General features: G+C 42.0%; 4 protein-coding genes across 8 annotated transcripts; 3 read left to right on the top strand and 1 right to left on the bottom strand.

Annotated features, from left to right (window-relative positions):
* Positions 1-2834: 2834 nt before the first annotated feature.
* Positions 2835-17398, top strand: TMEM9B (TMEM9 domain family member B). Of its 2 annotated transcripts, XM_060605966.3 has the most exons (6): positions 2835-3072; positions 5187-5278; positions 9783-9891; positions 11764-11898; positions 16217-16390; positions 16945-17398. In XM_060605966.3, the coding sequence occupies exons 1-5, from the start codon at positions 2968-2970 to the stop codon at positions 16370-16372; spliced, it is 597 nt and encodes a 198-aa protein (XP_060461949.1). In that variant the 5' UTR covers positions 2835-2967; the 3' UTR covers positions 16373-16390; positions 16945-17398. The 2 variants fall into 2 exon arrangements, with proteins under 2 accessions (XP_060461949.1, XP_060461948.1); XM_060605965.3 differs by having other exon boundaries at positions 16217-17398.
* Positions 17399-21002: 3604 nt separating this feature from the next.
* ASCL3 (achaete-scute family bHLH transcription factor 3) lies at positions 21003-25859 on the top strand. Its single transcript, XM_060605967.2, has 2 exons — positions 21003-21028; positions 24930-25859. Exon 2 carries the CDS (start codon positions 24942-24944, stop codon positions 25485-25487), a length of 546 nt encoding a protein of 181 aa, XP_060461950.1. The 5' UTR covers positions 21003-21028; positions 24930-24941; the 3' UTR covers positions 25488-25859.
* A 2742-nt stretch (positions 25860-28601) lies between these two features.
* On the top strand, positions 28602-38174 carry CD1H11orf16 (chromosome D1 C11orf16 homolog). Its single transcript, XM_060605969.3, is given in 7 exon segments — positions 28602-28704; positions 29195-29379; positions 30683-30839; positions 32633-32867; positions 33464-34123; positions 36982-37098; positions 37101-38174. Coding segments are annotated over 7 exon segments (1698 nt in total). The 5' UTR covers positions 28602-28656; the 3' UTR covers positions 37397-38174.
* A 352-nt stretch (positions 38175-38526) lies between these two features.
* Positions 38527-46058, bottom strand: AKIP1 (A-kinase interacting protein 1). Of its 4 annotated transcripts, none has more exons than XM_060605961.3 (6): positions 45880-46054; positions 45430-45657; positions 44886-44966; positions 42596-42700; positions 40938-41012; positions 38527-38742 (listed from the first exon to the last, which is right to left on the bottom strand). In XM_060605961.3, exons 1-6 carry the CDS (start codon positions 45895-45897, stop codon positions 38602-38604), a joined length of 648 nt encoding a protein of 215 aa, XP_060461944.3. In that variant the 5' UTR covers positions 45898-46054; the 3' UTR covers positions 38527-38601. The 4 variants fall into 4 exon arrangements, with proteins under 4 accessions (XP_060461944.3, XP_081646433.1, XP_060461945.3 ...); XM_081790307.1 differs by having other exon boundaries at positions 45884-46041; XM_060605962.3 differs by having other exon boundaries at positions 45876-45964.
* Positions 46059-58896: the final 12838 nt, after the last annotated feature.

Raw genomic sequence — 58896 nt, forward strand, 5'->3', positions numbered from 1 at the left:
ACCAGGGAAATTTTCAGCCCTCAAAAAGAAGTGAGAGGGCCCAGGCCAAGTGGGAAAGTGCCCCTGGATCTATGTCACTCCTTAAAAAAGAATGAAGTTGGGAAACCTAGTCACAGGGAAGCAAGAAAAAAGGAGGGGAAGAGTGGATTCTGACTAAGGGGAAAGATTGGGTACTAAGGCCAGTCTTTCCTATAAAAAGAACTCTGATGTGGCCTGAAGGTCTAGGAAGATCCTATGTCAGAAATCTCCCCTCTCCTGCCTACTAAGGTGCCCCAGATCCCATCCATAGTTCTTTGGGCTCAGCATCACCTTCTAATGGTCAGAAAGGAATCAAGTAGGGATTCAAGTAGGTACCTGCTTGTTTGACACAGACCAGAGGAACGTCTCCTGTTAACCCTTTCCCTTTTCTGGATCCCCACAAACATTTATTGGTTTTTACACTATCCCAGTCTCCAGGTACAAAGATAATAGGCAAAGTCCCTGTCCTCAAAGAGCTCACAATATTTGAGTGGAGGCTGGGAATATAGAGGCAGATGTGAAAACATAGTTTTACCATAATGGGGTAAGTTATGAGGTATTTGCACAAACACAGAAGGGAGTGCACTTAAGTCAGGTAAGTCTCTCTAGCTTAGAAGACCCCTGACCTAAGGGGAAAGTGTTATCTAGGTGTGAGCAGGGCAGAACAAGAGGAACTAACCTCTCTACTCCTTCTGCATCACCTAAAATTACTTTCTTTCCTTTTTTTTTTTTTTTTTTTTTGGCGGAGATCTACCTCCCCTAAACCCTTGGCTCCAGCTGTGCCAATTCCTCCCAGTCACCTTTCTCTTTACCCAAGCCTGAGTCTTCATTCAGCCTCCAGCCAGGCAACCATCTTACAGTCACTCTTCACTCATGGTAGCCATATTCCATATTCTACAACAGTGATACCTAACATAAATATTAAATTCTCTACTAGCTACATTTAAGAAGTAAAAAGAAACAAATGAAATTATTTTAATAACATTTTATTTAATCCAATGTATCTGAAATATTTCAACCTTAATATAAAAATATTGATATTTTGGGTTTTTTTTTTTTTTTGTATTAAGTCTTTGAAATCCAATGTCTATTCTACACTCAATTCAGACTAGTCACATTTCAAGTGCTCAATTACCACATGTGACTAGTGACTATGTATTGGACAGTGTAACCTTAAAATTCTGCTTCCATGAGTGTACTTGGTATTTCTCCATTAAACAGATGAGGCCTATCAGAGGCATTACTATATATTTATTTTAAGCCTTTGTACTCCCAGTGAAGGGAGAACAATTTTGAAGAAAAGCCCTATGAGGTTTTAGCCAGAGTACTCCCTTTAAATGCCAGACCTAGACAATTAACCCTAAATTGATCCCAAACTTGCTTTTAGCAATCACAGATCTACAATGCTTCACAGGCACATCTGACCTCAGGTGTCTCCAGGTTGTTCTCTGGCCAACAGACCACCCAAAACAAAGACTTGATATTTCACTAATGTGACAGTATCTTCACAGGGCAGCCTGGAGGGACTTTGATGGAAGGTCATCTAGTCCTACCCCTCTGATTCTGGTTGGGACTAGGGGCCATTTGGGATCGAAAGGGGTTAAATATTTGGGGGGCAACATCAGACACCTTGTGTTACATTCTAGCATCAACAATAATCACATGGGAGAAAAATACCGAAAAAATTCTATTAAAACATTTCTGCAAACCAGAAAAACCTGTAAGTTTTGTTTAAAGAAAGAAACATGGGTATCCCATGGGACAATTTGAAATCCACAGATAAAAGTTCAATTTCATACTGAACCAAGAACCAGAGGCTCAGAAAAGGTAAGTGTTTTGCCTAGTCATTCAGCAAATCTGTAGTAGTGGTGATGAACCCTGTATCCTTTCCATTATCCAGCTCCACTCTCCACTAAGTGAAAAATATTTTAATTGGAGACACTGTGCCATCTCCAGGGTTCTAAATTACCTATAGAGGATGACCTACACTGGAAAGACCGGTCAGCGCTCCCCCAACTCTGACTTAGGGGCCAGTCGCCCTGAATAGGATTGCAGCACCGGGATCCCCCACCTTCTGGAGTCCTGGGCAGAGGAGGCCACTAGGGTGGTTCTTTCTCCAACTCCACACCCTGCGGAGCCTGCCCTGGCCTGGCCCACGCCGCGTCGCTGTGGCCCAGTTCCGGCATCAGGGTGAGCCTAGGACGGTCAGCCCCAGCGGGAGGCAAGTGGGGAGACCTAAGCAGAAGCCAGACCCACGAAAGCAGAGACTTAAAAACCCTGCGGGGAGCGGCGTTCGAGAGGCGCACGGGCGGCAGGTTGGTACCCAAAGTGCCAGATAGGACCCCAAACCCCTGGTTGAGGGGGTTAGGCTTCCCGGGAAAGGATGGCTCGGCCAGTCAGTCCCATAGCTCCGTTTCCACGCCTGCCACCCGCCCCCCTGCGCCTGCGGGATGGGCCGCCCTCTCAAGCAATCCCTGGGGCTTGGGCTCACTGCAGCCTAGTGTCCGACAACGAACGGCTCCGGCCTCGCAGGGGTCGCTGGAGGTTCCCATCTCAGCTCCTGGGCTTACTGGGGGTCTCCCTGGGCGAGCGGACTTTACAGAGCACTGGCGGTCCACAGCCCCCACTGCTACTGCATCCGAGAAAGGCAGCTTCGCGCCTCAAAGTTCTGCCAGGCCAAGGCTGCGCCCCCGAAGGCTCCCCTTTCATTTTCGCGGTCCGAGTGTACGCGGGACAGGCGTCGGCACGGCGCAGCCTCTGGACCCTTAGCACCGGGAACCGCTTCCGGGGCGGAAGCATTTTGTAGCTGACCCGGCGCGGCCGTGACGCCAAAGCCCAGACGGAAGTGCGGGCGGAGGAGCCGGAGCCGGAGCCCGAGACTGAGCCCCAGCCGGGAGCAGGTCTCGGGGGGCGGGCTCCGGGCTGTGGGAACTGCTGGGCCTGGCAGCGATGGCGACTCTGTGGGGAGGCTTTCTACGGCTTGGCTCCTTGCTCAGCCTTTCCTGCCTGGCGCTCTCAGTGCTGCTGCTGGTGCAGCTGTCAGACGCCGCCAAGGTGAGTCTGCCCAGCCTGCGCTCCAGACTGGAGCTCCTCCCCTGCCCCTGGCCTTGCGGAAACTGAGTCTGTCAACCTGCTCCCCACCCCACTCCTCTCCCAGCCCTGCCAGCCCGACCCCTGGCTTCACAGCCCTAGCAAACCCCCCACCCAACACCCTACTGCCTGATAGCACTCTCGCCCTCTGGTCCTGACAGTCTGACAGTCACTGCCCCCACTCCCACCCCTAGCCCCGACACTACTCTCCTCTTTCCCGCCTGATACCCCGCCTGCGGCCCCAGCTCCACCCAGCCCTGACAGTGCGCACAGCCTGGAGAGGCAACTCCTCTAGCTCCTAGACACTTCCCTTCCCAGCCCCTACAGCTCCCACCTGAAACTTTACAGCCTTTCCAACTCTAAGAGCCTTTAACTTTCCACCCTTAATTAAGCTCCAGACAGTCTACCGCCGCCCTCTACCTGCCTCACAGGCAGCCCTCTTCCTCGCCCTCCCTCTCCATTCCCTAAGCCAAAGTGATAGGAAGCCCCCATGTCACGGAAATCTTCCCTCTTAGGAACTGACTCGTTTCAACTCATCCCTGAACGATTCCCTCCCCAGTGTAAGAACTTGCCTTTCCTGGCAGCCTTCCTTCCCAATAGGACCTACACAGAGTCTCTCTCACCAGCCTAGTAACCTAACCTAAGTCTCTCTAGGATCTCTTGGCCCCTTGTTTGCCTTCTCTTTCCCTGATAATTTAGGGGAGAAGGGAGGATCCAAACTGCAGGAGAGGTGAAGTTGTGGCCTTCTCCCCTGCTCCAGTTCTTGGTCCTTCTAGCCTCCTCATGCTGCTCTTTAATCCCCTTCCTGCCCCCACCCTGCAGACGTGCTCTGGCCCCATACACACTTGTGTTTCCTCCTTGATGAGCTAGCTCCTTCTTGGAGAAAACAGAAGGAATTCACATTAATGTCATGGGGAAACAATGACATTTGCATTTTTTAAAAACAGGAGCTTTAATCTATAATGTCTTTAAATATAGGGGCTGGGAAAGACGGGTTACATGCAGACATATCAGGGGGTTTTTAACTGGGAGTTCTTTTTGAAATCTTCCTTACCTCCCACCAGAAACAGGGACAGCAGCTTCTCCTGACTTTCAGAACACTGCTGGCATCCTCTGCATATCTCCTGTGTCACTTTAAGTATTATAATCATGTATTTGTTTGTCAGTCTCCATTACTAGGGTGTGTCCTAATAACTGGCAGGAATCTGAATCTACTTCCTTGAGCACAAGTTCTGGTACTGAACAGATGCTCACTAAGTGGTTGCTGAATGAATGAATGCATTGTCAACAGTTCTGCCACACATAGCATCACATATATAGCAACACTGGGCCTTGTCCTCTGGGGACTAATGAGCCGCTGCCTTCTCAGATAAATTCCCTTTTGCTAATGAAGCTTCTCCTACTCCCTGTACTCCTATATTTAGTCACCTCTTTCTCCACCTCTTGCAACTTGCTTATCAGTAGTTATACTCTCTGTCTACCAGAATTGGAAGCAAAGTTTCCTGGGAAGGGTAGACCAAACTGATCTCAGCTAGACTCAGCTACTTCCCTTGTGTACTTCCTTTCTAAATTGTAGCTGAGTGCCTCTAAAACTTCATACCTTGTATAGAGCTCTGGTACAACCCCTTTTATCCATATCAATGCCATTTTACCAGAGGGTGGAAGAATGGTGGATAAAAGAATTGTGACTTGTTTTATAAGTAACATTTAGTTGGATTCTTCCCCATCCTTTTGTAATTGGATTCTTATTTGCAGGCACAGCTGTCTGCTGTGTCTTTTTACTAGCAGGCAGAGGGTGATAACATTAGCACAGTTTGACTGTCGTATGACCTGTAAATTGTAAGTAATAAACCACAGATCATGTACAGGTATTATTTCAAAATAATTTTATGTAATATATAAAGATTCATTAGCATTACCAAAAAGAACCTGACTTTTTAAAAGTTTTATTTCTCAGAATTAATGGTTTTAGAATATTTGACAGGGGATGCTTAGTAAAATGTATATGGTACAGTTTTTTTAAAAATATCGATGCTAACATGTCAACAAGCTATACTAAGTTTCCATTTTGGTTACAGAACTTCGAGGATGTCCGATGTAAATGTATCTGTCCTCCCTATAAAGATAATTCTGGGCATATTTATAATAAGAACATATCCCAAAAAGATTGGTAAGTATTCTAGATTACTGAATTACCTGTCAAATTTCTTTCTATGGGTGTCATTGTTAGCCCAGACTGTTTATCCAATGTATTGTTTCCTTTTTAGGTACTGCTGATCTTTGAACAACGTAGGGCTTAGGTGTGCCGACCCTGGTACAGTCAAAAATATCCCCCAAAACTTAACTACTGATAGCCTACTGTTGACCAGAAGGCTCACCAGTAACATAGTTAATTAACACGTACTTTGTATGTTATATGTATTTTGTACTTTACGCTTACAATAAAGTAAGCTATAAAAAGAAAATATTAAGACAGTCATAAGAAAAAGAAAATACATTTACTGTGTCTACTGAAAGAAATTTGTGTACAGTGGACCCATGCAGTTCAAACCCTTGTTGTTCAAGGGTCACCTGTATTTCTTTTTAATTGTAAGTGTCAAATTCCACTTCCATTTGAAAAAGTGAGAGTAAGGCTCTGCGTGCTTGATGTAAACTTAAAGGAATATGGCCAAAACACAAAACCCCAAGTAGGGAGCATTTTATAAGGGATGGAGTTGAGTTTGTGGCACCTACCTGCCCATAGCTACCTTCTGGCTATCTTAGTCCTCCCTCTTGGTTTTCAGTGGAAGGTAAGAAAGCCTCATTTATCTGGGTTATAATTTTCACACCTTGTAGGTTTTGATGATATATTGCCAACTACATAGGAGACTATGTTTAGAAGTGTCAAAAGGCTCAGGACGGAATGGGAAGGAGCCGTGTATAGCATAGTTTCCCAGTCGGTATGCCATGGTTTAAGGTGTGTCAAGAACTCCCTCAGCCCTTGGAGTAATCAAGCAGGCCTATGATGACAGCGATCTTGCCTCACTGGTCACCAGTATCCCCCTCTATTTATGGACCTGACAAATGATAAGTTTTCCACATATGGCATAAAATGATTGGGAAGCAGTTGTTTTGTAGCAGGATGGATGGGCTCCTTCTCATGAAATTGTGATATTTTATGGTTTGTAACCATGGTGGGATATTGCTGGGATAGGCTTACAAGAAAAATAGCTCTTTATGCTAGGAACTTTTCACACATACCTGATTTCACAACTAAATATACAGCAAAATTTTTGAAAGCAAAAATTAAGTTCATTTGGTTACAATATTCCAAATTGATTTTGAAAAAGAAAAGGTAGCCTTTGAGCATGTGTATTTTTTCTGATACTGTTGTCTGTTCTTCCCATGATACGCATTTAGGTTCAGTCTGATATTTGATAAGTGTGTTCTTGAAAATTGCTTGTGAACTTCCATGCTCCGCTTTATTTATTTATTTATTTTTTTTTAAATTTTTTTTTTCAACGTTTTTTATTTATTTTTGGGACAGAGAGAGACAGAGCATGAACGGGGGAGGGTCAGAGAGAGAGGGAGACACAGAATCGGAAACAGGCTCCAGGCTCCGAGCCATCAGCCCAGAGCCTGACGCGGGGCTCGAACTCATGGACCGCGAGATCGTCGCGGGGCTCGAACTCAGGGACCGCGAGATCGTGACCTGGCTGAAGTCGGACGCTTAACCGACTGCGCCACCCAGGCGCCCCTCCATGCTCCACTTTAAATTGTCTCATATTAGGGGGGCGCCTGGGTGGCTCAGTCGGTTAAGCATCTGACTCTAGGTATTGGCGTAGGTCATGATGTCATGGTTTGTGAGTTTGAGCCTCATGTTGGGCTCTATGCTGACAGTGCAGATCCTGCTTGGGATTCTCCTACCCCTCTCTCTCTCTCTCTCTCTCTCTCTCTCTCTCTCTCTCTGCCCCTCTCCTACTCATGGCCTTTCACATGCTATCTCTCAAAAGTAAATAAATAAATGTCTCATATTACAAAGTGATTTAGCTATATTCTTATAGATTTGTATACCATCAAGTTACTTTTATGATATAAGAAAGCTCAAATAAATTACGTTATTCCTATAAATTTTCCAAATACATTAAACACATTTAGGTTAATCTATTATTATTAATAGAATATGATTCCTGTTATTGGAGGGGCAAGTAAACTCACTGTTCAAGTGTTTAGCACTAATCTTTTCACTGACTTCATAATTCCAGGTTCAGACAGAACCATATGCCATTCATCTTTGGGTATTGGTCAAAATAGGGGGCTTTGAAAATAAACAACTGAGAACAAAGCTTGTTTCTGATTTTTCTTCCCTCTCTCCCTTGCTTCCTTCCTGCAGCTCAGCCTTTTACTGAGGATATGTTCTCAGTTATTAACTGGCTTTAAAAGGGTAGGCAGGTTATGATTAACCAAGATGTTATGGCTTTACAAAGCCTCCAATAACTATTTGGTCCTAGGTATAGTTTTACCTTGTGGCTTCCATTTCATCCATTGTTGGCATTAATTCTTTATTGACTTACACTGTCTAACTTAAGAAAAGTTTGAGTTCTCTGGTTTGTGTTTGGGATATGATGTAAGTCCTCCTTTTGGCACTAGGGGGAGGTGTTGCCTCGTTCCCAGAGTGGTTGCGTTCTTTACCTGGGTTCCGTGTTTATAATGACCAGCCACCCAGAACCAACCTTCCTGCTTCCTTTCCCACCCCGCACAACTTTTGCACAATGCTCAATATCTCCTTGTTATTAAACTACATCAGTACTTAAAAAGAAACACTCAATACTCAACATTTAGATTCTCAAGTAATTCCTGGGTATTGTTATGAAGGCTTCCGAAGCTGAAATAGGAAACTAGGAGATAAGTCTTATTTTCCTAAGGTTTAGAGAAATACAGGGGAGCTGACCTAGGTGGTAGGAGCCCTGGGTTCTATGAAAGTGTTGGGCTAGGATTCTGAGATAGATTCCCCTGAATGGGATTTGGCTTCCTCTGCCCATTTTATGCCTGCACCCAGCTGGATACATTCCTGTTCTTATATATGTTTGGAACAGATAACACAAATTTGTATGATGTGAGTTGTGGTACCTTACCATACTACCAGTTGAGGCTTCTTTTTCATTAGTACCTTTGTTAAAATTAAATAACCTGTTAGGGATAACTGATGGAATTTTTATCATTTATGCCATTTTGGGTTTTCTCTCTTATGCCATGGCTTAAGAGAATGGGACACATAAAAAAGTACAGCAAAGGAAAAGCTGTAGCCTAGAGAATTGTGTGCCCCCAAGAAAGATGGGTGGGGTGAGACAGGATGCTATTGTAGAGTTCTTTAGGCAGTCAGAAGTGCCTAAAGAAGAGATGACAAAAGAAAATTGCCCAGCAGCTGGCAGGACAGGAAACTTTTGCCTACTTTTTAAAAAAAAGTTTTTTAATGTTTATTTATTTTTGAGAGCGAGAGACATTGCACAAGCGGGGGAGGGGCAGAGAGAGAGGGAGACCTAGAATCTGAAGCAGGCTCCGGGCTCTGAGCTGTCATCAGAGAGCACGACGTGGGGCTTGAACTCACAAGCCACCATGACCTGAGTGGAAGTCGGATACTTAATCAGTTGAGCCACCCAGGTGCCCCTTGCTTACTTTTGCTGAAGGTGAACAGAGTAGTAGGCTCTTAATAGCTGGGAAGAGTAATAATATAAGTATTTCCTAGAATTCACAGATTTCTGGGAAAAGATTTTTTTGATAGAATTTCTTTTTTCATAAGTGGCCTGGAAAATGGGGGGAAAATAAAGAATATCCAACAACAAAAATATTCAGCCTTTTATTATTTTTTATATACTTCTTCTGGGTAATCAGTTTGCACTTTTAAATATTTTTGTTGTCCTAAGCCTATTTTCCCATGCTTTTTCAATAGACCTTTGCTCATTAAGAAAAGTAATTGTTTTTTACTGTGCCTTTGAGTGTTCAGAGTTTCAGAATTTACCAACTGTTAAGTGTGATTAGCCATTCAGATACCACACTGTGGCAGTTAAGACTAAATTCATTCATAAAAGAGATATCTCATATTTGAACAATGCCCCAAGATACTTTAAATCATTTAAAGCAGTTTTTCTTGGTAACTGTACAAGTCTAAATATAACTTGATATGCTAAGTAATTTTCAATGCCTTTTGGGATTTTTAACTGTTAACAGCAGCACTTTTTTTTTAACTTCTTTTTTTAATGTTTATTTATTTTTGAGAGAGAGAGAGAGACAAAGCATGAGCGGGGGAGGGGCAGAGAGAGAGGGAGACAAGAATCTGAAGCAGGCTCCAGGCTCCGAGCTGTCAGCACAGAGCCCGATGCGGGGCTCAAACCCACAGACCACGAGATCATGACCTGAGCCAAAGTCGGATGCTCAACTGAGCCACCCAGGCGCTCCAACAAGCAGCACTTTTGAAAATAGCTACTTGATATATGTCTTTATGATTCTTAGACTGTTAAATCTCACTAAATTGCTAATATTGAGAAAGCAAATGATTTCACTTCCCTTATTAGTTGTTCCTTAAATTCTGTAATTGGGTAAGGTCAGTGATTATTCTGGATTTCAGGAAAGTTTTGATCAGTACAAGTAGAACATCCAGGTAGCCTGATGCAGTATTTTTATCTTTGTTTTTTCAGCGATTGCCTTCATGTTGTGGATCCCATGCCTGTGCGCGGGCCTGATGTAGAAGCATACTGTCTACGCTGTGAATGCAAGTACGAGGAAAGAAGCTCTGTTACGATCAAGGTAAAAAAAAAAAAAAAAAAATTCATCTTTTTTGCTTCTGAAATAGTTCTTCATGGTATCTAGACAAGTAAGAAAATTTTGGACATCTGGATTCTATTTTAGTCACTCAAGTACTGTTCTTCTCTCCCCTCCTCACCACCCGCGAACACTTTTCCTTCCTCACCCTCAATATCAACCCCAGAGAACAGTGGGCCTGTTCTCTGCCTACCTCACTGAGATACTTTGTGGGTTTATTAGGACACGTTACATAGGTGTGATATGAAATGGCACAAAAATGCCCTACATGTATATCCCAAAACATATCCTGGCTTTTTTGTGGGCCATGTTTGCCAGAAGCTAGTAAAAGCACAGCATGACTAGGCCCTCTTCTTCCTGCCTTCTCAACCCTTAGGGAAAAAATTGTATAAATAGGCTACTTTGTTCTAGAAATAACACTTCTGGATTCTAAGATTTCCTTTCTTTATTTCTTATAGGAAATAGAATCTAGATCACTCTCCTCACCATTTGGACTTCTAATGAATTAAATTACTTTATTATGGTGGTTAACAGTTCTCCTGCCCAATTTTTTACATGGAACTTCCTATTCATTTTCCCTGAGAAAAGACTTTATGAAGAATCTGGGGTGGTCAGTGTAACAATTACAAAGATTTCTGTGGGAGAGTTTCTGTTCCAGCAGGATGCTACCCGGTAGAGAAATCCTCACTGTACATTTTTATTTTTCAACTAAATTTTTGATGTGTAATTACATGAGTGACCCTGAAAGTCACTCACTGTAAGTGTATAATTGAATAAATTTTGGGAAATTTAAAACAATTAAAAAAAATTTTTAGATTTAGTGTTACAACATTCCCATCACCCCAAAAAGATCCCTCATGCCTATTTACAGTTAATCTTATTCCCACACCTTAGCCCTTGACAATCACTATTCTGCTTTTTGTCTCTACAGATCTGGATATTTCATATGAATAGAGTCATACAATATGTGGTCTTCTGTGGCTGGTTTCTTTCACTTAGTATGTTTTTAAGGTTTATCCATGTTCTAGCACGTTATCAGTATTTAATTCCTTTTTATTACTGAATAGCATTTTAGTATATGAATATACCACACTTTCATTATCCATTCATTAGTTGATAGACATTTGAGTTATTTCCACATTTTGATTATTATGAATAATGCTGTCATAAATATCTGTGCACATGTCTTTGTGTGAATATATGTTTTCCTCTCAGGTAGATTCCTTAGAGAGATAAGTTTATTTTAACTTTTAAGAGACTGCTGGAATGTTTTCCAAAGTGGTTGTACCATTTTACATTCCCACCAGCAATGTATGAGGGTTCATGTTTTCCACATTCTTGCTAACATTTGGCACTGTCTATCTTTAATTATAGCTATTCCAGAGGCTGTACTTTTTGACAGCATACAAATTAAGATCTCAGGGAAATCACTGACCTGAAGTGTATTTTTGTATATCTAAATTGATCTAAAAGAGTATTCTGTTGAAATTCATCTGAATTACATTTTTTGTAAGGGTTCCTTTAAGTTGTCTTAACACAGTGCTGCTGAATCTAGGATACCATCTTCAGGTGAAAAAAGCAAACTGTGTGCTAGCAGCTTTGACAGATGATTATCAGTAGGTGAAGACGGAGTTTTGAAAACTTGCAAAAAGATCTCAAAGACAACATGCTTACTTTCCTCGTTCTATTTAAATAATACTTTGGTGAAGAGTTGAGTTTGTTTATGTTGGAATCTGGTTTGTATAAGAATCCTATATGCTTTGCTGAAAAATCAGTCTTCACTGTGGTGTCATTATTACACAAAATTCTGATTTCTTGGCTTGAATAGAGATGTAACTTATTTTCAATTTCCTTCAGGTTACCATTATAATTTATCTCTCCATTTTGGGCCTTCTACTTCTGTACATGGTATATCTTACCCTTGTTGAGCCCATACTGAAGAGACGCCTGTTTGGACACTCACAATTGATACAGAGCGATGATGATGTTGGGGTAAGTACTTGGTTTGCCCTAGCTGTGATGGCCAGTCTCTGTCCTCATCTGATACAAAGAGCAAGTGAAAAATGGTCGCATATAGATGTTCATGTGTTGGAGCAGATGCTCAAATAGAGAAGCTAAGGACTGGTCTGATTGTAGTATATGTCTCTTCATGAGGAAATTGCTCTGTAAAACCATCAATATGGTAGTTTAAACTTGGTGAGTGTGCTGCGCAAGGCTTTGCCCTTTAGTATCAAGGGCACAATCGTCATTGCCTTTCCCTGTTTACACTGAGAAAAGCTTCTGAGATAGATTTCTCCCCAAGCTCCTGCCTGAATACCTTTCCTGTCAGCATGACCAAATATATTAGAAGGCAGAGGCTTTAGTGAAGGGAAGCATGAAGACAATGTTTTTTTCTTAATGAGGTGCAGCTTGATAACCTGCTGATGTTTTATATTTCTTTTTCCCTCCTTCTAAAAAAAAATCTCTGATCTTTGAAGGAAAATAAAACTATCATTCTCAATTCTCTTCCTGTCTTCAAAACACATTTATATTTGTACATATACTTGGTATAATGTGTGTAAATTAGTTTGTGGTCTCCTTTTTATGTTAACATTACTTCATTCACAAATGTCTAGTAATGAACATACTCCACAGACTTGTTATTTATTCAGTATAACTGAGAGAATTATATTGTTTTGTTATTATCCTGTTTGGGCCTCTTTCCAAATTTTCTACTATTTCATTCTTCTATATGTACATATTCTCAGAAATTACTTTTATTTTGGATTACTCTATTGGCCTATGTTCCTTAAAATGGGTAAAATTCAACAGTTTCAAGAGCCAATCCCAAAAGCTTAAGCCAGCGTGAGCCCATGCCAACCATAGTCAGAAGTCCTTTTACTCTGGAATGGCTTGTGGACTTGTTGCTAAAAGATGGGAAGAGGATATCCTGACTAGATGGCTTGAGTTATAACTACAAACAGAGCCTACTTTTCAATGAATACATTGTTATCATATGAATATCAATTATGAATACTTAACTGATTTGGGCAAGATTTCATTTATGTTTTGTCAAGAACTTTCATAGAAACACCTCTGCCTCTTTTTTCCTTGCTTCCTTATTAATTCAACCAATACATAATGAGTAACTTTTCTGTATCAGGTCCTCTGCTAGGGACTAGGAATAAAGAGATGAATGAAACAGAGACAGACACATAAAAGAAATGACTAATTACAGTACGTTTCCACCTTTTATTTTTAAACATGTAACAAACGCCTATTTATTTTGTAAGAATTCAAGGCAGGGAGTGATAGGCTGGGAGAAAGGTCAAGACTGGAGATCTGATGTGGTCAAAAACTAGGCATACGGGGCTAACGGGACAAGAGAGCTAGAAGCACAGGAGGTTGTATACCAGAAGCATTAGAGTCTCAAATACTGTTCCCATGTTACTTTTCATTCACATATGACAGATTTTCTCCACCTCAACAGTATTGACATTTTGGGTTGGATAATTCTTTGTTGTGGGGTATTCTCCCGTCCATTGTAAGGTACTTAGCCGCGTCCTTGACCTCTGCCCCCTAGATGCCAGTAGCACCCTTTATCCCAATCATGATAATCAGAAATGTCCACGGATATTGGCAAATGTTCCTGGGGGGCAAAACACTCCCAGTTGGGAACTAACATGAAAATGTTGTGTATTAAAGGCCACATAAACCATTTCATAATAGGCACCCAGATAGAAAGTCTGACTTAAAACTATATTCTTTGCAGTATAAAATATCTGGCTCCTGATTTTAGAAATAATGTAACACACATAGAACATACAAGAAGTGGATGCACAAATGCGTAGAAGAAAACAGATAGGAAAGTCGTGTGATTGGTAGGGTAATGTGCTTAATAACCATTTTGTTCACCAGTGATTGATTCTGTGCATATGTTAACTGAAAACATGTTCTCTGAGATGTCTGGCTGACTCTTGGATATCTATTGACTTGATTCTGGGCAGAGAGAGAGGTTTTCTAACCTCCACCTGTGAATTTATGGTAACAACTCTGTACAAAAAGAAGTTAAATTTAAATTCCTACAATTGTTGCTTATCTATCATGAGGGTTCTTTACTATTTATGTGCTTTTAAAAATGCCTTATTAAATTCTGTTAAATTCTTTTATTTTTTCCATTTTTGTTCACTGTAGAGCGTTTTACATCAAGTGAGAATTAGTACAAATAGTTAAGAAGCTCACTGCAAGTAGTCACAATATTTATCGTATCATGTATCCATGACACATCATTGCTGTTATCAAAGCATTGCATTAAAACATGTTTTGTATTTATTGTAATTTTATCAGGTATAAAAAGAACAAACATATAAAAGGGGTAAATCTCTATTTGCATTCTCCCTGCATCCATGACCATGAGCAGCTAGTTCAATCTTGTTCTGATAGGTGGAGAACAGACCAGAAGGATTAACTGGTTTGTTTAGTCCTTTAAATTTGTCCCTCAGGAAGGTTTTTCTCCCCCTACCTTGAAGGGTAGATAACAGGACTATGAAATTGAGAGCTGCTCTGCTGATAAAGTACATCCCAGTCTTCCCAGTCTTGTTTATGTCAAAACAAACCAATGGTAATACTATTTTATATACAACTTCATTGAAGCACCATATTCCCATAGAGTCATTTTAATCTACTTGGACAAAATCAGTGTGTAGAGATGATGTAACACCAAGTCAAGGTTAGGTGAGGTAAGCCTTGTGTTTGCTTGTTAGATGACCTTGGGTCAGTGTACTTCAAGTAATCAAACAACTTCAGCCTTCCTCTTTCCTGACCTTTTTTCTTAAATCTTTGAAACATTTTGAACTTTATGGAATATGTTTTTATTATTTTAATTTGTAAGGTTAAAAATTTTTTAAAGGGGCAGGGAGCTTGCCGTTTGCCTTTGTTGTAACAAGCTGGTACCTAAAGTAAGTGAAAAGTTGAGGCGGTTTTGGCAGCGAAGGCAGGGAAAAAGATTCCTTACAGAAAACTCTTTGATGTCTTTGAAATGTAGACATTGTGTAAGTGTCTTTCTATAAAAAGAAGACCAGGTGTTATAGCTCCACATAGTGAAAGTTGTATATATAGTTAATGTGGTTATGGATAGCTTTCTATAGACGTGCTGACTCCCGCCCTGGATATATAATGGAGCTTTTGCAAACGTGCACAGCAAAACAATATTTCTTTCTTTGAGGCAAGGTTTAATGAGAGAGGTACAACTTGTGACTTGGATCCTATGTTGGAACATTTAGAAGCTTTGCTAACACAGGGTTCAGGAAGAAGATCAAGGAAAAGGCAAACAAAAGCAATGAACTAGTATTGAATGCTTTTTGTCATTTAGGCAGCTGTGTTTATATCAAATCCATAGATAGATTAGCATAGTGGTTTCCTGTGTAATGACTACAAACATCAGTGGCATTGGTTTACTTTCACCAGGATAGCTTGGTTTTCTACACAGGTACCTGAGTAACCCTTCAGTAGCTTCTTTCTGAAAGCAGCAACTAACATGGAAGCCCCTGAGTGCCCAGTAGTGAAAGATTCAAGTACTTATCAAATAAAAAGGCTGAAGTAATAATTCCTACTGTCCTTGGTAATAGATGGTAATTGTAGCACTTGAGCTATGTCTCTTTGCCTTACAGACTCGGGGAGGGGGAATGAAAAGGATTTTGGAAACCAGTCCATTTAGTGTATGTGTTAAAGATGCAGGGAAATATTAAAACCAGCCAAGATAAGATCCTGTCAACTCCTCTCCCAAGGATGAATGTGGCCCCAAGCTGGCAAGTTAACAATTCTAATGTAATGGGAGTCAGGAAAATTAAATGACAAGTCTTTCCTCTGCAAGATTAGCTATATAGTATTGAATAAAACAGGGAGAAGTCCTGCTTTTCATATCTGTAACAGGTAGCTATTAATGTGGAAATGGATTTTCTTTCCCCTACTTGTCAGGGAAAGCTTGTCTTTAACATAAATGACCACTGTCTGTCTTGGTCCCTGCTTCTTCTGGGAAATGTCTTTGGAAATGGTGACCCAAGGAAACATTTCACAAATACCTCCTCATCACTCATACTACTTGAACCACCTATTACTGTAGTTGAGTTCATCCTACTTCTGGCACTTGGGTGCCTAGGAGTGCTTGGTCAAAGAGATGGTCTGTTGTTTGTAAAGTCCAGTTGCTCCTATCTCTGTGGCTGGATAATGGCAGTTGTGTGTGTGTGTGTGTGTGTGTGTGTGTGTGTGTGTGTGTGTGTGTGTTTCACACTATCATGCCATCTCTGATGTTCTCCATTCCTGGACTTTTCAGGATCACCAGCCTTTTGCAAATGCTCATGATGTGCTAGCCCGCTCCCGTAGTCGAGCCAATGTGCTGAATAAGGTAGAGTATGCCCAGCAGCGCTGGAAGCTTCAAGTTCAAGAGCAGCGAAAATCCGTCTTTGACCGTCATGTTGTCCTCAGCTAATTGGAAATCATACTGCAGGTGATTAGAAAGAAATAAGGCAGACAACTGAAAAAAAAATTGACTGAGTATTCCTGGGTTTTGTTTTAATACCCTGTTGATTTCACCAACTCTTGCTGGGAAAGTCAGCATTGGAAACAAAAATGTGCTTGGTATTTTATTTTCTTGTTAAGGTATTAATACAGACATTTTTAAAAGCACACACCTCAAAGTCAACCAATAAACCTTTTTCCTATTTGTGACTTTTACTAATAAAAAATAAGTCTGCCTGTAAATTATCTTGAAGTCCTTTACCTGGAACAAACACTGTCTTTTTCACCACACAGTTTTAACTTGGTTTTCAAGATAATTTTCAGGTGTTGTTTTGTTTTGTTCTGTTTTGTTTTTCTGGCAGGGGCGGGGAGGGATGTGTGGGAAATGGTTAGCTTAACTTTTCTCAAGTCACTTTACTAAACACACTTTTGTAAATAGACTTAACATTCTATTTTCAAGTTTCATTTATATTTTGCAGTGTAGCCAGCCTCATCAAAGCCCTGAATTACCCATTTGAATTTTGCACTGACTATATTATCTAGGTATCTGGTTCGCCTGTGGCTACACTTTATGGTAAAGTGGATCTGAAATACCTGGTGGCTCTTCATAAAATGCAGATTTTCCTCATGTACTGTGATGTCCGATGCAATGCATCCTAGGACAAACTAGCAATTTGCTAGTTTACTCTAATGACTAAACATAGTCTGGTGTGTGTGGTCTTTCTCATCTTCTTCTAGTATCTTTAAGGATGAATCGTAAGAACTTGGACACTTGCAATAAAGGAATTTTCTTTTACCCCAAGCCTCTCTGGATTGGTGACATACACACCTTTGTCAACATTTCCGGTCAGGTGGAGAGGCAGCTGTTTGAGCTCTAGTGTGTTCTGAGGTTCTGGGGGCCTCCTTCTGAAACGTGTAACAGTTATTGGATAACTGGCTTTTTTCTTTGGACGTCCTCTTTGGAATGTAACAATAAAAATAATTTTTGAAACACTTACCAGTATATCTATGTCTCCTAACTTTTCTCTCCTCCTTCATTTGCTGCATAATACATTCAAAGATACAAAGACATTTGGTATCATGTTATGAGACTACTGTTTTATGACAGTTTAATTATAAAATATTGGTACTAAATTGTGTGTGTGTGGAGAAAAAGGGAGAAAGAGAAAATGTATGGGTACTTTGATGTGGCCCTGAAAGTATACAAATATTATTTTGACAAATTGAGAGATTAAAATTCATGAAAAAAAACACATGAAGGAGTGCTTGTTCTAAGAAATTCTTGGCAAAATGATAATTAAATTACATTAAATTAATAAGGCCAAGGTTTTAGGAGCTCTTAATGGGTTTTTTGGCTAGTCAAAAACATTTTTTTTGAACCTACGAACCTAATCTAAACTTATTGATTTTATTGTTAGTATTAAAAGATGTAAGTTCAACTACAACCAAGTGGAATTTATCTCATGTATGCAAGTCTGATTGAACATTGAAAAATCAACAAAATCTATCACAGCAACAGGCTAAAGAAAAATGACATGATCCTATCAATAGATGCAGAAAAAGCATTTGACACAATTCAAAACCCATTTATGATAAAAACTCTTGGTAAACTAGGAATAGAGGAGAAATCCTTCAACTTTATAAAGAACGTCTACAGAAACCTATAGCTAACATCATACTTCATAGAATCCAGAAGATTTCCTATTAACCAGGGACAAGGCAAGGATACCATATCTTCTCATCACTTCCTTTTCAACATCATACTGCAAATTCTAGCTAATGCAATAACAAGAAAAGAAAAGTTCTACGGATTGGGAAGGAAGAAATAAAACAGCTTGGATGATACGATTGCTTACAAAATCCAAAAGAATTAGCAAAACAAAACCCCCAAACTCCTGGAACTAAGTGATCTGTACAAAGGTTGCAAGATAGAAGGTTAATATACACAGGTCAATTGCTTTCATATATACTATCTAAACAAGTGAAATTGAAAACAATACAGAGGCACCTGGGTGGCTCAGTTGGTTAAGCGGCTGCCTCTTCATTTCGGCTCAGGTCATGATCTCATGGTTCATGAGACCGAGCCCCACGTTGGGCTCTATGCAGACAGCATGGATCTTGCTTGGGATTCTCTCCTTCTTTCTCTCTCTGCCCCTCCCCTGCTCCTGTTCTCTCTCTCGCTCTCAAAATAAATAAACATAAAAAAATACAATATAATTTACATTAGTACCCCCCAAAATGAAATAGGTATAAATATAACAAAATACGTACAAAATATACATGAGGAAAAACTACAAAACTAATGAAAGAAATCGCTCTCAAACATAAAAAAATACAATATAATTTACATTAGTACCCCCCAAAATGAAATAGGTATAAATATAACAAAATATGTACAAAATATACATGAGGAAAAACTACAAAACTAATAGAAATCGAAGAACTAAATAAATGGAGAGATATTACATATCCATGGATAGGACAACTCAATACTGATTGACAAGATGTCAGTTTTTCCTAATGATCTATAGATTCAACACAATCCCAGCCAAAATCTCAGCAAATAATTTTGTGGATATCAACAAACTGATCCTCAAGCTTATATAAAGAGACAAAAGACCCAGAAAGCCAACACAATATTAATGGAAAAGAACAAAGTTGAAGGACTGACATATCTGACTCTAAGACTTAATATAAAGCTATAGTAATCAAGTCAGTGTCAGTATGGTATTGACCAAAGAATAGATACGTATAGAACAGAGAGCCCAGGAATAGACCCACACAAATGTGGTTAACTAATCTTGACAAAGGAACAAAGACAATGCAATGGAGAAAGCATTTTCAACAAATGGTGCTGGAACAACTATATCCACATGCGAAAACAAAACAAACAAAAACACTAGATAACAGACCTGAGACCCTTCAAAAACTTAAAATAGATCATAGTGCTAAATGTAAAACACAAAATTTAAATGCCTAGAAGATAACATAGGAGAGAATCTAGATGACCTTTGGTTTGGTGATAACTTTTTAGACAAAACACTAACAACATGAATGGTGAAAGAAGTTGGAGTTCGTTAAAATTAAAAACTTGTGCTCTGTGAAAGACACTGTCAAAAGAACAAGATGAGCCACACACTGGGAGAAAATATTTGCAAAAGACATACATTTCTATGATCCAAAATATACAAAGAACTCCTAAAACTCAACAAGAAGATAAACAACCTGACTCAAAAATGGGCCAAACACCTGAACGGTACCTCACCAAAGAAGATATACTGATGGCAAATAATTATATGAAAAGATGCTCCACGTCATGTCATTAGGGACATACAAATTAAAGCAACAATGAGATACTACTACACACTATTGGAATGGCCAAAATCCAGGACACTGACAACACCAAATGCTGGTGTGGATGTGGAGCAACAGGAACTCTCATTCGTTGCTGGTGGGAGTTCAAAATTGTATGGCCACTTTGGAAAACAGTTTGGCAGTTTCTTAACAAAACTAAACATGCACTTATTATATGATCCAGTAATCACACTCCTTGGTATTTGCCTAAATAAGTTGAAATCTTATCTTCACACAAAAACCTGCCCACGGATGACTATAGCAGCTTTATTCATAATTAGTAAAACTTGGATGCAACCAAGATGTCTTTCAGTAGGTTAATGGATAAGTAAACTGTGATACACCCAAACAATGGAATATTATTCATCACTAAAAAGAAATGAGTTATCATGCCATAAAAATACATGGAGGAAAGTTAAATGCATTTTACTAAGTGAAAGAAGCCAATCTGAAAAGGCTACATACTGCATGATTCCGACTATATGACATTCCGGGAAAGGCAAAGCTATGGTGGCAGTAAAAAAATCAGTGGTTGTCAGGGGAGGGATGAAAAGGTGAAGCATAGAGGCTTTTTAGGGCACTAAAACTATTCTGTATGAGACTGTAATGGTGGATGCATGTCATTATACATTTGTTAAAACTCATAAAATGTACACTAAGAGTGAACTGTTGGTTAAACTATGGACTTTGAGTGATGTGTCAATATTGGTTCATCAATTGTAACAAATATGTTACTGGGGCGGGATGTTGGCAGTGGGGAAGGATGTGCAAGTGCAGGGAATGGGTATATGGGATCTTTGTACTTTTTGCTCAATTTTGCTGTGCATCTAAAGTTACTCTGAAAAATAAAGTCTAGAGGAAAATACAACAGGTATCTTAACAAAATGTATTAGGTTTATATTTAGGTTCATGTTTACCTCCCTGGTTATAGCCTTAATCTCTATTTAAAAGAATATTGACCAACATTATGAGACTATTACTTAAAGATACTTTACATAAATAATTTTGATAGAAAATCATATGAATCAGATGGCTGGGAGGCATTCTTTTTACAAAATAATTTGTTATAAGAGTCCAGTTTTGTAAGCAAACCTTTCTATTTAGTATTGTTATGTGTTGTCATATCTACATATTAAGTAGAAAAAATGGCTAAACCAGAACTAAGCAGTTCTGTTTAACTGTAAGCTACTTTGCATACAGTTACTAAATGATCACCTATAAATCAGGTTACGTCTGACACAGCCCAAAATACAGCATCTTAGCTACAAAACAGGTAAGAGACTCTTTTCCAGAGTGGCCCACAAAGGGAGAATAAGAATATGGCTTTTAAGAAAATTCCCAGGCACAGTTGGTAAATGATGAATTTTATCAACTGATTATTCCATTGTCTTAAACTATCAAATAAGCCCATAAATTGAAAGATCCAGATTTTGCTGGTGATTAGATCTGGAGAAGTGGAAAGGGTTTGGTTTGGAAATCAGGAGACCTAGGTTCTGACCCCTGCTCTGCTATGAGCTCTGCAAGCTTAGCCAACTCACAACCTATGAGGGATTAATAAGAGGAGTTGTAAGATTCTTTCCATCCCTAAGATTCCATAAATCAATTATACGTGCAGTTGTAGCTTTTTTTTTCTTACAGGCTAGATATTTTTAATATCTTTGAAAAGTTGAAGTTTTTATGCTCAGCAGAACTACCGGAATCTCTTAGGATCTTATCATTAAGACCTCATCATTTATTTCCCAGAAGACAGAAATCTGAGATTTTCCCAAGATAGGTGCATTTGTTAGCTGTGCATGTATCTGGAGCTGTGAAGCCCCAACACCAATAATCTGTGTTGCTTTATTTTAAAAATCTGTACTCAATTTCTACAAATACTTCTATCCTCCAGTAGGTTTCTATCTTGACCCTCTTCTTTACTGCATTTGTCATTGTATCACTCTGTTGTGTTGTGATTAAATTTTATTCTTTGAGTAAAAGATAATCATATTTCAATGCTACTACATTGATTGGTGAACTTTTGGGAAATGCTTAGTAAAAAAAAAAAGCTTCTCAACAGCGTGTCTACAGAGACACCAAGCTCTTTTTCTAAGAATTATGCATAGTCTAGTTAAAGCCTAGAAACTTTCAAGTAACTGTGGCATATGTAAATTACTCAGATTTCATCTGGGTCAAGGTTTAAGACATTAAAACTATCTGTCAGGGTAAAACCATACCTATAGAATTCTTGCGTGTAATTGGCTTTGCTGACATCTGCTTTACGTTGTGATACTCTGTTGTGTAAGTTCTGGCTTATTAGCTATAGGCAGAAATAAGGCTCTGCTGTTCTCAGAAATGTAGAAATATAGACTCCATACCCACTGTGCCATTTTTGTAGCTTCTGCCATCCATGTTCTTTATCTCTTATCCTCTGGAATTCCTGCCTTGGGAATTTCCTAACTTTTCTCTCAGCAACTTTTTATTTTTGATAGAATCTTGGCTAGTTTTTAATCTTCAAGAGATTTTTGTTTTATGTTAGTTATTTTAGGCCAATTTGGTCAGTAATTTGGAATCTTTCATTTCTTGTTCCTTTGTTTTGATTTTTAATTGCACCTACACACTTGTCTCATCCCCACCTCCAACCCCCAACCCCATATTAGCAAGAGGTTTTCCTGGCATTTGCTCCTTTCCTGGGTGTTTCACCATGACTTCTTATAGCACTCCTCACCTCTCACCCTCCCCATCCCCATCACATACTGCCCTCTCTGATTCTATAGTCTTTTTCATCTTTCAGTAGCCATACTAGATGGGATAGTCTTTTTCGCACTTTACTTTAATACACTTCATTAAGGGCACTTGGGTGACTCAGTTGGTTAAGACTAAGACTCTTGATCTCAGCTCAGGGTTGTGAGTTCAAGCCCCAGGTTGGGCTCTTGGGCTGGGCATGAAACCTACTTAAAAAGAAAAAAAGGGCGGGGGGGGGGGGCACCTGGGTGGCTTAGTTGGTTAAGTGTCCGACTTCGGCTCAGGTCATGATCTTACGGCTCCTGAGTTCTAGCCCAGCATCGGGCTCTGTGCTGACAGCTCAGAGCCTGGAGCCTGCTTCGGATTCTGTGTCTCCCTCTCTCTCTGCCCCTCCCCTTCTCATGCTCTGTCTCTCTCTCCCTCTCTCAAAAATAAATTAGCATTAAAAACATTTAAAAAAAAGAAAAGAAGAGAAAAGAAAAAAATATATACCTCATTGTGTTTGAATTCTGGTGCTTAGAGGCTACTCCACCCATTACATAGTATAGCTTGCAGGTTGTTGCTATGCTCAGGTAGAGAAGGAAGTGAAATGTTACCTAATCTTGCTCATAAACAGGTCTGAGGTTTTTCAGGTGGGGAGGGGAAGTTGCCTCTTTTTCTTTACACATGCCAACTATAGAGGCCAAGCCCTCATTCCTAAAGATGTTTTAAAATCACATCCTTGAGGAATTAACAGAAAGTCATATTTCCCTCTTTTCTGGAGGCCCACAGGTAGATTTCATGTTGCTTTTTCCATTTTAGGTATGATCGTCTCTCAACCAATAGGTTTTAGATAGGCCAATGTTTGATTTTCCAGTGTTAGGGAAAATATAAGCCAAGTTTTTCTGTGAGCTGCAATTTAGAAAGGGACACTACACAAGTATTCATCTGTAAAGAAAGGAAAGCGGAAAATAACTGATGCCTGTACATTATATATATTTTTTCATTTGATCCTCACAACCACCCTGCAGAGTAGTTAATAACTCAGTTGATCATAAGAAAAAAACTGAAGCCCAGAAAGGTTAAGAAGCTTGCCTAAGGACACATAGCTATGAAGGGGCAAAGCCGAGATTGAAACTCAAGGGTGTTATAACTGAAAGAAAAATGCTCTTTTCTTACAGTACTACCCTACCTCCCAGTTAACTCGTTACTCTGAAGTATCCCTGTAAAATCTGCTGTGGCTTTATTATTATAGTCAAAGGCAAAAAAGTAACGGTTGTTTAATAAATGAGGTGCATGAAGACCTATTCAGAAAAAAGGAATGTATTGGTGTGGGACTTCTTGGGTCTAATGTTCTATCCTTATGTTCTGTTAAAAAAAAAAAACAACAACAAAACACCTAAATACAGATGGACTTCATTCAATATATTTAAAGTTCTATGTAAGTAAAAATATGTAATTTGACTATGTTTAAGTATATTAGGGGAGTTTCTTATTTAAAGGAATCTTAAAGTGAATTTTGAAGAGCAAATGATTCCTTTCTTATTTTTATTTTTTATTTTTCCTGTGGTGTATCAGGTATTACTTAAGAAGGCTATGGCCGTGAGGTTGCATGATCATTAATCGTTTGTAATGTTTCCAGCATGTATTTGAATATTGTGGTATTTCAATGTTTCCCAAACTTTACTTATTTGCATTGCATGTACTTTCACGGTCTTCATTATCTGTATTCCACCTGTACTATTATTTACTTACTACTTTTCTTTAAGTGAGATTTTTTTTTACTCAAGCAGATGTATTTTTTTAATGTTTTTTTAACATTTACTTATTATTGAGAGACAGAGCATGAGCAGAGGAGGGGCCGAGAGATGGGGAGACACAGAATCCAAAGCAGACTCCAGGCTCTGAGCTGTCAGCACAGAGCCCGACGCGGGGCTTGAACTCACAAACCGTGAGATCATGACCTGAGCCAAAGTCGGACGCTTAACCGATGGAGCCACCCAGGTGCCCCAAGCAGATGTATTTTTAAAAGAAATTTTGTATCACTTCCATAAATGTGAAATCAGTATAATTCACAATTAATAGAAATTAACAGCAAAGCATTATTAAATTCTAGCTAGATACTATTGCTTGTTGAAGGCCTCCATCTGGGGAGAATCAGAAAGCATTCTAGTAATGTGGAAGACACACTCTTACAAGACTAAAGCTGTATCTTTGTAATCACAAGGATCAAAAGAGCTGGAAGAGAATAACTTTCTTACAAAGTGAGTCAGTGTTATTTAATGCTGTTCCCCTGTACCACCAAAAATTCCTCTCTTCCTACCCACAGAGTATTATAGCCCAATATCGTTTTCAGAATGAGCTCAGAAACTATGCATCAAAGCAGAGAAGTCTTTAAACTAGTGATCTCTGAGAAAGTCAATGAGACCTCTCTTTTGATCTGGCCAAATTAATAAACTTGGTTATGTTTCCAGGCTAAAGAGGAAATGATGGACAATCGAAGCTACTCTAATCTGCCAGAAAAACTGCCTGTTTTCTCTGATTCTGTCCACTTGCCACTGACCAGGTCCTTCTATCTGGACCCCATGGTCACTTTCCACCTGTACCCTGATGCCCCAGTACCATCCCCTTTCTCTGAAGACCTGCCATTGCTGCCTTTTCCCAATGATTCCCTGATCATGGAAAATTATGGTGAACCCTGCTCCTTCTCCTTCCCCATGCCTTATCCAAATTACAGAAGGTGTGAATATGCCTATGGGCCAGCCTTCATCCGGAAAAGGAATGAGCGGGAAAGGCAGCGGGTAAAGTGTGTCAATGAAGGCTATGCCCAGCTCCGACATCATCTGCCAGAAGAGTACTTGGAGAAACGACTCAGCAAAGTGGAAACCCTCAGAGCTGCTATCAAGTACATTAATTACCTGCAGTCTCTCCTGTACCCTGATAAGACTGAAACCAAGAATAACCCTGAGAAAGTTTCCTCCATAATGGCAACCACCAGCCGCCACAGTGACCCCATTTTTAGAATCATTTGATCCTAAATAGAAACAAATAATTTCACAAAATGGAGTCTCTTACAGAATCATTCGATAGTTTTTCCTAAATGTAATTTCTGAATAGGCAAATAACAGCTCAAATGTTAACCTATGCTGGCTATTTCTTACGGGGGTTTCAGACATACGACAATTACCTTATGTGGATTGAGAAGATGCATCTTAAGCTTTGGTGATTTCTTTCAAGAACTTTAGAGGAGCAGAAGTCCCCAGGATTCTCTGTAAATCTCCCCTAGCCCTTCTCACACACTTGGCCAGAGTCTCAGCCATGAGACACTCTCACAAAAGTATTGTAAAGTATGGCTAATGACTGCTCAATGCTTGTAATGCGTTTTGCAGACACTTCACGTGAAATGACCACAATGAACCTCTCTTGATTTGTCAAAGTGTGGTGGTTTTTATTGCTAGCATTTGGGGTTCACAGAAAATCTACACATCTCTCTATCTTACTCATGTCCTGATGGGAGAATGTCCCAGGGCTGAAGCAAAGGTAGTTAACAAAATCTTGTTGTCATGTGAAATTATTTTGGAGTCATCTTTTTCCCGCATGCAGAATACTTCCTCAGGCAGCCTAGTGTAGGGGTTAAGGAGGCAGTCTCTGGAATCAAACTGCCTCAGTTTAAACTAGGACTCTTGCTACCTTCTCTCCATGTCTCATTTCTTCATCCACAGAGTGAGAATAATAATAACAGGAACTGTCCCCCATGTTTATGAGGAGAATTAACAGTGCCTGACACAGAAGTATTCATAACCATTGTTATGATTGTTACTATTATTTTTTAAAAATTTTTAAAGTTTATTTATTTATTTTGAGAGAGAGAGAGACAGAAACAGAGGCAGAAGGAGGGAGTGGCAGCGAGAGAGAGAGGGAGAATCTCAAACAGGCTTGGTGCTGTCAGACAGAGCCTGATGCGGGGCTTGAACTCATGAACTGTGAGATCATGACTGAGCCGAAATCAAGAGTCGGATACTTAACATACTGAGCCACCCAGGCGCCCCATTATTATTACTATTATTAACCTTGTTTTGTCCATAGCATCACCATTCTCCAGGTTCTCCTGGCCAGAAAATGTGTATGTGCCTCGCCTTTCCTTCACCCCTGGGAAGGACTGTCACTGCCCCATATCTTGGAGTCTGCCTTCAAAACGTCTCTATTTCCATTCCCATGACTAGTGTCAGCTCTTCCTTCTCCCTTAACTCCCAGGTCCCATCTGTCACCAAGCCCAGTCAGGACTTTCCATAAACTGGCACATTCATCTCTACTGTCATCTCTGTAAAGTCTTCCCACTCCAGCCATTACTCGTTGCTTTATTTTGTACACATATCTCCTTGCAGTTCCTATCCTACTATCTTTACACTCTGTATTACACACCTATCTCTTCAGTAGACAGTCTTATTCCTTCTAAATTGTTAGCACCTAACAAAGAGCCTCAAATCAGGCAGGTGTTGTGGGTAAAATATTTGGTGTTCCTATTTTCCTATTCCACTCCTGTCATATCATATCTGGGTCACTGTTAACAGTCTCCTCCCTGGCCTCCTGGGCTCTATTCTTAACTGGTTACATTCTCACTCTGATGTTTTTTCCTAAAGCATTTCCTGTCACTTCATTGTGTGAAGATGTCAAGACCCTATGATGTATCCCCTTTGACTACCATTTTGTTTACATGTATCTTCTTGGTTTTCAAAGCTCCCACCGATCTGGCACTTTCCCAAATAGTCACATCTTGATTTTCTCATGACACCCCATTTCCTCCAAAAGAGAAAAGCAGTCTTGCAAAGGCATCCTTCTCTCTTAGCTCTTGACTCCTAAACTGGAATATTCTCCTTTTTCCCTCCATCATTGATATCCTACCTGTCTTATTCTCTCACTGCCAGAGACTCCATTGGCCTTTCCTGGACTCTAATTTTGTGCACCAAAGAACTCAGCCTTTAGCAACAGTCAGTCAAATCTGTATAGCAATAGGGCTGCCTTCAGTCAGGGCTCAACAATGTCACCAAGAACCTGTTTTGTTTAGGTCTATTCTCCCTTTCTCTGGGAATAGCTTCAGTATCCCACAAAGGCAGCCAGAAGCCCCTAGAACAATGTACTTTCTTATTTATGCATAGAAAGAGAGGAAAGAGAAAGTCTATAATCCAGAATTCCCAACAAAAGTCTTGAGATTTATTCTGATTGGAGAGGCTCAGGAACATGCCCCTACTTAACCAAACCCCAGGAGCAACCCCAGGGGAATGGAATGTGCTGATTGACACTCATTATACCTGTGGAGCTGGGGGTGTGGTCAGCCTCTCCTAATCACACGGGTCTGCAAATGGAAATGGGAACTGTTGGAAGAGGGGAATGGATGTGGGGAGAAACACTTGCAAATGTCCCAGTGTACTTTTTTGGTATTCTCCCCTGAACACAGTGCCAGGCACATAATCGGTGCACAATGGCCGTCACATGCCTCAAACACCAGCCTGTTCCATGGACATTCAAATAAGTGCGGAGTCCAGACTTCTGTTCCCTTGGTTGCTGGTGTCCACTCCCATCACCCCCAAGTGGTAACCACAACTCTGCTCTTTAGCAGGGTCCTGTCTGTTACAGAAAAGTTGTGCCCACATCTTTAGTTATTTTGCTTTAAACTACAGATACATTCTATCTTAGAGTCCTTTGGCCAGTCAGGGGCTCACCCGACCTGGTCTCCTGCCTGCACAGGGTGGAGACAGATCAGTAGCCCCTAGTCTCTGTAGGGACAGTTCCCTCCCTCACAGGACTCCCCTGGGTCATGAGGGCTTCCCACCATGACTGCCTCTTCCAGCAGTGGGAAAGTCTGAACTTTGGGGAAATGAGGCTGCAATGGGCTTTCTCTCTAATGCCCTTTCTCCCCCTCTTCCAAGAGAAAACCTCTCCTGTCTCCCCTGCCATGTCTCCCAAGGCCCCCTGCCACTCCTGTGCACGTGCTCAGTACACTCAGTCCACAGTGTTCCTGCTGTCTTGGATCCATGGCAACCTGCTTGGCAACCAGGAGTCAGTTGGGCTGAGGCTCTGAGCTCCAACTGTCAGACGGGCTGAGGCTGAGGTGGAGGAGTTTGGGGCTGTAAGTCCCCTTGGGGTCAGCCCTGTGGGCTTGGGCAGGGGCAGACCCTAACATAGCTCTGGTGGGCTGGGGCAATGGAGTGTGATGTTGGGAGCGGGGTGGCAGCTGTCACTTCTAAACAGGTCTGTAGAGGACACAACCCTGGGATCTCAGCTCTACCTGGGGCTAGTGTTAGTCCTGTGGGCCACTAGGTTAGGAAGGGAGTCTGTGGCTTAGGTTAGGGGTCAGTTTGTCATGAGGGTTAGGCCAGTCATATTTGTATTGTTTTACCTCCGGGAGTCCCTACACCTGGGGAGAAGGAAAAAACCAGCACACATTGAGCTGCTTATACGCCAGGTGCATCCCATATATTCTCTCCTGTGCCATAGCTGAAGCACAGTGGTGGAGTGAGCACGCAGCCTGCAGGCTGTGAAGGATTTAAAGCTCGGTTTCTCTGAAGTCACAACTCTTGCCCTTTCAACCCCTCCTGTATCTTCTGAGCCAAGGTTCTCAAGGCGGGTGATTCAGAGAACAGTCTGTGGGAGCAGTTGGAGGCTGCTAATGGCAGAACTGAGCCCTGCTCCAGCCAGCAGCCCTCTGCTGCAACTCAGGTAATGGTGTGCTTGTTCACAGGTGGTTTCCCTGAAGGCCATGGAATCCTCTGCGGGGCCCAGGATTCCTTTGCCCAAATACTGCAGTGTGGCCTCAACCCTGAAGTCTGCCTCCTGGGCTGGTGCTGCTCCCTGCTGGGACTTCTCCTTCACCTGCCCCTTTGCCATCCAGGCACCCTGGCTCAGCCGGCACATCCCCCTTACCAGGTACTAGTCGCTGCACCTCTGGCGGAAGTGACGTGCACCCCCCCCCCCCTCTTTGTTCCCCTCTGGTGTTGGCTCTCGATGGCATATCATGAGGGAGACAATTTGCTTCCTGGGAAGGCTGAAAGGGTTTCTTCACTGTGTGGGCTAGGAGTTGCTTGGGGTATTATGTCACTTGTGTGTAAACTGTACTCCTTGTAGCACTTAGTAGAGGGTGGCAGGTGTCAAGGTTAGACGTGCGAGAGAAGGCAGTCAAGCATTCACCAGTTAAAGAGTTTCTAGCTCATTTTACCATTAACCAAGAGACTTGCCCCGGCACTGTGTGAGAAATTAGGGTTTCTGCAACCAACAGCTTAACCAACAGCTAAGGCGAGGTCTCCAGGTCCCTCCACACGTCCCTCCACAGGTCCCCTCAGTATCCCTCGGTTATCCTGGCCTTTCCTGACTAATTTCCTCCGTGGGCTGTCTAAAGTGTGATTGCAGAAGAGGGAAAGGGAGCTCAGCCTTTAAGCACACAAAAGTGGTGTCAGTTCCAGGGACTCACTTGTGTCCGTGACACTCAATTCTGTTCCGCCCAGGTTAGGGACATGCCAGCTTGAACCCTTAATAGCCCAGCTTTCTGGATTCATCTATGCGGACCTTCTCGTTCAAAGCCAGAGTTAAGCATCCCTGTATCCAGGCTTTCCCACAAAGTAACCGGCTGCTTCAGAAAACCCATGCCCTGACTCAACCATCCCACACCCCCACACCCCTGGTTTGGCCCTGTCCACAAAACTTTTCAGGAGTGGCTTCTCCTTTATTTCTGTCTCTTAGGCCCCTAGTCAGCTCCTCCGTGCTTCCCTTGCTCAAATAGTTCCTCCTCCCTTCTGAGCCCACAAGCATCCTTCCAGTTTTACTCCTTTGGCACTAGCATCGAAACACGCATATGAATCTATCCTGGATTCCCATGCGCCACCTTAGGATTTACCTCCCCAGTGGACTTTCCTGGTCTCCTGTTCAGTCTCAGAACCAGTGTTAATTCACTTGAATATATCAAGGCGAATCACATTTTGATGACCTTGAAGCAATTCTCAATTCCCAAATGATATTCCCTTTCACTGTCCTCTCCTTCTGCCCCTTCCAGCAGTGTATCATAGCATACTGGAAGCCACAGATTGCCAGCCACCTTTCACATGGATTTCTGTTCCATATAGCCTTACATGTCATACACATGCCACGGCGCTGCTCAGATCTGTGAAACGTGTTTCTCGATGTTTTCAGGGCTTGATCGTCTCCATTCCCTAATTCCATTTGTGTTTTTTTGCAGATATGCATCTTACCACCCGTGTCTCCACATTGCTGACTCCGCATGGCAGGGGCCTGGCTGGTCGGGAAGAGTTGGAGATGCTGCTGACACATGGATCCTCGCAAGAAGGGCACCAGATGGCTTTTATTACTGGGCTCAGATAAAGGCTGCTCCAGAGGCAAGTTCCTCGCATGTCCCAGCACCCTCCTCTGGGTGGCCCTGTCACACCTGCTATGCCTCAGCTGTGTGTGTCCAGCAGTTCAGTTTCTTGGATAAGCACATGTCTTTCGTGGCCAGGTTCCAGAAGGGAAATGTAATGTCAGTGAGTGTATCAGTCTTCCAGGGCTGTGTAACAGAGTAGCACAAACAGGGTGGCTTAAATAATAGAAATGTATTATCTCTCAGTTCTGGAGAGTGAAACCCAGATGTTGGCAGAATTGGTTCTTCTGAAGGCTATGAGGGAGAATATGTTCCACATGCCTGTTCTGATTGACTTCTGGTGGCTTGCTGCCAATCTCTGCTGTTCCTTGGCTTGAAGAAGCGGCACCCTAATCTTTGCCCCACCTTCAATTGGTGTCTTCCCTCTGTGCATGTCCGTGTTCACATTTCCCCTTTATAGAAAAGCATCAGTCATTGGGGGTCACCTGGGTGGCTAATTTGGTTAAGTGTCTGACTCTTGATTTTGGCTCAGGTCATGATCTCACAGTTTGTGACTTGAAGCCTCCCCCTCCCCCGCCCCCACCCCCGCATTGGGCTCTGTGCTGACAGTATGGAGCTTGCTTAGATTTCTCTCTCTGGCCCTCCCCTGCTTGTGCTTTCTCTCACAAATAAATAAATGAACTTAAAAAAAGGAGATCAGTCATTGGATTAGGCAGCCACCCCCCTCAGCCTACCATGACCTTGTCTTCACTAATTATGATCCTATTCCCAAATAAAGTCATATTTGGAGGGGTTTGGACTCTAACAGATGAATTCGAGGAGGATACAATTGAACCTGTGACAGTGAAGAAAGTTTGCAGTAAAAAGTGCTTTGTTCAGGAAAATTCAATGTGTTGAATTATGTGCACCAGCCTAAAGGAAAGAAACAAACCCCTCTGCCCACACATGTGCCTCTGTACCTGTACACACGGAAGTGTGGTCCCCCACATGCTGGGAGTCAGACCTACCCTGTACTTCAGTGGCTGTTTACTTCTTAGGGACTTTTTTCTCTTCTTTTCAACGTCAAACTTCATGCATGTGGATTCATGGAGGGAAGACTAGTGTGAATTTCCGTTCAGAAGTCATTTTGTCATTTTTCCAGTAACTAAATGTGAATTTCAATGAAATATTAGCACAGTTTTGTTCAAGTAATAGGGTTGTCTCATGATTAATTTTTTTGTGATTAATTTGTAACCAGAATTTATTTCTCTTTAAAATCATACCGAGTTCTCAAAACAGCGCGTACTTTCAGTAGCTTAAGTACTTCCCTGCCCTCTCTTTTATGATGTCCACTTCCTGAGCCAAACCTATCCTCACTGATGTAATGGCGGTGCTGAGGGCTGCCCTCATGTTAGGCCACAGCTGCTCCTTGCCCATGTGGGTGTGGGCCTGTGGATGCATATGCGACCCCTGGTTGGTCTTGGATACAGGGACAACATTTTTGGGGAATGCTAGGAGGAGGGGGAGTACACTGGGGAAAGATCCAGAGGACGCAGGTTATCCCTGGGAATTGCAGGCCAAATATATAGGGGAGCAAAGACAGACAGGAAAAGAGGAAGGGAAAGGAATGGCAGGAAGTGATAAACAAGAGTTGCCCATGGTGAAAAGAGGTCGAGGGAAGAATGTCCACACCACAGCCGGGCTGTCCCTGTCTCTGTCCCCTGGCCCTCACTGTGAGTAAGCCAGCCCCTGGGCCTGGTTCTGGGAACTGCAGTGCTTCCCTGTTCTACTTCCCAGTGCCACATCTTACGCTGAGTGTTTTCTTTTCCACAGTTGGAGAGACAGGGGGCCCTGCTTGTGGAATTTGAGGTTCCCACTGCCACAGACCCAAAGCTGCCAGCCCAGCGGCAGAGTGTGGTCTTAGAAGAAGATGTTATTCAGTTCTGGCCGTGCGTAGAACACTCACCACGGCCAGGGGACAAGGTGCTTGCAGCCTGGGATCCAGACCAGCAGCGGTATGGCCCTGGCACAGTTCTCTTGGGCTTGGAGGCGAGAGACCCCCTGAGAGGTAAGGGGAGCTGCTCTGACCTATCAGTCCCCGGAGGGAGCCAGGCTGGTAGGAGAGAGCCAAAAGTGTTTCAGAGGGGAGTGCAGGGTCTTAGAGGTGTTAAAAAAAAAATCCTCACCCCCTCACTTGCAGCTTAATCGTGGATGTGGCAACAGATAAAAAAGATCATAACTTTTGGATTATAAAATGCTTTTCATCGGGGAAAAATAGCCTAAAACTATTATGTCTAAATAGGTTAGCTAACCTATGGTGCGATGGGGCCACACTCATGACGGGTCCCCCATCAAGTCATCAAGGGGACAGTCCCCTCTGCAGGGTGCACCAGCTAGCATCGTTGCAGTTTAGACAGTGAGAAGGGGAGGCCTCTCCTCTTTCCCCTCTGAGGATGCATTTTGACTTTGACCTGAAAACTGAGACAGGGAGGTACCTGCAAGTGCAATGGGAAGTGGCAGTAGGTAGATAGGGGGCGGGTGAGGGAATGTTCTGGGGAAGGCTCTCCAGGGAGGGGAGGCCGGCGGAGCAGAGGCTGCTCTGAGGTTTGCTTTGAGGCCATGACATAGAAGAGGTAACTGACAAAATGTTGCTCTGTTATGTAGCATCAAAAGGAGGAGGAATTACTGTTCACTTCTGGAATGGCAAGACAGCTACTGTGCCTCTGGGCCAGGTCAGGTGGGTGCCCCCAGCTGTGTGGAAGAAGGCTGTGGAGAGGCTGCACAAGCCTTTAACCAGGGAGCACCCCGGGCCCCTCCTCTGGGCCCCTTGCTGCTCTCCGCTGGGACCGGTCACTGGATGTGTCATCAGCGGGCTTTCTCCAGGCGCTCTGTTCCTGTGCCCGCCCTGCCTCCCCCAGGCCTGCTGCCAGCTGCCGTACCAGACCTGCCTCTGCTACTGTTCCTGGGCAGGACCCACCTGGTGGCCTCTAGCCAGGACCTCAGGGGCCACAGCCACAGAACATCCAGAGGTGGAACTAAAGCCCACAGCACAACTTTTGCCTCTGGAGGGTCCTGCAGAAGAGGAAGCAGTAGCAGTGCAAGCTCCCATGGGTGTTTCTTCCTCTTCTTCCTCCTCTTCTTCTGAGGAAGAGGATTTAGAGAACGATCTGGAGATGCGCCTCCCGCAGAGGCTGGCGGTGGACAGCACAGTCAACACAGACCCTATTCTTCTTGAGAAGTCTCTGAGGAGGCAGGGTGCCCTCTGCCAGCCTGAGTGGAGGTATTGGAGGAGAAACGGGCCTGAGCCCTGTCCTGGGAAGCCAGGTACAACACCTCCTGAGATCCCTGCTCCCTTCCCTCCCATGTATCTCTTAGGAATCTCATGCATGTGTCCACTGTACTGGGATTGGAAGTAACACTTAGGTGTGTGGCCATGTTGAAGGGGAAGCTGGGACAAGAGGGAAATAGTGGGTTTCCATCTGAACAATAAAACCCACTAAGAAAAGATGGGTTGATCTTTGTGTGAAGGTTTGCATCCCTATTTAACAACTGTATTTTCCTTCTTCACTTGTCTGTGCTGACAGGGCACTGCCATTGTCTGCTTTGGCCTGCCCCATACCCCTACTTTTTTTTCTTGGAGCCCTTGAGTTTTCTCTAGATGAACAGTCAAAATGCCCCCAGGTGTCAATTAGTCTTCAGTGTCCCGAGAAGCACAGAAACTGGTCTTTAAACATTGGTCGTCAGGCCTTACTCCCCAGATGGTCCCCTTAGTAAATCAGAGTGGGGAGAAGCAGGGCCCTGCGTCATGCTGCTCACTCCTTACAAGGGATTGTAATCCCAATGGCTTACAAAGGGATTGTTGTTGGCAATCCACAGCCATCCTCACCTTCACCTTGAGCTATGAAGTGTGAGACATGCTCCCCTCATAGGTTTAGAAGCAGTCTATCGCTGACATGCTTCACCTCTGTCAAATTTAATTCCCAGTAAGCCCCAGCAAGAGCAGAAGCCTACGTCAGCTGGCAGAGGTGGATGGGATGAGCCCAGCCCTAGACCAGATTCTTGGGGCTAACATCCAGTGAACTAAATGAACATTCAATCTGAGGCAGGAGGCTATGTGGTTAAAGAATACCACTCCTAAGGGCTTGAGGATCTTGAGGCACCACCCACATTGGGACCCACTGTGTGTCCCTGTTTAAGGCCACCGCCCTATTTCCAGGAGAGCTGAGGCTCAGCCAGAAGGACCTCTGAGCCCCTGAGGATTTCAATCTTGCCCCAGGGGTAAAAACTTAATCGGTCTTCAGTTCCAGAAAGTTAAATTATTTCTACACTGAGAAACTTTCTTGGTGACTCCTGGGCCCCTGGGCTTTGGGCTTTGGGGTGGTTGGGAATGGACAGGGGTTGGCTGCTGTTGGATTTAAACTGAGGGCTCTAGACCTTCTTTGGTTTTCAAGATGGGGATCTTTCCCCCACCTCTGAGAGGGGGGTAACTAGAGAAACAAGAATCCAGCTGTGTGCAGCTGAGCTCCTCCTCCCCTGAGAGGAAACTCTGTATTGATAATATAAAAGGGGGGGGGCAGGTTCTTGGGCTCCTGTAAAATAGGTCCCTGATCTTATAGTGAGAGGCTGTGAGAGGTACTGGCAGAAGCTACTTGGAAACAACTGTTTCTACCAGATATACCCTCTCTACAAGTGATATTATAAAGAAAATGGTGCCCAAACCTAGAGTTTTCATGCTAAATTCTCCGTAGCTTCCACTGCCTCCTGCTTCAGCAGACTGGAGAGAGAAAAGCTGTACCTATCCGACAGAGAGGAGTCTGTAGGGAGCAACTGAGCGGCACGGGGTTCAGTTTCAGGGAGGAATGCCAGAGGGGTAACCAGAGGGGACACGGAGGTCAGACATGCCCCAGGCACCAGTCTGCCTTCCCACTGCTATAGCTCTGCTCAGCACAACATTCCACCTAGACTGGTTCCAGACCTGGCTAAGTACAAACAAACTTCCCCTAAAGCTCTTCTCTCCCTCTAGTGCCCAGCCATCCACATTCAGTCTCTCTGCCCCTCACCACATTTAAACAGCTCCACTCTGAAGTGTTTGTTTCCTCCCAAAGCAATTTCTAATTGACTATAAAGAAGATAAATATGGTGCCTGCAGGTACTCAGCCTGGTTTGCCCTTAGGTATTAGATCACTTGTTACGCTCCAGGCAAAGGTTAATTCTTAGAGCTCAAACATGAGGATCACAGGACCTGCCCTCTCCCAGCTCACAACCTTGTGCCCAAAGCTATGGGGAATATACTCGAGTTGGGGTGTGGAGAAAGGGGCCATCCCTGACCCTTGTCACAGGTGGGGCATTGTGTGCCATAACTAACTAGTGAAAAAGAGGTGCAAAAAACCATATGTGCACCAGGGTTGGGAACAATGGCAAATGCCAGAACTTTCCTTTTCTCCCCTCTGGATTTTGTATGCTTTTAAGGAAATCTGCTACTTTGCTTCTCCTAATTGTGCTTGATGGCACCGATCAACTACCGATGTTTGACAGTCAGTCTTAGGCTCTGCCTTGTAAGAATCCCCTCGTGTGGGTCCCTCTGCCCTCCACACTTGGTTATTTTTGAGTTACCGTTTGATCCTCACATAATAATTCTGGAGAGGTCAGGTTGCTGGCTGCCCAGTTAGGTTGCTCTTCTCCCATGCTTACAACCTAAACAGGATTCAGTCTGTGGTTTTCAAAGCCAGGACAGGGATGGATTCCTGTAAAGCATTCCTTCCTTTTTAGATTACTGTCCTATTCCCCTTGGAGTCACATCTCCCAATGTTTTGTTGTGCCTTGTTCAACCTTTCAAAACTTGTTTTCCCAGCAGCTTGCCACCTTTTCTTTGTGATCAGTGTGATTTACAAGCTCCTTTGACAGGTGGCAGTTGGCTACCTTTGCTTCCCATACTGGCTGGCTTGAAAATCATGACTGATACCTTCTCCACCCAGTTCCAAATGTGGCTATCAGATACAACCTACCCAAAAAGCATAATGGCCAGAAATGACTACCAGACTTTATTTCTCTTTACAAACAGCAGCGCCAGACACTTACAGATAGTTCAGAGATTCTGGGATCTGTGATGTGGTTCTATTTCAGTCATCAAGACTCATCCCATGGTGGCACACACAACATAAGTAATTAAATTTGGGGTTTAGGAACAAGACGTGGCATCATCTGGAAAGAGAGGGGCGGCAAACAACAGAGGGTACGAACTGTAGTGGTGGGGAGAACCAAGGAGCTGGTCCTGGAAGCAAGCGGCATGAAGCGGCCGCAGAGCCAGAGGAAGCTGAACACAGAAAATGGAGCCAGGGTACAGTGACACACAGGAGGGAAAGGAATGGCCCTCAGAACGAACGCCCTGAGGAGCCAGGTAAAGCAGGATGGTCGGGAAGGGGCTTCTCAAGGACTCCTTGCGTGGTTCTTCATGCTCCTTTTGAGAACGAAAAATCCCATGCTCTCTTCCCAGGAAACCGCACAGACCCACGATTTTGCATTCAGTTTCAGAAGGCTTACGGAACTCACAAGGCTTGGGGAGGCCAGGATCCCTTGGGGAGGCCAGGATCCCACTGAAATGACACTTTACCCTAGGGTGATGGGCATGGGTCTGTTTTATCAGGCCTCTGTCCATGGGAGTCTGTTCCTCCCTAGGAATGCTAATATAGCTCTACATAAAACTTAGTTTTCATCATATAAAATATTGGCATTCATCCTGAGGAAAGACTTGTTACATTCTGAATGAGATGAATTACCAGGCAACCAAACAGACAGATGGAATACTGTTGACACGGTACCTTAAAGAAGTTTAGGGCACATCAAGGACTTTTGAAAACCAGTGACTTTTGGGGCGCCTGGGTGGCTCAGTCAGTTATGTGTCCAACTCCTGACTTCAGCTCAGATCATGATCTCACGGTTTGTGGGATTGAGCCTTAGGTAGTGCCCTGTGTCAGGCTCTGTGCTGATAGCATGGAGCCTGCTTGGGATTCTCTCTCCCTCTCTGCCCCTCCCCAGTGCACATAAATAAATAAAATCTGTGACTTTTGAGCCTTATAATTATAGTCAGCATAAGACTCTCAGGATTTTTTTTAATAGGAAGCTAAAAGAGTAGTGGTGGTAAATACTTGAGGAGGCATTACAAAGTGGTTGACAAGTCCTTCTTCAATGGACGGAGGCAGAGTGCAGGCCTCAGGTGACAGTCGAGTAAGCAGCAGCATCTTCACCTGTTAAGACTTCCCGGCAGATGAGCGGCAGGAAGGCACCTGCTGCAAGGGGCACAGGAGTCTGGTGGCCACGGCCAGGGGTCCCTGACAGGGGCCTGAGGAGATTACTCGAGGATGCCTCCTCCACAGAAGCTGCAGGGGGTGATTGGCCTGCTTTGGGCAAATGTGTCCACAGCCTCTCTGCCCTCGTTTCATAAGCCTCCAGCTGTGCGTGAGCGACACTGTTTCACCTCTTAATACCAATAAAAAGGAATTCTCTTCATTTCCAAATCATCTCCCTTTATTATAATTAGCCTTTACCTGGAAAGTAAGCAGTTAAAAACCATTCAGATAGCATCATTACATTATTATTTTCAGCCAAAGGGGGGGGGCGGGCACTTTCAGAATTTTAAGTTAAAATAGGCACTGAAAGAGACAAACTCCAGTTCCCAGGAAGACTGACCCTCTACAGTCAGCACTAAAAGCAGGAGTAATGTGTAAATATTAAGAGAATCATATGGTGACTTTATTCTTCTTGCTACTTAAGAAAAGGTGATGCGATGGCCGTGATGGTCAACATCATACGGCGAAGACCAAGTCCACACTTTGTCCTGAGTCCACTGCTACCACGTGAGTCTTGGTTAAATCATTTGCACCCACAGTGACGGAATAGGTCCCTGGATATACTTCTATGTAGAGGTCCTTAGAGATGTTCTCAGCCTGCAAGAAAAAGCATATATTAGCGGTTTAGAGATTTTCTATCACAGTGCCATCAGGGCACCTCCAGCAAGGTGACCCCTGTGTGCCAGAAGTACAGTGGAACAAAGCACTGATGTGGGACATGGAGGTCCTGCTTTCAAGTCAGCCTGGGAAGACAACAGGAATGTCATTTAGGTAAGTCTCCGCCTCTCCTTGTGCCTGTTCCCTTATTTCTAAAACTGTGATAATACCTACCTCACAACATGTACGTGAAAACACTTTGTAAGCGCTAGAATGTTACAGGAACATGAAGGGTCATAAATGGGACACTCCAATCATCGTGTTGGGGATCAAAAACAGACAGTGGCACTTGTTAGCATGGATTAGCAGTAATGACAAGGCACCATGGAATAACGAGACCCTTTTTAACTGTGCTTTGCTAACTCAGGAGGAAGATGAACTATTCTCTTCTCTGAAAGTGGAGCACACTAGAGTAGATCCCATTCTGTCATGCAGCAAGGCGGCTGGCTGGCCAAAGCCTCCCCCGGAGGATTGGTTCTCCCACAGTACAAAGCATGGGAAACTGGAGTGAACGGAAAGAGTTATGTTTAGAGCTGTGCCGAACACAGACCGTCTTCCAAGGACAGATTCAACACATGGCTGGGAAGTGAGTAGATGTGTGGCCAGAGGAGGGGTCTCAGTTCCGATGGCAGACGGCAACACCACACACAGGAGAAGAGAAGAGCCTGCAGTAAAGAGCCAAAGCTCACATCCCACAGCTGGGACGTCCCTGCATGCTTCCTCAGTGCGGGGCGGGGCGGGGGGCCGGGGGGGTAGCCACAGGGAGCAGCTGCCCTTTATACCACCATACCCGCGGCCCAAACCAAACCACCGGCCAGCAAATTCCACAAGGAGGAATAAACGGTAATATTTATACTTTTATGAAACTGCCTTCCCGCCCTCTACTTTGCAGAGATTTAAAGTGAACTTTTCCTCGGACGCCTGGGTGGTTCATTTGCTTGAGCTTTCTACTCCCAGTTTTGGCTCAGGTCATGATCTCACAGTTGTGTGGGTTTGAACCTTGCGTCGGGCTCTGCACTGACAGTGCGGAGTCTGCTTGGGATTCTTTCTTTCACCCTCCCCTGCCCCTCCCTTGCTCATGCTGTCTCTGTCTCTCTCCAAATAAATAAAAGTTAAAAAAAATTAAAAATAAAGTGAACTTTTTCCAAAGCTGCTTTAACCTCTGTTCTTTCACACTCAGTTACTGCAAAATTGGCCTTATTATCATTTAAGTGACACGAATGCATAGGACTCTACCACAACTATGCATTGGACATCAACTAAGTACACAAAAGTCGGTTTCAGAAAATTCGGCTATATTGGAATCATAGAAAGCCAAGGATACTTCATTTGTCTGCATAAAAGGAAACACAGGGGTAAGACTGGCATCTGTGATTGCAACACCATGAATATCGGGCAGATTAGCATTACCAAAATTCAGCAAGCATGGGAGGCATCTAAACCTTACAACTTATCTGTGCTAGAAGCAGATATTCTTCATTGCCACTAACTCTAGCATATTCCGAATCCTGGCTAGTAGTACACTATAGACAAATAAAGATTAAGCAAACTATTCCAGCAACATGCTGGAGTTCCTTTTCTCAGAATTCCAGCCCTTCCAACTTCCAGAAAATTCCCTGGGTTCATGAACTAATGAGTACTTTATTCTAAAAATGAAAAACTCATCACTGCGTTTTTGCAGGGAAACATTTGTGGAAAATGAGAACAAATCCCTTCAAATGTTTTGGAACTCGATCTAACCAAATGTATATGTTTCAGAATTTCAGCAATGGTTTTCACTTTGTAAGCAGGAGGGTCAGCACCCCCCTGCTGCTTGAACAGATGGTGGGATTCCAGCAGGACCCAGTGCCAGCCCAGCTGGGCCGTAGGAATGGAGATGTGAATACTTCACATTCTTTCCAACCGCAAGTATGAGCCCAAGCACAAAGAGTATCCCTTAAGTTTCAAGTGAAGGAAGGATACCAAGAAAACATAATTTTACATTGAATCAAAATGCTGTACGCTCTCTTTCCTCAAGGGTGAAACCTCCCAACTTCAAATACTATGGATCTGGTACAAAGAACACTCTAACCAGGTCAACTGGTTCATGGAATGCACTGGTGGTGAAGCCCAGAACACAGAAGATCTGTACTCACAGGCTGCTGAGAGGCCTCTAGAGCACACTCTGATGCGTGAGAGATGACTCCAAGACCAAGAGAGGTGTCTTTTCTCTGAAGAGATAAGTTGAAACACTGATTAGTGCCCAGACTTCTGGATTATAGCAAAAAACTTTCTCTTACTTTATTAGGGTCTAATAATTGTTCTGTCAGTTTCTTCCAAGTTGTCACCTAAGTTATTAAGGCTTTTAGTGAACTCTGTGAGGTATTTGTAGATGTTTACCATGTTATTTAATTAATTAATTTATTTATTTAAAACATTTATTTTAGTGACAGAGTGCAAGCAGGTAAGGGGCGGAGAGAGAGACATACAGAATCTGAAGCAGGCTCCAGACTCTGAGCACAGAGCCTGACACGAGGGTCGAACCCACGAACTGCGAAATCATGACCTGAGCCAAAGTTGCACGTTTACCTGACTGAGCCACCCAGGCACCCCTACCATGATTCTTTTTTATACTTATATGGGCTTTGGAGACAGACCTGAATTTGAATCCTATCTCCTGCTTTACAAAAAGGGGTGGATTAATTTCTCTAAGTCCGTTTCTTAGTCTACAACATGGGGATACTAGATTGGAGATTTTAAGTGCAAGAGTGACTGACACTTAGCAGGCTCTCAGAAAATAAAATTCTCTTCTATGCTTCTCCCAGGAGTGGGGGTACTAGAGGGGAAAGGCAGAACTGATAAAGTCGATCTCCCTTAGAAGCACTAACTTACATTTTATAGGAAGGGATGGGAGGGGCAGGACTGACCCTTGCTCACACGTAACCCCCTTAGGATCAGGCAAGAAAAGGGAACCCAAGATTTGGGCCGTGTTGGTGCTCCACACATGCCAGGGAAACGGGAGGGGCTTCCAGCGTGCATCCAGCCCTCACTCACATCCCTGTGGCCATTCTCCTGTCCTTTCCCTAAACCCACAGGCCAGAGAAGTCAGGAATCCAATCTGTGGATTAGACTCTGAACTTAAGTTTGCTGTCTTCAAGTACAACTAGGAGAGTTTAAAAAGAGCAAAACAAAACAAAACCCTACTCTCTTCAAAAACAACAATGGACTCCTATGGCATCAGTTCAACAAGTAGAATCTTTGGCTTCCCCAGAACATGTGGTAAAAGACAGGTAAGACTGTAGTAACAGGCCTATAATTATTCCTAATACTAGTAGTTTATGTTCTAATATTTTAGGAAAAGAATTGTTACAAGAGACCCCCCCCCCTCCTTACACTTCCTTTTTTAAAATTACCAAAGACATGATAATTATCACTAACTTAGGGTGAAGTATGTGATTATTAAAAACCTCTTTCGCATCTGTAGATGTAGGTGAGGACATTTGAAGCTCTCCTCTTTAAGCCTGTCCAAGGATCCTGGGACTCAGGATTTCAGGCTCAACTGAAGATGCTGCAGTGGCATCAATCTTATCTTTTGGACAAAATCCTATTTCGTGTTCATTGCTGCGAGGTCTCCAAGGCTGGGGGTTGATACATTTCCATTGAACACTGTAATGCTGAGACACAAAGTAATCCCCCAAATACAAATCCAGCAGGAACTCCTAATTACAGGGTATCACTTCGGGGGTGGTGGTGGGTGTGTGGGTGTGTGTATGTGCGTACTAAGAGCATGGCACGGACAGCTGAGGATACATACCTGACCATTCCTCCTGTCACAGCACAAATGCAATTCCGACTTCCTTCTGTGATAACGAGAGACGTGGGCTGCCCCTCCATCCTCCAGTACAGATGAATAATATTTCTATAGAAGTAATGTGAAAGATATTGGGTAACCAAATAGTCTGATCAAATTAAAAAAAAAAAACAAAAAACCCAAAAGCCTGCCTGCTACTTGGGGAAAATGTGGTTAAGGAGGGAGGCATCAGAGCAAAGGTAAATTATCCAGTCTCTTGACAGGCCTCTGAAGTTAAGGAACAACTCTGAGCCCATGTAAAGTAGCTGCAGAGAAGGAAACTTCATTTGGCATCACTTTGCTGCCATCTGCTGTCTTTGTAGGGCAAGAATTCTGGCCACCTACAGTTGGGCAGGACGATGCTCTCTGCCAGGTTAAATAATTGTCACAACGTCTTTGCCCTAATGTCAAGTACATATGCCCTTCCACCTCCTCTCATCACAAATTCTGATGAGCTGTTCCATTTTTATTGTCTAAGTCCCAGACAAGGACAAGGGAAGAGAGGTGCATCTCCTTGAGACTTAGAAATACAACAGGAAATGTAACAAAAACTCAACAGCTAGGCAATCGTTCTGTCCATGAGGGGGAGGGGAGGAAGAGGTCTGTAATTTAAGGATAATAATCCAAAGGATCAGAAAGCAGTTACATTTTTTCTTGTCTACTTCCTTCCTCCCCCTCGAAGTTAACCTTAAACTTGCCCTTGATTATGACTAATGATGAGGACATCACAAGCCTGCTTGTTTTGAACACAGTGTACAAAAAGTGTTTAAGGCATGAGACCAAAAGAATGAGAAGCTGGGGATAGCACTTCAGGACATAGGTCTAATGATGTATTTTAGGGGCTCCTTCAAAATTGTAAAAGCAAGCTCAGAACACGTCTTAATTCTATCTCAAGAAAGCCACGGGATTCTGAGACTCCATCCAGAGTGAAAATATGAAGTATGGACTGAAAATCAAAATGAAGAACACCATTTTGCTAAACCTCAAACCAAAGATCAACGTTATTCCTTTTACCGAACCATGTACCAAAATGTTTAAGTTGATCACTTCAAAGAAAAGCTGAAGTGATGGATTTTTCTAAAACTAACAGAATAACACAAAAATATTCTCTGGGCCATATCTCATTGATAGGAATCCTGTTCTTGGAGTCAGAGGGCTTTTACAAAAGATGTAGAGAGAGAAGAGATTTTTAAAAATCTCAATAGATGAAATTGAAACAAGGTATTCTCTTCCTTCTCCCTTGTAGACCAGCATCCTTATAACCACATTAAGAATCACATCATGTTAAGGCTGGAAGAGACCACAGAGTCTGCCATAACTTCTAGATAACAGAGTATCTTCCATGCAGGTAATTTCCTTGGATGCAGGCTGGCCTGCCTTCACCTTTCCTTCAAAGTACTTAAAGATGACTTAGTGTATGGTTTTGAGAAGAGAGTCTTTAAAACCTTTGTACACTCATTTCAGTGAATGGTACCAAAAATATCACTTAAGTCCCTCATGCTGACAGTTCATGACAATTTTCTGGTGTTCATCTCTCAGTGGAAACCGAAGAAACAGACTCTAGAGGCTGGAAAGCACTTTAGAGATCTTCATTTTATGACAGGGAAGGTAGGCTGAGAGAGACTAGCAGGCCCAGGGCATCATAGCCAGAAAGTGGCGGAACATGGGTGTGATTCCTGGGAGGCTGCTCCTGCTAGTAAGCCACACCACCTCTGATGAGGGTACTCATCAGGTTATGAGGGTTCCACATAACCATCTTTGTGGCCAACAAGTGATATGGACTCATAGGGACATACTTAAAAACAAATTACCAGGGACTTAAAACAGAGGTTAAATTCTAGTGTAGGGAATTTGTTTCTGTTTTTGTTTCAATACATTTCGAAAACCAGAAAGGCTCAGTTCCAGTTTAGAGTGACCTTACTGATGTTTTTTAACTTTAGTTCAGTTCAAAGTTAAAAAAAATCCCTAATATCTGGACTTGATTGTTTTGGAAGTCAGCAAATAAGCTTCCCACCCCTCCTCCCCCAATAGTCTGTATCCTCAATAATACCTACAGAACTGGACACCCAATATTTGTTGAATAAATTCTAATTTGGATTTATCACCCGGTTTAAATCCCTGTTTACAACCTGCCCTTGAAGGTGGGGCAGGGCAAACAGGTAGTCTCCAGATTCTCCCTAAATTCTGCAAAGATCCACTTTGTGATCCATCTGCAGGTGGATCAAGGGCATGGCTTTGGCTTACACCAACTTACCCCACACTGACTTGAAGTATAGTCCATGAATTCTGCCATTGTTCTGAAGGAAGCACTGAGGGTTGGTTGTCTTTCTTCTCTCTATTTGAATAAATGGCAAATCACAGGTGAGATGTGGTATTCCCTACTGGAGAATGAAGTCATTTGGAGAATGGCATCTTTTTTGCTTTTCAAAAGGCCCCTGCAAATTTAAGTCAGTAAGAAGAACCTTACTGAGAAAGAATTCCAATCTAATAGGAATTTATCCAGGACAAGGAAAGGTTTGCTAGCTTTCCTGTAAAATCAGGTGGTAACATGTAAGATTTTTTTATATATATAAAAAAAGTAACATACCAGGGCCGACCACTAGCGGTACCCTAAACTACCCAACAAGAATCTGTCAAATGTCAAGAGTTTTCAGGGGGCTTTCCGTTCATTGTCCCGTTACTTTACAGCTTCCGCCAAGGACAGGACCCCTCAGGTGCTTCTGCTGGGCGTCCCCAGGTTGCCAGCAGGCCACCAGGAGCGAATGAATGGGCTGGTCCCCCAGCACAGGAGCCCTCACCTCTCCCGAGAGAAGGCGCTGGGGGCCGGCTGCTGGCCATCTTTCTCGGTCAGGCTGTTCCCGGGAAGTGACCCCCACGCTGCTTTGGGGGAGCTCCCGCGAATGCCAGTCCACCGCCCTCCTCTTGGCCCGCTCCAGCACTTCTTGACCCAGCCTAGCCGTGCGCTGCAGGGCACGTCGGTCCACCCCGTTCAGCGCCGCGGCCGCCAAACAGTTCTCCATGTCTCCCTGCGCGGGTACATACACACAAACGCGGGCTGGTCAGCGGGCCGCCGCGACCCTACTCCCGCTGCGGATGGGAGCCCAGATTCAACCTCCCCGGCGACCACCGCCCCCAGTTCCGCCCCCAACGTGCCCTCGGGCCGGTGCCCGTCCGGGGGCCAGCTGGTGCGAGCAGATTCCCTCCATTTCCGTCTCCCCCCCTCCCCTCGGTAGGGGGCCCTCACCCACTCGCCTTTCCAGGCGCATGCGCCCAGCCCTGTGTTGGAGAGGGAAGGCTGGACCTGGAGAACCCGGCGCCGGCGCAGCAGGCCATTGGCGGGAGGGGGGGGGGGGGGGGCTGGGCCTGGGGCCTGCGCCGACCACGCCTTTTGCGTCCCGGCGGCGGCCCGGGAGCGCCGGTTGCCGGGCTAACTGCCAGGCGCAGGGGCGGGGCTTGGCGGCGTGCGGGGCGTGGAAGTCTGAGTCGAACCGGGGCCGGGGCCGGCCATTCTGCGCCTGCGGTGGGACCCCTGGGCTGGGGGCCATGTCCTCCGAGGTCATCTCCAGCGCTTTACGAGATGGACTCGGAGTAAAGTTAGTTGGTCGCCTGTTGGGCTAAGAAACTGTGGGGAATAAGACACCTGCCTCCAGGAGCCTTTTTCTGCCTGGTCCATAGTTTGGGATACCGCTACTCTAAAAACTTTGAGATGAGGTGAGGCCACACAGTGAGGCCGCCAAGGTGGCGCTTGGAGAAGAGTGTGGCACGCCGGCTGTGGGCAGTGGGACGCGGGGCCCTCCGCCAGAAGACAGGTGTTCAGGGCCGGAGGGGCATCTGAGTTCTACGTACAGCTCCGTAGTCTCATCGTGGCGGCTTTCTAACTTCTCCGGTGGAGAGTAGGGACTCACACATTTTTGGAAGCCTCTTCTCTTGGGGGGTTGAACCCAGCTTTCAAGAATAGTTGCAGCAACGTTTAAGTAAGAAGCTATGCATCGTTTTCTTCCTCTCCATTCCTCACCTCTGGGTTATTTGATAGAAGGTATATAGCCCAAGGTCTCGCTGCTAATTAGCGACTGGGCTACACCACACTGCGCACAGCCAGCACAGCAAAGCCTTGACGTTCAGGAAGAACCACTGTAAGGGATACTGCTCATTAGGGGTCATTTTAATGGACACGAGGAAATCAGTGCTGACCTAGTCTCCTCAGCAGATGGCTTGATCAGCAGTTCTGGGCCACCAGGATACCACTGCAACCTCCATCTGCACTGTGGCTCATTTCCTGCTTTCCTCTCACAGAAGGAAATTAAGTAAAAGTCTTCGTTATCATTGGGATATTTTCAGTGTAGTGTAAAATATTCTAAAACTTTTCCTTCAGTAAATGGTTTTTATTGCCTCCTTTAGAACTTAGTGGTTAGGCGCACATGGTCCCGAATATCCAGTCTGGAGAGCTGAGTTTGAATTCAGACTTTGCCACTTTTTTGCTGTGTTGATTCTGGGCGAACAAGTTACTTCTTTGAACTTCGCTTTTCCTCTTCTCTATACATAGGGATACTAATAGTACCAACCTCCTGGACTGTAAGCTTCTTGAGAGTGGGGACCATGTTCATTTTGTTTACTGAGTTTAAGGTGCATCTAGTATTTTTTATCTGTGACAGAAGGGGCTAAAAATAGCTCCTGAATGCAGTGAAGTAGGAATTGGGTTGCTGGGTTTTTTTTGTGTGTGAGATAAATCCTCTAAAATGCTTAGCCCAATGCCTTGCAAACAGTAAGTGCTCCACAGATTTAACTAGCATTATAACGCTCCAAGCACTGTTCTAGGACTTGTGGAAAATAGAAATGGATCAGGTTAAAGCAGAATAAAAACGAGAGAATGATGAACATAAAATCTGTAATGCCAGAGGCCAAATATTAAGATTTTGTTCATAAGCTGTTGTTATAAGATTGATAAAGTGCTATGAGGCTTAGAGGAGGAAGGGATACTTTTCAGTTGGGGGTATCAAGAAAGGCTCGTTAGAGAAGAAGGCATTTGAGCAAAGTCTTGAGGATGGCCCAAGAATTAATAACATGTTTAAAATCCCTGTTAACTGCTTTTATAATGAATGTGGTTCGAACTTTTAACTGTGTCTATGTAACCATGAGCACATATTTAACCGTTTTCTACCTCAGTTTTGTCATCTTTAAAATGGGAATAATAATAGTATATTCCTTATAGAGTTGTTGTGAGAATCAAATAAATTAATACATATAAAATGCTTTGAATAGTACTTGACACATAGTAAATACTCAGTCAATATTAGCTAGTATTATCTTAATCAGACTTCAGCCTTGTCTCCCCATATGTCCTTCCTTACCTGATACTATATCCATACCTCACATCACTTGGCTTTCTTCCACAGGATTCTGTTACTACCTCCCATTCCCAATTCCATTCCAGTTGAAGCATTACTTTTTATCAAGTCAACTTTTTGAAATCTGCTATTCCCAGATGCAACCTCTGTTTCCATGGCTTTCTTTTTTTTTTAATATTGATGTACTTATCCCAATCTGATTTAAATTATATTAGTTATGCTTCATTTTCTTTCAAGGTGGAAATTATTCCTGATTTGTTTCTAAACATCCAGGGCTTGTTAAGCAGTAGGTGTTCATTAGGCATTTGTTGGATTTACTGACTTAATTTTTTATTTAAATAGATCCCTGTTAGGCCAGATAAGAGTTGGCTTCTTGGAAAAAAAAAATCTACCTACATACTTGAGTGAATATAAGGAATATTCAGTTGTAACTAATTTTCCCAGAATTTAATAGTTAGAAATATATGGAAAGAAGATGCTTGGAATGAAACTAAAGCCTAAAGACTGACATGAAATTAAAATTTTGCATTTATTTTTATATTTATAAACGTATTTATATATATCTTTTTAAAAAATGCTTTCAAGGTTTGAACCATAAACCACAGATTGAGAGGATCCTTTTTCTCTTTTTTAAGATTGGATGGAAATAATGATGGAACATGACCTACCATCAGGCCCCATGTGGATCAAACACAGCCCAAGCCAGGTATTCCTTAAAGCCACTGGTGGGACTTGGAAATATAACAGAAAATAGAGGGAGGGAATATGATCAGGAATGTATCTGATCATCAATGGAGAAAGGAACTGTTGATGTAAGTCTTTCATGATTTCTTTCTTCATGAGGTAAATACATTACAGGGAACACATAGAAGTTGTCTAGAAGTTCCCCTTGTATTCTGGGGAATAGTGAGTTGGAGGACATCTTTATTCCTGGAATCTGTGGAAAGAGATTGGTGCTGTATTTGGGACTTTTTGAGGAGCAGAAAAACCAACTTTAGTGAAGAGAAAATGTAAATTATTTTTCTCTGTGTGAAGAAGGCAAAAGAAGGGTTAAAAACCTATGATGTAAAAGTGGGTATCATGCCAGAGTTAGACAATGATTTATACTGTACATACCAGAGAATGTATAAATCATTTTATTTGACAGGTGGTATTTTTATTTCTTCAACAGACTTAGGGAGCTTTAGAATCATTACAGCTTTGTAAAGTAGTATTATAGACTGAGTTATTAGATCATTCATTTTGCCTGATTACATCAACTCATTGGGTTTTTGGAGAATGAAAGAAAGTCATTATCAAAATTGTCATCTTGATTATATAGATTAAAGAAAATGGATCAAAGTTCTGAGAATTAGCTTTCACAACCTGTTAAAAATTAAAAAATTGGAAGTTAAAAAATTGATTGCAGAGCAGGAATGATTAGGGAAAATTTTTGTCATTTTAAAACCATCAGAGATTAAAGGAATAGTAATTTTGGTGGATATAAATAGTTGGAATTCATGTGCAGTTTAAAAAAAAACTACCTTATTGAGTTGAGGTATGATTTACCTTACATTACATTATATTCACCTGTTTTAAGTGTATAATTCAATAAATTTTAGTAAATGTACAGAATTTTTGCAGACATCACCACAATCCAATTTTGGAACATTTCCATTACCTGAAAAAGATCCCTGTGCCCACCATATGCAGTTAGTCAGGTCCTATCTCTAGAACCAGGCAACCATTATTCTGCTTGCTGTTTCTATAAATTTGCCTTTTCTAGGCAGCTCATATAAATGAATCATACAGTATGTGACCTTTTTTATTTGGCTTCACTTAGCAAAATGTTTTTGAGGCTCATCCATGTTGTGGCAGGTATCAGTACTTCATTCCTTTGTATGACTGAATAATACTCCATTATGTGAATATCCTACATTTTGTTTATCCAGTCACTAGTTGATAGCCATTTTAATTGTTTTCACTTGAGGACTATTATGAATAATGCTGCTATGAAAGATTAGGTACGAGGCTTTGTGTAGGCACAGATTTTAATTTCTCTTGAGGAGACACTTAGGAGTGGAATTGATGAGTGGTTATGTTAAATTTATGTTTAACATTTTAAGAAACTGCCAAATTGTGTTCCAAAGTGGCTGTCTCATTTTAAATTTCCACAAGTGTTGTATGAAGGTTCCAGTTTTTCCAGACCTTCCACAGTACTTGCTATTGTTTGTCGTTTGATTAGAGTCATTCTACTGGGCATGCAGTAGTAGCTCATTGTGATTTTAATTTGCATTTCTTTAATGACTCCTGATGTTGAGCACATTTTCTTGTAGCTATTAGCCATTCCTATTCTATTGTGTATTCAATAGATGTCTATTCGATGTCTATTCACATCTTTTGCCCATTTTTTAAAATGTTTATTTTTGAAAGAGTGAAAGTTGGGGAGGGGCGGAGAGAGAGGGTGACAGAGGATCCAAAGCGGGTTCTACGCTGACAGCAGTAAGCCCGATATGGGTCTTGAGCTCACAAATTGTGAAATCATGGCCTGAGCCAAAGTCGGCCACTCAACCAGCTGAGCCACCAAGGCGCCCCAACCTTTTGCCCATTTTTAATTGGCTTTTTAAAAAGTTATTATTGAGTTATAAGAGTTCTTGCTCTGAACAAGAATTCTTGATCAGATGTATGATGTATAAGGATATTTTCTCAGTCTGTGTCATGTTTTTGATTTTCTTAATGGTATTTTTTTGAAACACATCTTAAATTTTGATGAAGTCCATTTCTTAATTTTTTTTCTTTTATGGATTGTGCTTTTGGTAGCTAGAAAATCTTTTTGCCAAATGATCTGTGTACAAGTTGGGGAACAAAACATCAAGTCTGCTATGACTTACTTTCTTTCACATTCAGGCAGTGAATACTTGGGACACGTGCACACCTTCCAGACCACCAAGGATGTGTGAGAGTTTATCAAGGTCCGCTATGGCTAGCATGCTCCTGGGTCTCACTGTTAAATTTCTGCTGGTCTGTTGCTTACCCCAACCAATACTACAGTCTCAGCCAGCTGTGATGTTGATTTTCCCTGATCGTTTACCACTTGTTTTCTAAGGTCACTTGTTTCTGACAATACCCTAGGCACCAAATCAAGTCAGTGCCCTCCAATGGTAGAACTACTGATTTTCATGACTTGTCCTGTCTTAACAGAACTACTGTGTTGGCGCTGGGGTCAGGGAAAGGGAGTGGGAACAGCCTCTGTTGTCCCAGAGTCCCACTTTTCTCACAGAGGTTCAGTAGTTTTATTATTTATTTATTTTAAAAATAAATGCTTTCCAAATGTTTGTTTATTTATTTTGGGGGAGAAAGAAGAGAGAGAGAGAGACAGACAGACACACCATGGGGGGGAGGGGTACAGAGAGAGAGAGGAAGGGAGAGAATTCCAAGCAGGCTCCACACTCAGCATGGAGCCTCACATAGGGCTAGATCTCAATGATCCGTGAGATCATGACCTGAGCTAAAGTCAAGAGTCAGATACTTAACCAACTGAGCCATCCAGGTGCCCCCAAAATAAGTGCTTTTCAATTTGTTGTGTACCTCTGGTCAATTTCCAAAAAAAAAACAAAACAAAAACCCAAAAAACAAAAAGGCTGAAATGCTTTTTTTGACAATTTTGTATAGTTTTTTTGTGGCTTTGGACAGATGATTTACCAATCTCCTTAATCCATCATTCTGGAATTACCCCTAGGTAGAGTTTTAATGTCCTAAAAACTGACACCATATATCCTGACTGATGTAGCAGCTTTTTAAAAATTAATATTTAGATCTTACATTCCCTTCCAATTTTACATCCTTCCTAGCTTTTTAAAACACAATTGTTGACTCTCTTGAGGTTTACTTTTACATATTCTTTTAGGATGAAATTTATATTTATTCTATCAGTATTTCTTTTTTTTTTTTAATTTTTTTTAACGTTTATTTATTTTTGAGACAGAGACAGAGCATGAACGGGGGAGGGTCAGAGAGAGAGGGAGACACAGAATCTGAAACAGGCCCCGGGCTCTGACCTGTCAGCACAGAGCCCGACGCGGGGCTCGAACTCACAGACTGTGAGATCATGACCCGAGCTGAAGTCGGACGCTCAACTGACTGAGCCACCCAGGCGCCCCTCTATCAGTATTTCTTTATTTGTTCAGTGGTCATTTAAATCTTTGTTCTATATTGTGGTTGGAATGTATTTGCATTTCAGGAAGCTCTCATAAGTCGAGTAGGAAGCCAAATTTCCAGGGTTGGAATTACAACATTTTTGAGTAAACCATGGTTATATATTCTGGTCTGTGCTAAGTCTATCTAATTATGATTATAGGTGTATCCCATTTTAAGAAATAATAGAAATACATTTAAAAATTTAATAAGTAATATGGTGATTATATTATTTAAAATATGCTGTTCACACTCAAATATTCGTATCCTTCAGCTTGTGACTTTTTTCCACTTATACACCATCCTCTTAACATTGTGTAGACAACATAAAATGGTCTACAGAAAAAGTTTCTGTATTTTTTTTTTTTTCCTTATGAGACCCAATAGTAACTAAGGCAAAGATGTCCTATTTGGGAGAGATGGGACAGATTGGGGGGATATTGAAAGTTATGCCTGGTGGCTGTGGACAATGAACGAGGATCCCAAAGTTGAGATGGCTCAAATTATTATCTGAAGTTACTTGATTATAGGGTGAGGCATGGCAGGTAGAGAGGTATGTCACCTTTTGTACTACTCTGTTCCTTGGGCCGGGGAAATTTTCTCTTTATTGTGGACTGGGCAAGATTGGGCATAAGGTGAGTGGGGCAGAGGATGCTTTCATTATGAGGAAGGAGGAGAAGAATATAGTAGCCAAATAGAACATGCAGCCTTGTGGAGAGAGGAGGTGCAAAAAGCTCGCTAGGCTTGACACAGGGCAGAAGATTTCTCTGGCTGATAGCAGGCATTCTGAGTCAACAGCTAGATCCTCATCTTCCTTTTTGGATTTTAAGAAAGTAAAAGTCAAGTGAGGTCAAAGGATTATTTAATAAATGTGATAGCCAGATTTGAGGGTCCATTATCTGATGCATAACATGGACAGAGGGACAGAAGGAAATGGACTAGAGAATGTTTCAGACTAATTGGTTTTAGGTGTGGTCCTCTGACTATCTTATTCTTTGACTTAATTTTTGTGCTGACATCTCATTTTATAAGTCCTAGCTTAGTCTCAGTGCTAGCACTTATAAAATGAGATGTTAAAACAAAAATTAAAATCATGGATGTGAAATACTTGGAAAGACACATTGCTACATAAATGTAAGAAAATATCATTGTATAATGCTAAAATATTAAGAGCTACTGCTAAATGAAACTTTCTCATAAGATAAAGCTTCACCAAAATTGCAATGAAAATTAATGGAAAGATGAGGTTTAATTTACCACAGATTTCAATATGCGTGTATTGAGTCTATGCTCGCTGAACAGTTGAGGTTCTTGTGTGTTAAAAGTGAAGGACAGATCACTTAAGTGACATAAACCCTATAGGTACCATGATTTTATAATCCTTTTCTGCTTACTGTGTTTATGATGCTAGTTTAAACTGAGTACATTTGCTTTGTAAGAATCCAAAGGAGAAGATTTTTCCAAAAAAAGATGATGGTCTGTTTATCTAGGCCCTCCAAAAGCATTTCCTGCCAGGCAGTTGACATGTAGCCTTGGCACAATTTCAGAAAACTATTTGCTTCTGTTTACCCTTCCAGATACAGCATCTCCTAGGAATTGAGATGAGGAATCTCCTTTAACTCTTTTAAACTTTATAAAGTTTATGTAACACTTTTGGGTCTCCTCTTTATGTTAGCACAATGAAAATTCCTGTGTCTTTAAATTCTAAAAAAAATGCCTCTGTTTTAGTAATTTACTAGCAGAGAAGTCAAAGCCTTAAAGTGAATTAACCCAATAAAATGTAATTAGAATATTCCTTTTCCCATATGATTGTTAATCTAAGTCTCCTTTTCAGAAAACTCAATGCCATTATATCTGAATATATAAAACTTATTAATCATGTGATAAGTGTTAGCATTTGCAAAATTCTTCTGCACTAAGAAACAGAACCCACTATTGAGTTTTTCTGAAGAGTATGCTCTGCTTAATTGACTTATAATATTTTTCTTTTCATGTAACATTTCAGAAATATTTTCTGAAGTAAGATAATAGTATGTTTACAAAATAAAAATTACTCAAAATTTTTATTCCTTTTAGGGAGTCAATTTGTTTCTAAATGTTTTTAATATTCATTATATAGTTAGGAATATAAGAGCATATTATAGCTTTATTGTGACCCCAGAATGCATGCTATTTTAATTAAGTATAAATGTATCTTTGAGGGAATGTGACAGCCAGTGTATTAATATAAAGATGAGAAATTTGAGATACAGGAAAAATACAGTAACTTCAGTACCTACTACAGTTAAATGTTGGCAAATTTAGGTCCTCTCTGCACACTGTTGTTAAATATATTATTACTTACTTTCTTTGTCCTACCAGAATGAACTAAAAAGGATTCTAAAACTCTAGCCAGCACCAGGGTAGGCAGCAGTAGATGAAGAAGGATAAGAAGCTGTGATGACCCTGAAATGAATGGCATGGGAAGGTGGCAAGAGAATAGTTTATGATCAGGCCTAGGCTGGGGAACTGGAGCCAGGTAAGTGGTTCAGATTCAGAGCGTATCCATGATCCAAGGTCAGAAGAAGGCCATGAATTGGAACAAGATGACTACTGAATGGCAAGGATCAGGGCAAGCAACAGATCAGAGACAAAAGTACAGGAGACTGGCATACAAACACCAGTGAGATGGGTAGGTGGGGAATGATAAGCATATGTCCAAAGTTTAGGGTCTCAAATTTAAGGTTGCCATTAGAATTTGTCCCATTAATACTCTGGACAGCATAGATCTCACATTTCCCACCCTCCTTTTCTCTGTAATTTACAAGGTTTCAGACATAGTTGGAAGACATGACCCTGCTTTTCCACAACTGATACTGAAGGCCTATGTGCTGAGATGAATGGCTCCCTGCAATAAGGGAATCAAGAGTCAACATAGTCTAGAGTCTAGAGCGTTCTGTCTTGGAGGCTGGAATTGTAAGGGCAAAATGATTTAGAAAAGATAGGGTCACCATTGTTATCATGCACAAAGAGTTATCTTGATCTTGTGAATTGGGGACATTGGTCCATTCCATGACTTCTTATCTGTCTTGAAACCGTGTTGGTTCCCAGACTACCTGGCCCAGCAACAATCTGAGTACTGACTGACAGCCTCAGCCCAATCCTGTGAATCTACACCACCTTAATTTTTAGGACTTCCAGCTATATATTCCAGGGGAAGTAAAGAATAGGAGATCCAGAGTCAGGGTGAAACAAGCAGAATGACTGAGACAATCCTCTCTGTTAGTCAGGGAACTAGTATCACGGTCCTCTCAGAGACCGAGCTCATCCTCCCCCTCACTGCACTGTCTGTCATGGAGTAGGTCCTTAATAAATTTTGGTTGAATATTGAATTATTGCAGGGGCCTACAAGTGATGAAAGTAACTTAGTGGGAGAAGGAGTGGGAGAGGAACTCCTGACATAGGCACAGAGCCTGAATGCAGCTTTCATATATGAGAAAGATGAAACTATATTGCTAGGGATGTCCTAGAAATAAATGAAGATACAAAGAAGTTATTAACATACCCATGGTTATAGAGCCATCCAGGGCAGCACTAGAAATTTACCGAGTGTCTTTGTTTTCAGATTTATGCTGTGTACACTAAACAAATGGTTTGTAAAGATTCAAAACAGTGCTTAGGCCAGCAAAAAAAATTTTTTTTAATTAATATAAAGTTTGAGTAAGTGAAATTTTGAAGATGATGGAATCTAATTGATAACTTCCTTACTCTTTAACCTGTAGATAATCTCCCTTTTAAAAGTGTTCATTATAGTAGTGATTATGCAGAGAAGAAGCCTGTGATGAAAATGTGGTATAAAATTGTGTTCTTTGTTCAGCAAGTTAAAACAAGCTGGTCTGTAAGCAATTATTATCTTCATCAAAATTCCTAGCTCTAATGTTTTGGCTTCATTGGCCCGGCACGTATGCCTTCTTGAACAATTGGATGGATTTAAAACACTTATGAGATGTTTGTGCTTATATCTTAACATAGCATCAGTTCAACAGGAAAGAGAGAGAGAAAAAAAGTAACATTTGGCATTAGGGCATGGTTTAAAAAAGAAAATCAAACCAAAACTAAAGTAAACAAAAATCCCTTACAGCGCTTAAATCCCTGTATACGAATGAACATTCTTTATTGAGCCTTGTAATGCCTTCAGTAGCCATGCTGTAGTTAGTGTTCAGGAGTGTCTTTCTGTTCCTTACTCTTTAATCACCTAATGTTTCTGGAAAGATTACTGGAGGGTTGGCTACCCGTTACTAACATTTTTATATGGGTGATGCATTCTAAAGAAATCTCTTTTTGCCTTTTTTGCTGTATTTTTGGTTATTCCAAACAACAGCAACAACAAACATATACTGTAATCTAAGGAAACTCCTCAGGTGCCTGGTTGGGTAAGCAGATGATTTAAAAGTGAATTAGCTTTTTAAATTCTGAATTTGCATATGTGTGAGTGACTATGAAGAATGTGCCTTTGGATAAGATTGGGAATGTTTGGTTAAAAAATAATAACCTTTTAAGATTAAAAATATTCACAGGTGCATTTTTAAGCTTATATAATTTTTTCTAGAGGGTTGGGTTTCTGTTTACATTCTTTGGTTAGCTAATGATCACATAATCTAATATTTATACTATATATTCTTTTGAAATTACTGTAATGCAACAGCCATTTATTGGGTAGCTGTCATTTACTAGATATTGAAGATGGATACACCTTCAAGGGGTACACATTCTAGCAGAATCAACAGATTGGGTGTCATGGTGAACAATACTTGTGAACAGATGTTCTGGGCTATGGGCTGTGAGTTGGGTGCAAAGAGAGGGAGTAATTCATTCTACCTAGGAGCAGGCTTTACTGAAAAGGTGACCTTTGATTTGGGCCTATCAAAAGTGTTAACCTTCTTGACATTTTCAGGAAATGACAAGTTATTTATGAGACTGAGCATAATGAAGCCAATATGTAGAGTTTGATAGAAGAGTTAGAAGGAAAAATGTATAAAATTTCCCATAAGGTAGAAGAAAAAGACAATGAGATGGACAAATAAAGGATCAATCTAGGAGGTCCAACATATAAATAGGAGTTCTAGAAAGAGAAATTAGAGAAAATTAGGGGAGGAAATCTATGAAAAACAAAACAAAACATTTATTGGAACTAAATCAAGGAATATGAGCCTCCAGATTAAAAGGGCCCACTTTTAATGTGCCTTAGAACAATGTTTGAAAAAGTACCCATATGCAGGCACATCATCATGAAATTTCAGATTTCAGATAGGAAAGATCCTCCAAGCTAGCAGACACAAAAAATGCATTATATTTCCCAGCTGCAATACTAGAAAGCATATGACCAGTAGAACAATAACTTCTAAAATCTGAATAAAAAATATTTTTTATTTAGAATTCTTTACCAGCCTAAACTGTCAGTCCAGTGGGAGAATAGTTTGAAATCATTTTCAGCCTTGTAAAGTATCATTTTTTTTTTTTACCTCCTATGTACCCTTTCTCAGAAACTACAACAGGGATCGAAAAAGAAAGAGGAAGACATGAGATGCAGGAAACAAAAGATCCAACATAGTAGAGTTATTCTTCAAAAGGAATAGGCATGCTTCTGAGATAAGAGATAGGGAGGCAAGCAGATGCATTTTGACATAGTAGAGGAATGTCAAGGAAAATACACCTCTGCTTTTTCAGCGATGAGGGCAAGGTTGCCTGCTAACAGTAATTGGTTAGAAGTTTTGAAAATATACAAACTTGGGACCGTTGTTGTGGAAAGCAAGAAAAGAATCTTAATCACTAGGAATAATGAAAAAAGGATTGTTGAGCAGTATTCAGTACGGTGAGGCGGTTTGTAGTGAAGCCTGTCAGTTTCTTTTGCACCTTTCAGTAGGTTTTCAGAAATCATAAAGGTACTTTTTGTCAGTCAACTTCAATGCTCTTTATCAGAGATCACTTTTTCCTGAGATGCTCTGAAGATTTGTTTTTATAACACAAACTGAATTTTGGTTGGTAAAGGATCAATTTCCTCATGGTATTAGATCTGTATGCTGGAAAGCTGAGACTCTTAAAAAATTACAATTGGTAGTAAAAATCTCACACACACACACACACACACACACAGAGGTTAGAGTGACAGCTTCCAATGCATCTGTAACCCAGACTTTTTGAGCCCTTAAATCTTGGCTCTTTAAGTCTTGATGACTTGAAGGTTGGCTGATGACTTAGATACTTGGGAGGAAGGAACTAAAGACCGAATGGAATGCTAGTTATTCTGCAAGAAAAGAAAAGAGGAAAGAAAGGAGGAAATAAGATAGATGTGAGTGCTGGGAAGAGGTTGGCCTTCCAGGAGACTGAGGGCAGCTCTGTCCTCTGACTTGAGTGTATCAGCCATGTTTCTCAAGCTAACAGAGATGTTGGGGTAGATTACACTTAACAATAGGGTAGACACATACAAACTGTCACCCCCATCTTACTGATGTTTAAATTTTCAAAGTCATAACTATGACTATACAAATGGTAATGTGAGTAACTTTTTCATAACTATTTTAACAGAAGCTCTCTAAGCACTTATTCCATTTGTTAAGAAAATTAACAAAAATAATATTCTATTATACTGTTTGAATCCACTAAGCATGTAATTTTGGTCATCTCTGAGCTAGACATCTTTTCCTTGACTCTAACCTGTAGTCTAGAATCTCCCATAGAGTTTTTTTTCAATTATAACTGCCTAGACCC

Source organism: Panthera onca, chromosome D1 (assembly GCF_046562875.1).
Source record: "Panthera onca isolate mPanOnc1 chromosome D1, mPanOnc1 haplotype 2, whole genome shotgun sequence".
Taxonomy (NCBI): Eukaryota; Metazoa; Chordata; class Mammalia; order Carnivora; family Felidae; genus Panthera; species Panthera onca.

Coding starts and splice junctions, on each gene's coding strand:
- TMEM9B (XM_060605965.3), top strand. CDS start 2,968: ATGGCGACTCTGTGGGGAGGCTTTCTACGGCTTGGCTCCTTGCTCAGC. Junction 3,073..5,186: donor AGCTGTCAGACGCCGCCAAG/GTGAGTCTGCCC, acceptor TTTTGGTTACAG/AACTTCGAGGATGTCCGATG. Junction 5,279..9,782: donor AACATATCCCAAAAAGATTG/GTAAGTATTCTA, acceptor TTGTTTTTTCAG/CGATTGCCTTCATGTTGTGG.
- AKIP1 (XM_081790307.1), bottom strand. CDS start 45,964: ATGGCCTGCTGCGCCGGCGCCGGGTTCTCCAGGTCCAGCCTTCCCTCT. Junction 45,658..45,883: donor GGGCGCATGCGCCTGGAAAG/GCGAGTGGGTGA, acceptor GTACCCGCGCAG/GGAGACATGGAGAACTGTTT. Junction 44,967..45,429: donor AGCGCCTTCTCTCGGGAGAG/GTGAGGGCTCCT, acceptor TTATTCAAATAG/AGAGAAGAAAGACAACCAAC.
- ASCL3 (XM_060605967.2), top strand. CDS start 24,942: ATGATGGACAATCGAAGCTACTCTAATCTGCCAGAAAAACTGCCTGTT.